The sequence below is a fragment of the Parasteatoda tepidariorum genome, chromosome 5, assembly GCF_982258835.1.
Source record: "Parasteatoda tepidariorum strain Cologne lab strain chromosome 5, Ptep-v5.0, whole genome shotgun sequence".
Lineage (NCBI taxonomy): Eukaryota > Metazoa > Arthropoda > Arachnida > Araneae > Theridiidae > Parasteatoda > Parasteatoda tepidariorum.
In genome coordinates this window covers 114231292-114303380 of record NC_141759.1, presented here as the reverse complement: position 1 = coordinate 114303380, position 72089 = coordinate 114231292, and positions in this window count along the sequence as shown.

Genomic DNA, 72089 nt, shown 5'->3' with positions numbered 1-72089 from the left:
CTTCGAATTTCCTTGTTTTAATGCACTATTTAAAATATACATAGTGTACACCCTAATTGACCTATAATTATTTCCTGCGGTAGGGTACACTATTACCCTGTAATATAATACCTAAGCCAATTTAAATATTATGGGTCAATATTAAGGTCTGATATTGCGCCTTGCGTTAGTTAACCATTGAAAGATGTCTTTGAATTTTTAAAGCATTTTAGAACGCTTATTTCTTCATTTTAAGCTTCTCAGAACACTTTATTTCGCATAGGCATACATAGTAAACTTTAGGGTCACGCTGTGTACCCCCTAATTGACCTATAATTATTTCCTGTGGTAGGGTACACTATTACCCTGTAATATAATACGTGGTCCAATTTAAAAATTATAGGTCAATATTAAGGTACGATACCGTGCCGTTAGTTAACATAGAAAAATGTCTTTGAATTTTTAAAGCATTTTAGAACGCTTATTTCCTCATTTTAAGCTTCTCAGAACTCTTTATTTCGCATAGGCATACATAGTAAACTTTAGGGTCACACTGTGTACCCCCTAATTGACCTATAATTATTTCCTGTGGTAGGGTACACTATTACCCTGTAATATAATACCTGGTCCAATTTAAATATTATGGGTCAATATTGAGGTCTGATATTGCGCCTTGCGTTAGTTAACCATTGAAAGATGTCTTTGAATTTTTAAAGCATTTTAGAACGCTTATTTCTTCATTTTAAGCTTCTCAGAACACTTTATTTCGCATAGGCATACATAGTAAACTTTAGGGTCACGCTGAGTACCACCTATTTGACCTATAATTATTTTCCGTGGTAGGGTACACTATCACCCTGTAATATAATACGTGGTCCAATTTAAAAATTTTAGGTCAATATTAAGGTCCGATACCGTGCCGTTAGTTAACATAGAAAAGAGTCTTCGAATTTCCTTGTTTTAATGCACTATTTAAAATATACATAGTGTACACCCTAATTGACCTATAATTATTTCCTGTGGTAGGGTACACTATTACCCTGTAATATAATACCTGGGCCAATTTAAATATTATGGGTCAATATTAAGGTCTGATATTGCGCCTTGCGTTAGTTAACCATTGAAAGTTGTCTTTGAATTTTTAAAGCATTTTAGAACGCTTATTTCTTCATTTTAAGCTTCTCAGAACACTTTATTTCGCATAGGCATACATAGTAAACTTTAGGGTCACGCTGTGTACCACCTATTTGACCTATAATTATTTTCCGTGGTAGGGTACACTATCACCCTGTAATATAATACGTGGTCCAATTTAAAAATTTTAGGTCAATATTAAGGTCCGATACCGTGCCGTTAGTTAACATAGAAAAGAGTCTTCGAATTTCCTTGTTTTAATGCACTATTTAAAATATACATAGTGTACACCCTAATTGACCTATAATTATTTCCTGTGGTAGGGTACACTATTACCCTGTAATATAATACCTGGGCCAATTTAAATATTATGGGTCAATATTAAGGTCTGATATTGCGCCTTGCGTTAGTTAACCATTGAAAGTTGTCTTTGAATTTTTAAAGCATTTTAGAACGCTTATTTCTTCATTTTAAGCTTCTCAGAACACTTTATTTCGCATAGGCATACATAGTAAACTTTAGGGTCACGCTGTGTACCCCCTAATTGACCTATAATTATTTCCTGTGGTAGGGTACACTATTACCCTGTAATATAATACGTGGTCCAATTTAAAAATTATAGGTCAATATTAAGGTACGATACCGTGCCGTTAGTTAACATAGAAAAATGTCTTTGAATTTTTAAAGCATTTTAGAACGCTTATTTCCTCATTTTAAGCTTCTCAGAACTCTTTATTTCGCATAGGCATACATAGTAAACTTTAGGGTCACACTGTGTACCCCCTAATTGACCTATAATTATTTCCTGTGGTAGGGTACACTATTACCCTGTAATATAATACCTGGTCCAATTTAAATATTATGGGTCAATATTGAGGTCTGATATTGCGCTTAGCGTTAGTTAAACATTGAAAGATGTCTTTGAATTTTTAAAGCATTTTAGAACGCTTATTTCTTCATTTTAAGCTTCTCAGAACACTTTATTTCGCATAGGCATACATAGTAAATTTTAGGGTCACGCTGTGTACCCCCTAATTGACCTATAATTATTTCCTTTGGTAGGGTAAACTATTACCCTGTAATATAATACGTGGTCCAATTTAAAAATTTTAGGTCAATATTAAGGTCCGATACCGTGCCGTTAGTTAACATAGAAAAGAGTCTTCGAATTTCCTTGTTTTAATGCACTATTTAAAATATACATAGTGTACACCCTAATTGACCTATAATTATTTCCTGTGGTAGGGTACACTATTACCCTGTAATATAATACCTGGGCCAATTTAAATATTATGGGTCAATATTAAGGTCTGATATTGCGCCTTCCGTTAGTTAACCATTGAAAGATGTCTTTGAATTTTTAAAGCATTTTAGAACGCTTATTTCTTCATTTTAAGCTTCTCAAAACACTTTATTTCGCATAGGCATACATAGTAAACTTTAGGGTCACGCTGTGTACCCCCTAATTGACCTATAATTATTTCCTGTGGTAGGGTACACTATTACCCTGTAATATAATACGTGGTCCAATTTAAAAATTATAGGTCAATATTAAGGTACGATACCGTGCCGTTAGTTAACATAGAAAAATGTCTTTGAATTTTTAAAGCATTTTAGAACACTTATTTCCTCATTTTAAGCTTCTCAGAACTCTTTATTTCGCATAGGCATACATAGTAAACTTTAGGGTCACACTGTGTAACCCCTAATTGACCTATAATTATTTCCTGTGGTAGGGTACACTATTACCCTGTAATATAATACCTGGGCCAATTTAAATATTATGGGTCAATATTAAGGTCTGATATTGCGCCTTGCGTTAGTTAACCATTGAAAGATGTCTTTGAATTTTTAAAGCATTTTAGAACGCTTATTTCTTCATTTTAAGCTTCTCAGAACACTTTATTTCGCATAGGCATACATAGTAAACTTTAGGGTCACGCTGTGTACCCCCTAATTGACCTATAACTATTTCCTTTGGTAGGGTAAACTATTACCCTGTAATATAATACGTGGTCCAATTTAAAAATTATAGGTCAATATTAAGGTACGATACCGTGCCGTTAGTTAACATAGAAAAATGTCTTTGAATTTTTAAAGCATTTTAGAACGCTTATTTCCTCATTTTAAGCTTCTCAGAACTCTTTATTTCGCATAGGCATACATAGTAAACTTTAGGGTCACACTGTGTACCCCCTAATTGACCTATAATTATTTCCTGTGGTAGGGTACACTATTACCCTGTAATATAATACCTGGTCCAATTTAAATATTATGGGTCAATATTGAGGTCTGATATTGCGCTTAGCGTTAGTTAAACATTGAAAGATGTCTTTGAATTTTTAAAGCATTTTAGAACGCTTATTTCTTCATTTTAAGCTTCTCAGAACACTTTATTTCGCATAGGCATACATAGTAAACTTTAGGGTCACGCTGTGTACCCCCTAATTGACCTATAATTATTTCCTTTAGTAGGGTAAACTATTACCCTGTAATATAATACGTGGTCCAATTTAAAAATTATAGGTCAATATTAAGGTACGATACCGTGCCGTTAGTTAACATAGAAAAATGTCTTTGAATTTTTAAAGCATTTTAGAACGCTTATTTCCTCATTTTAAGCTTCTCAGAACACTTTATTTCGCATAGGCATACATAGTAAACTTTAGGGTCACGCTGTGTACCCCCTAATTGACATATAATTATTTCCTGTGGTAGGGTACACTATAAACCTGTAATATAATACGTGGTCCAATTTAAAAATTGTAGGTCAATATTAAGGTCCGATACCGTGCCGTCAGTTAACATAGAAAAGTGTCTTCGAATTTCCATGTTTTAATGCACTATTTAAAATATACATAGTGTACCCCCTAATTGACCTATAATTATTTCCTGTGGTAGGGTACACTATTACCCTGTAATATAATACCTGGGCCAATTTAAATATTATGGGTCAATATTAAGGTCTGATATTGCGCCTTGCGTTAGTTAACCATTGAAAGATGTCTTTGAATTTTTAAAGCATTTTAGAACGCTTATTTCTTCATTTTAAGCTTCTCAGAACACTTTATTTCGCATAGGCATACATAGTAAACTTTAGGGTCACGCGGTGTACCCCCTAATTGACCTATAATTATTTCCTGTGGTAGGGTACTCTATTACCCAGTAATATAATACGTGGTCCAATTTAAAAATTATAGGTCAATATTAAGGTACGATACCGTGCCGTTAGTTAACATAGAAAAATGTCTTTGAATTTTTAAAGCATTTTAGAACGCTTATTTCCTCATTTTAAGCTTCTCAGAACTCTTTATTTCGCATAGGCATACATAGTAAACTTTAGGGTCACACTGTGTACCCCCTAATTGACCTATAATTATTTCCTGTGGTAGGGTACACTATTACCCTGTAATATAATACCTGGTCCAATTTAAATATTATGGGTCAATATTGAGGTCTGATATTGCGCCTTGCGTTAGTTAACCATTGAAAGATGTCTTTGAATTTTTAAAGCATTTTAGAACGCTTATTTCTTCATTTTAAGCTTCTCAGAACACTTTATTTCGCATAGGCATACATAGTAAACTTTAGGGTCACGCTGTGTACCCCCTAATTGACCTATAATTATTTCCTGTGGTAGGGTACACTATTACCCTGTAATATAATACGTGGTCCAATTTAAAAATTATAGGTCAATATTAAGGTACGATACCGTGCCGTTAGTTAACATAGAAAAATGTCTTTGAATTTTTAAAGCATTTTAGAACGCTTATTTCCTCATTTTAAGCTTCTCAGAACACTTTATTTCGCATAGGCATACATAGTAAACTTTAGGGTCACGCTGAGTACCACCTATTTGACCTATAATTATTTTCCGTATTAGGGTACACTATCACCCTGTAATATAATACGTGGTCCAATTTAAAAATTTTAGGTCAATATTAAGGTCCGATACCGTGCCGTTAGTTAACATAGAAAAGAGTCTTCGAATTTCCTTGTTTTAATGCACTACTTAAAATATACATAGAGTACACCCTAATTGACCTATAATTATTTCCTGTGGTAGAGTACACTATTATCCTGTAATATAATACCTGGTCCAATTTAAATATTATGGGTCAATATTGAGGTCTGATATTGCGCCTTGCGTTAGTTAACCATTGAAAGATGTCTTTGAATTTTTAAAGCATTTTAGAACGCTTATTTCTTCATTTTAAGCTTCTCAGAACACTTTATTTCGCATAGGCATACATAGTAAACTTTAGGGTCACGCTGTGTACCCCCTAATTGACCTATAATTATTTCCTGTGGTAGGGTACACTATTACCCTGTAATATAATACGTGGTCCAATTTAAAAATTATAGGTCAATATTAAGGTACGAAACCGTGCCGTTAGTTAACATAGAAAAATGTCTTTGAATTTTTAAAGCATTTTAGAACGCTTATTTCCTCATTTTAAGCTTCTCAGAACTCTTTATTTCGCATAGGCATACATAGTAAACTTTAGGGTCACACTGTGTACCCCCTAATTGACCTATAATTATTTCCTGTGGTAGGGTACACTATTACCCTGTAATATAATACCTGGGCCAATTTAAATATTATGGATCAATATTAAGGTCTGATATTGCGCCTTGCGTTAGTTAACCAATGAAAGATGTCTTTGAATTTTTAAAGCATTTTAGAACGCTTATTTCTTCATTTTAAGCTTCTCAGAACACTTTATTTCGCATAGGCATACATAGTAAACTTTAGGGTCACGCCGTGTACCCCCTAATTGACCTATAATTATTTCCTTTGGTAGGGTAAACTATTACCCTGTAATATAATACGTGGTCCAATTTAAAAATTATAGGTCAATATTAAGGTACGATACCGTGCCGTTAGTTAACATAGAAAAATGTCTTTGAATTTTTAAAGCATTTTAGATCGCTTATTTCCTCATTTTAAGCTTCTCAGAACTCTTTATTTCGCATAGGCATACATAGTAAACTTTAGGGTCACACTGTGTACCCCCTAATTGACCTATAATTATTTCCTGTGGTAGGGTACACTATTACCCTGTAATATAATACCTGGTCCAATTTAAATATTATGGGTCAATATTGAGGTCTGATATTGCGCTTAGCGTTAGTTAAACATTGAAAGATGTCTTTGAATTTTTAAAGCATTTTAGAACGCTTATTTCTTCATTTTAAGCTTCTCAGAACACTTTATTTCGCATAGGCATACATAGTAAACTTTAGGGTCACGCTGTGTACCCCCTAATTGACCTATAATTATTTCCTTTGGTAGGGTAAACTATTACCCTGTAATATAATACGTGGTCCAATTTAAAAATTTTAGGTCAATATTAAGGTCCGATACCGTGCCGTTAGTTAACATAGAAAAGAGTCTTCGAATTTCCTTGTTTTAATGCACTATTTAAAATATACATAGTGTACACCCTAATTGACCTATAATTATTTCCTGTGGTAGGGTACACTATTACCCTGTAATATAATACCTGGGCCAATTTAAATATTATGGGTCAATATTGAGGTCTGATATTGCGCTTAGCGTTAGTTAAACATTGAAAGATGTCTTTGAATTTTTAAAGCATTTTAGAACGCTTATTTCTTCATTTTAAGCTTCTCAGAACACTTTATTTCGCATAGGCATACATAGTAAACTTTAGGGTCACGCTGTGTACCCCCTAATTGACCTATAATTATTTCCTTTGGTAGGGTAAACTATTACCCTGTAATATAATACGTGGTCCAATTTAAAAATTTTAGGTCAATATTAAGGTCCGATACCGTGCCGTTAGTTAACATAGAAAAGAGTCTTCGAATTTCCTTGTTTTAATGCACTATTTAAAATATACATAGTGTACACCCTAATTGACCTATAATTATTTCCTGTGGTAGGGTACACTATTACCCTGTAATATAATACCTGGGCCAATTTAAATATTATGGGTCAATATTAAGGTCTGATATTGCGCCTTCCGTTAGTTAACCATTGAAAGATGTCTTTGAATTTTTAAAGCATTTTAGAACGCTTATTTCTTCATTTTAAGCTTCTCAGAACACTTTATTTCGCATAGGCATACATAGTAAACTTTAGGGTCACGCTGTGTACCCCCTAATTGACCTATAATTATTTCCTGTGGTAGGGTACACTATTACCCTGTAATATAATACGTGGTCCAATTTAAAAATTATAGGTCAATATTAAGGTACGATACCGTGCCGTTAGTTAACATAGAAAAATGTCTTTGAATTTTTAAAGCATTTTAGAACGCTTATTTCCTCATTTTAAGCTTCTCAGAACTCTTTATTTCGCATAGGCATACATAGTAAACTTTAGGGTCACACTGTGTACCCCCTAATTGACCTATAATTATTTCCTGTGGTAGGGTACACTATTACCCTGTAATATAATACCTGGTCCAATTTAAATATTATGGGTCAATATTGAGGTCTGATATTGCGCTTAGCGTTAGTTAAACATTGAAAGATGTCTTTGAATTTTTAAAGCATTTTAGAACGCTTATTTCTTCATTTTAAGCTTCTCAGAACACTTTATTTCGCATAGGCATACATAGTAAACTTTAGGGTCACGCTGTGTACCCCCTAATTGACCTATAATTATTTCCTTTAGTAGGGTAAACTATTACCCTGTAATATAATACGTGGTCCAATTTAAAAATTATAGGTCAATATTAAGGTACGATACCGTGCCGTTAGTTAACATAGAAAAATGTCTTTGAATTTTTAAAGCATTTTAGAGCGCTTATTTCCTCATTTTAAGCTTCTCAGAACACTTTATTTCGCATAGGCATACATAGTAAACTTTAGGGTCACGCTGAGTACCACCTATTTGACCTATAATTATTTTCCGTGGTAGGGTACACTATCACCCGGTAATATAATACGTGGTCCAATTTAAAAATTTTAGGTCAATATTAAGGTCCGATACCGTGCCGTTAGTTAACATAGAAAAGAGTCTTCGAATTTCCTTGTTTTAATGCACTATTTTAAATATACATAGTGTACTCCCTAATTGACCTATAATTATTTCTTGTTGTAGGGTACACTATTACCCTGTAATATAATACCTGGTCCAATTTAAATATTATGGTTCCATATTAAGGTCTGATATCGCGCTTTGCGTTAGTTAACCATTGAAAGATGTCTTTGAATTTTTAAAGCATTTTAGAACGCTTATTTCTTCATTTTAAGCTTCTCAGAACACTCTATTTTGCATAGGCATACATAGTAAACTTTAGGGTCACGCTGTGTACCCCCTAATTGACCTATAATTATTTCCTGTGGTAGGGTACACTATAACCCTGTAATATAATACGTGGTCCAATTTAAAAATTGTAGGTCAATATTAAGGTCCGATACCGTGCCGTCAGTTAACATAGAAAAGTGTCTTCGAATTTCCATGTTTTAATGCACTATTTAAAATATACATAGTGTACCCCCTAATTGACCTATAATTATTTCCTGTGGTAGGGTACACTATTACCCTGTAATATAATACCTCAGCCAATTTAAATATTATGGGTCAATATTAAGGTCTGATATTGCGCCTTGCGTTAGTTAACCATTGAAAGATGTCTTTGAATTTTTAAAGCATTTTAGAACGCTTATTTCTTCATTTAAAGCTTCTCAGAACACTTTATTTCGCATAGGCATACATAGTAAACTTTAGGGTCACGCGGTGTACCCCCTAATTGACCTATAATTATTTCCTGTGGTAGGGTACACTATTACCCAGTAATATAATACGTGGTCCAATTTAAAAATTATAGGTCAATATTAAGGTACGATACCGTGCCGTTAGTTAACATAGAAAAATGTCTTTGAATTTTTAAAGCATTTTAGAACGCTTATTTCCTCATTTTAAGCTTCTCAGAACACTTTATTTCGCATAGGCATACATAGTAAACTTTAGGGTCACGCTGAGTACCACCTATTTGACCTATAATTATTTTCCGTATTAGGGTACACTATCACCCTGTAATATAATACGTGGTCCAATTTAAAAATTTTAGGTCAATATTAAGGTCCGATACCGTGCCGTTAGTTAACATAGAAAAGAGTCTTCGAATTTCCTTGTTTTAATGCACTATTTAAAATATACATAGTGTACACCCTAATTGACCTATAATTATTTCCTGTGGTAGGGTACACTATTACCCTGTAATATAATACCTGGGCCAATTTAAATATTATGGGTCAATATTAAGGTCTGATATTGCGCCTTGCGTTAGTTAACCATTGAAAGATGTCTTTGAATTTTTAAAGCATTTTAGAACGCTTATTTCTTCATTTTAAGCTTCTCAGAACACTTTATTTCGCATAGGCATACATAGTAAACTTTAGGGTCACGCTGTGTACCCCCTAATTGACCTATAATTATTTCCTGTGGTAGGGTACACTATTACCCTGTAATATAATACGTGGTCCAATTTAAAAATTATAGGTCAATATTAAGGTACGAAACCGTGCCGTTAGTTAACATAGAAAAATGTCTTTGAATTTTTAAAGCATTTTAGAACGCTTATTTCCTCATTTTAAGCTTCTCAGAACTCTTTATTTCGCATAGGCATACATAGTAAACTTTAGGGTCACACTGTGTACCCCCTAATTGACCTATAATTATTTCCTGTGGTAGGGTACACTATTACCCTGTAATATAATACCTGGGCCAATTTAAATATTATGGGTCAATATTAAGGTCTGATATTGCGCCTTGCGTTAGTTAACCATTGAAAGATGTCTTTGAATTTTTAAAGCATTTTAGAACGCTTATTTCTTCATTTTAAGCTTCTCAGAACACTTTATTTCGCATAGGCATACATAGTAAACTTTAGGGTCACGCTGTGTACCCCCTAATTGACCTATAATTATTTCCTTTGGTAGGGTAAACTATTACCCTGTAATATAATACGTGGTCCAATTTAAAAATTATAGGTCAATATTAAGGTACGATACCGTGCCGTTAGTTAACATAGAAAAATGTCTTTGAATTTTTAAAGCATTTTAGAACGCTTATTTCCTCATTTTAAGCTTCTCAGAACTCTTTATTTCGCATAGGCATACATAGTAAACTTTAGGGTCACACTGTGTACCCCCTAATTGACCTATAATTATTTCCTGTGGTAGGGTACACTATTACCCTGTAATATAATACCTGGTCCAATTTAAATATTATGGGTCAATATTGAGGTCTGATATTGCGCCTTGCGTTAGTTAACCATTGGAAGATGTCTTTGAATTTTTAAAGCATTTTAGAACGCTTATTTCTTCATTTTAAGCTTCTCAGAACACTTTATTTCGCATAGGCATACATAGTAAACTTTAGGGTCACGCTGAGTACCACCTATTTGACCTATAATTATTTTCCGTGGTAGGGTACACTATCACCCTGTAATATAATACGTGGTCCAATTTAAAAATTTTAGGTCAATATTAAGGTCCGATACCGTGCCGTTAGTTAACATAGAAAAGAGTCTTCGAATTTCCTTGTTTTAATGCACTATTTAAAATATACATAGTGTACACCCTAATTGACCTATAATTATTTCCTGTTGTAGGGTACACTATTACCCTGTAATATAATACCTGGTCCAATTTAAATATTATGGTTCCATATTAAGGTCTGATATCGCGCCTTGCGTTAGTTAACCATTGAAAGATGTCTTTGAATTTTTAAAGCATTTTAGAACGCTTATTTCTTCATTTTAAGCTTCTCAGAACACTCTATTTTGCTTAGGCATACATAGTAAACTTTAGGGTCACGCTGTGTACCCCCTAATTGACCTATAATTATTTCCTGTGGTTGGGTACACTATTACCCTGTAATATAATACCTGGTCCAATTTATATATTATGGGTCAATATTAAGGTCTGATATTGAGCCTTGCGTTAGTTAACCATTGAAAGATGTCTTTGAATTTTTAAAGCATTTTAGAACGCTTATTTCTTCATTTTAAGCTTCTCAGAATACTTTATTTCGCATAGGCATACATAGTAAACTTTAGGGTCTCACTGTGTACCCCCTATTTGACCTATAATTATTTTCCGCGGTAGGGTACACTATCACCCTGTAATATAATACGTGGTCCAATTTAAAATTTTTAGGTCAATATTAAGGTCCGATACCGTGCCGTTAGTTAGCATAGAAAAGAGTCTTCGAATTTCCTTGTTTTAATGCACTATTTTAAATATACATAGTGTACCCCCTAATTGACCTATAATTATTTCTTGTTGTAGGGTACACTATTACCCTGTAATATAATACCTGGTCCAATTTGAATATTATGGTTCCATATTAAGGTCTGATATCGCGCTTTGCGTTAGTTAACCATTGAAAGATGTCTTTGAATTTTTAAAGCATTTTAGAACGATTATTTCTTCATTTTAAGCTTCTCAGAACACTTTATTTCGCATAGGCATACATAGGAAACTTTAGGGTCACGCTGTGTACCCCCTAATTGACATATAATTATTTCCTGTGGTAGGGTACACTATAACCCTGTAATATAATACGTGGTCCAATTTAAAAATTGTAGGTCAATATTAAGGTCCGATACCGTGACGTTAGTTAACATAGAAAAGTGTCTTCGAATTTCCATGTTTTAATGCACTATTTAAAATATACATAGTGTACCCCCTAATTGATCTATAATTATTTCCTGTGGTAGGGTACACTATTACCCTGTAATATAATACCTGGGCCAATTTAAATATTATGGGTCAATATTAAGGTCTGATATTGCGCCTTGCGTTAGTTAACCATTGAAAGATGTCTTTGAATTTTTAAAGCATTTTAGAACGCTTATTTCTTCATTTTAAGCTTCTCAGAACACTTTATTTCGCATAGGCATACATAGTAAACTTTAGGGTCACGCTGTGTACCCCCTAATTGACCTATAATTATTTCCTGTGGTAGGGTACACTATTACCCTGTAATATAATACGTGGTCCAATTTAAAAATTATAGGTCAATATTAAGGTACGATACCGTGCCGTTAGTTAACATAGAAAAATGTCTTTGAATTTTTAAAGCATTTTAGAACGCTTATTTCCTCATTTTAAGCTTCTCAGAACTCTTTATTTCGCATAGGCATACATAGTAAACTTTAGGGTCACACTGTGTACCCCCTAATTGACCTATAATTATTTCCTGTGGTAGGGTACACTATTACCCTGTAATATAATACCTGGTCCAATTTAAATATTATGGGTCAATATTGAGGTCTGATATTGCGCCTTGCGTTAGTTAACCATTGAAAGATGTCTTTGAATTTTTAAAGCATTTTAGAACGCTTATTTCTTCATTTTAAGCTTCTCAGAACACTTTATTTCGCATAGGCATACATAGTAAACTTTAGGGTCACGCTGAGTACCACCTATTTGACCTATAATTATTTTCCGTGGTAGGGTACACTATCACCCTGTAATATAATACGTGGTCCAATTTAAAAATTTTAGGTCAATATTAAGGTCCGATACCGTGCCGTTAGTTAACATAGAAAAGAGTCTTCGAATTTCCTTGTTTTAATGCACTATTTAAAATATACATAGTGTACACCCTAATTGACCTATAATTATTTCCTGTTGTAGGGTACACTATTACCCTGTAATATAATACCTGGTCCAATTTAAAAATTATAGGTCAATATTAAGGTACGATACCGTGCCGTTAGTTAACATAGAAAAATGTCTTTGAATTTTTAAAGCATTTTAGAACGCTTATTTCCTCATTTTAAGCTTCTCAGAACTCTTTATTTCGCATAGGCATACATAGTAAACTTTAGGGTCACACTGTGTACCCCCTAATTGACCTATAATTATTTCCTGTGGTAGGGTACACTATTACCCTGTAATATAATACCTGGTCCAATTTAAATATTATGGGTCAATATTGAGGTCTGATATTGCGCCTTGCGTTAGTTAACCATTGAAAGATGTCTTTGAATTTTTAAAGCATTTTAGAACGCTTATTTCTTCATTTTAAGCTTCTCAGAACACTTTATTTCGCATAGGCATACATAGTAAACTTTAGGGTCACGCTGAGTACCACCTATTTGACCTATAATTATTTTCCGTGGTAGGGTACACTATCACCCTGTAATATAATACGTGGTCCAATTTAAAAATTTTAGGTCAATATTAAGGTCCGATACCGTGCCGTTTGTTAACATAGAAAAGAGTCTTCGAATTTCCTTGTTTTAATGCACTATTTAAAATATACATAGTGTACACCCTAATTGACCTATAATTATTTCCTGTTGTAGGGTACACTATTACCCTGTAATATAATACCTGGTCCAATTTAAATATTATGGTTCCATATTAAGGTCTGATATCGCGCCTTGCGTTAGTTAACCATTGAAAAATGTCTTTGAATTTTTAAAGCATTTTAGAACGCTTATTTCTTCATTTTAAGCTTCTCAGAACACTCTATTTTGCTTAGGCATACATAGTAAACTTTAGGGTCACGCTGTGTACCCCCTAATTGACCTATAATTATTTCCTGTGGTAGGGTACACTATTACCCTGTAATATAATACCTGGTCCAATTTAAATATTATGGGTCAATATTGAGGTCTGATATTGCGCCTTGCGTTAGTTAACCATTGGAAGATGTCTTTGAATTTTTTAAGCATTTTAGAACGCTTATTTCTTCATTTTAAGCTTCTCAGAACACTTTATTTCGCATAGGCATACATAGTAAACTTTAGGGTCACGCTGAGTACCACCTATTTGACCTATAATTATTTTCCGTGGTAGGGTACACTATCACCCTGTAATATAATACGTGTTCCAATTTAAAAATTTTAGGTCAATATTAAGGTCCGATACCGTGCCGTTAGTTAACATAGAAAAGAGTCTTCGAATTTCCTTGTTTTAATGCACTATTTAAAATATACATAGTGTACACCCTAATTGACCTATAATTATTTCCTGTTGTAGGGTACACTATTACCCTGTAATATAATACCTGGTCCAATTTAAATATTATGGTTCCATATTAAGGTCTGATATCGCGCCTTGCGTTAGTTAACCATTGAAAGATGTCTTTGAATTTTTAAAGCATTTTAGAACGCTTATTTCTTCATTTTAAGCTTCTCAGAACACTCTATTTTGCTTAGGCATACATAGTAAACTTTAGGGTCACGCTGTGTACCCCCTAATTGACCTATAATTATTTCCTGTGGTAGGGTACACTATTACCCTGTAATATAATACCTGGTCCAATTTAAATGTTATGGGTCAATATTGAGGTCTGATATTGCGCCTTGCGTTAGTTAACCATTGGAAGATGTCTTTGAATTTTTAAAGCATTTTAGAACGCTTATTTCTTCATTTTAAGCTTCTCAGAACACTTTATTTCGCATAGGCATACATAGTAAACTTTAGGGTCACGCTGAGTACCACCTATTTGACCTATAATTATTTTCCGTGGTAGGGTACACTATCACCCTGTAATATAATACGTGGTCCAATTTAAAAATTTTAGGTCAATATTAAGGTCCGATACCGTGCCGTTAGTTAACATAGAAAAGAGTCTTCGAATTTCCTTGTTTTAATGCACTATTTAAAATATACATAGTGTACACCCTAATTGACCTATAATTATTTCCTGTTGTAGGGTACACTATTACCCCGTAATATAATACCTGGTCCAATTTAAATATTATTTTTCCATATTAAGGTCTGATATCGCGCCTTGCGTTAGTTAACCATTGAAAGATGTCTTTGAATTTTTAAAGCATTTTAGAACGCTTATTTCTTCATTTTAAGCTTCTCAGAACACTCTATTTTGCTTAGGCATACATAGTAAACTTTAGGGTCACGCTGTGTACCCCCTAATTGACCTATAATTATTTCCTGTGGTTGGGTACACTATTACCCTGTTATATAATACCTGGTCCAATTTATATATTATGGGTCAATATTAAGGTCTGATATTGAGCCTTGCGTTAGTTAACCATTGAAAGATGTCTTTGAATTTTTAAAGCATTTTAGAACGCTTATTTCTTCATTTTAAGCTTCTCAGAATACTTTATTTCGCATAGGCATAAATAGTAAACTTTAGGGTCTCACTGTGTACCCCCTATTTGACCTATAATTATTTTCCGCGGTAGGGTACACTATCACCCTGTAATATAATACGTGGTCCAATTTAAAATTTTTAGGTCAATATTAAGGTCCGATACCGTGCCGTTAGTTAACATAGAAAAGAGTCTTCGAATTTCCTTGTTTTAATGCACTATTTTAAATATACATAGTGTACCCCCTAATTGACCTATAATTATTTCTTGTTGTAGGGTACACTATTACCCTGTAATATAATACCTGGTCCAATTTGAATATTATGGTTCCATATTAAGGTCTGATATCGCGCTTTGCGTTAGTTAACCATTGAAAGATGTCTTTGAATTTTTAAAGCATTTTAGAACGATTATTTCTTCATTTTAAGCTTCTCAGAACACTTTATTTCGCATAGGCATACATAGGAAACTTTAGGGTCACGCTGTGTACCCCCTAATTGACATATAATTATTTCCTGTGGTAGGGTACACTATAACCCTGTAATATAATACGTGGTCCAATTTAAAAATTGTAGGTCAATATTAAGGTCCGATACCGTGACGTTAGTTAACATAGAAAAGTGTCTTCGAATTTCCATGTTTTAATGCACTATTTAAAATATACATAGTGTACCCCCTAATTGATCTATAATTATTTCCTGTGGTAGGGTACACTATTACCCTGTAATATAATACCTGGGCCAATTTAAATATTATGGGTCAATATTAAGGTCTGATATTGCGCCTTGCGTTAGTTAACCATTGAAAGATGTCTTTGAATTTTTAAAGCATTTTAGAACGCTTATTTCTTCATTTTAAGCTTCTCAGAACACTTTATTTCGCATAGGCATACATAGTAAACTTTAGGGTCACGCTGTGTACCCCCTAATTGACCTATAATTATTTCCTGTGGTAGGGTACACTATTACCCTGTAATATAATACGTGGTCCAATTTAAAAATTATAGGTCAATATTAAGGTACGATACCGTGCCGTTAGTTAACATAGAAAAAGGTCTTTGAATTTTTAAAGCATTTTAGAACGCTTATTTCCTCATTTTAAGCTTCTCAGAACTCTTTATTTCGCATAGGCATACATAGTAAACTTTAGGGTCACACTGTGTACCCCCTAATTGACCTATAATTATTTCCTGTGGTAGGGTACACTATTACCCTGTAATATAATACCTGGTCCAATTTAAATATTATGGGTCAATATTGAGGTCTGATATTGCGCCTTGCGTTAGTTAAATATTGAAAGATGTCTTTGAATTTTTAAAGCATTTTAGAACGCTTATTTCTTCATTTTAAGCTTCTCAGAACACTTTATTTCGCATAGGCATACATAGTAAACTTTAGGGTCACGCTGAGTACCACCTATTTGACCTATAATTATTTTCCGTGGTAGGGTACACTATCACCCTGTAATATAATACGTGGTCCAATTTAAAAATTTTAGGTCAATATTAAGGTCCGATACCGTGCCGTTAGTTAACATAGAAAAGAGTCTTCGAATTTCCTTGTTTTAATGCACTATTTAAAATATACATAGTGTACACCCTAATTGACCTATAATTATTTCCTGTTGTAGGGTACACTATTACCCTGTAATATAATACCTGGTCCAATTTAAATATTATGGTTCCATATTAAGGTCTGATATCGCGCTTTGCGTTAGTTAACCATTGAAAGATGTCTTTGAATTTTTAAAGCATTTTAGAACGCTTATTTCATCATTTTAAGCTTCTCAGAACACTCTATTTCGCATAGGCATACATAGGAAACTTTAGGGTCACGCTGTGTACCCCCTAATTGACATATAATTATTTCCTGTGGTAGGGTACACTATAACCCTGTAATATAATACGTGGTCCAATTTAAAAATTGTAGGTCAATATTAAGGTCCGATACCGTACCGTTAGTTAACATAGAAAAGTACCTTCGAATTTCCATGTTTTAATGCACTATTTAAAATATACATAGTGTACCCCCTAATTGACCTATAATTATTTCCTGTGGTAGGGTACACTATTACCCTGTAATATAATACCTGGGCCAATTTAAATATTATGGGTCAATATTAAGGTCTGATATTGCGCCTTGCGTTAGTTAACCATTGAAAGATGTCTTTGAATTTTTAAAGCATTTTAGAACGCTTATTTCTTCATTTTAAGCTTCTCAGAACACTTTATTTCGCATAGGCATACATAGTAAACTTTAGGGTCACGCTGTGTACATCCTAATTGACCTATAATTATTTCCTGTGGTAGGGTACACTATTACCCTGTAATATAATACATGGTCCAATTTAAAAATTATAGGTCAATATTAAGGTACGATACCGTGCCGTTAGTTAACATAGAAAAATGTCTTTGAATTTTTAAAGCATTTTAGAACGCTTATTTCCTCATTTTAAGCTTCTCAGAACACTTTATTTCGCATAGGCATACATAGTAAACTTTAGGGTCACACTGTGTACCCCCTAATTGACCTATAATTATTTCCTGTGGTAGGGTACACTATTACCCTGTAATATAATACGTGGTCAAATTTAAATATTATGGGTCAATATTGAGGTCTGATATTGCGCCTTGCGTTAGTTAACCATTGAAAGATGTCTTTGAATTTTTAAAGCATTTTAGAACGCTTATTTCTTCATTTTAAGCTTCTCAGAACACTCTATTTTGCATAGGCATACATAGTAAACTTTAGGGTCACGCTGTGTACCCCCTAATTGACCTATAATTATTTCCTCTGGTAGGGTACACTATTACCCTGTAATATAATACCTGGTCCAATTTATATATTATGGGTCAATATTAAGGTCTGATATTGAGCCTTGCGTTAGTTAACCATTGAAAGATGTCTTTGAATTTTTAAAGCATTTTAGAACGCTTATTTCTTCATTTTAAGCTTCTCAGAACACTCTTTTTCGCATAGGCATACATAGTAAAATTTAGGGTCACGCTGTGTACCCCCTAAATGACCTATAATTTCTTCCTGTAATAAGGTACACTATTACCCTGTAATATATGACGTGGTCCAATTTAAAAATTATAGGTCAATATTAAGGTCCGATACCGTGCCGTTAGTTAACATAGAAAAGAGTCTTCGAATTTCCTTGTTTTAATGCACTATTTAAAATATACATAGTGTACCCCCTAATTGACCTATAATTATTTCCTGGTGTAAGGTACACTATTACCCTGTAATATAATACCTGGTCCAATTTAAATATTATGGTTCCATATTAAGGTCTGATACCGCGCTTTGCGTTAGTTAACCATTGAAAGATGTCTTTGAATTTTTAAAGCATTTTAGAACGCTTATTTCATCATTTTAAGCTTCTCAGAACACTCTATTTCGCATAGGCATACATAGTAAACTTTAGGGTCACGCTGTGTACCCCCTAATTGACATGTAATTATTTCCTCTGGTAGAATACACTATAACCCTGTAATATAATACGTGGTCCAATTTAAAAATTGTAGGTCAATATTAAGGTCCGATACCGTGCCGTTAGTTAACATAGAAAAGTGTCTTCGAATTTCCATGTTTTAATGCACTATTTAAAATATACATAGTGTACCCCCTAATTGACCTATAATTATTTCCTGTGGTAGGGTACACTATTACCCTGTAATATAATACCTGGGCCAATTTAAATATTATGGGTCAATATTAAGGTCTGATATTGCGCTTTGCGTTAGTTAACCATTGAAAGATGTCTTTGAATTTTTAAAGCATTTTAGAACGCTTATTTCTTCATTTTAAGCTTCTCAGAACATTTTATTTCGCATAGGCATACATAGTAAATTTTAGGGTCACGCTGTGTACCCCCTAAGTGACCTATAATTATTTCCCGTGGTAGGGAACAATATTACCCTGTAATATATTACGTGGTCCAATTTAAAAATTATAGGTCAATATTAAGGTCTGATATCGCGCCTTGCGTTGGTTAACCATTGAAAGATGTCTTTGAATTTTTAAAGCATTTTAGAACGCTTATTTCTTCATTTTAAGCTTCTCAAAACATTTTATTTCGCATAGGCATACATAGTAGAATTTAGGGAGACGCTGTGTACCCCCTAATTGACCTATAATTATTTCCTGTGGTAGGGAACACTATAACCCTGTAATATAATACGTGGTCCAATTTAAAAATTATAGGTCAATATTAAGGTCCGATACCGTGCCGTTAGTTAACATAGAAAAGTGTCTTCGAATTTCCTTGTTTTAATGCACCATTTAAAATATACATAGTGTACCACCTAATTGACCTATAATTATTTCCTGTGGAAGGGTACACTATTACCCTGTAATATAATACGTGGTCCAATTTAAAAATTATAGGTCAATATTAAGGTACGATACCGTGCCGTTAGTTAACATAGAAAAATGTCTTTGAATTTTTAAAGCATTTTAGAACGCTTATTTCCTCATTTTAAGCTTCTCAGAACTCTTTATTTCGCATAGGCATACATAGTAAACTTTAGGGTCACACTGTGTACCCCCTAATTGACCTATAATTATTTCCTGTGGTAGGGTACACTATTACCCTGTAATATAATACCTGGTCCAATTTAAATATTATGGGTCAATATTGAGGTCTGATATTGCGCCTTGCGTTAGTTAAATATTGAAAGATGTCTTTGAATTTTTAAAGCATTTTAGAACGCTTATTTCTTCATTTTAAGCTTCTCAGAACACTTTATTTCGCATAGGCATACATAGTAAACTTTAGGGTCACGCTGAGTACCACCTATTTGACCTATAATTATTTTCCGTGGTAGGGTACACTATCACCCTGTAATATAATACGTGGTCCAATTTAAAAATTTTAGGTCAATATTAAGGTCCGATACCGTGCCGTTAGTTAACATAGAAAAGAGTCTTCGAATTTCCTTGTTTTAATGCACTATTTAAAATATACATAGTGTACACCCTAATTGACCTATAATTATTTCCTGTTGTAGGGTACACTATTACCCTGTAATATAATACCTGGTCCAATTTAAATATTATGGTTCCATATTAAGGTCTGATATCGCGCCTTGCGTTAGTTAACCATTGAAAGATGTCTTTGAATTTTTAAAGCATTTTAGAACGCTTATTTCTTCATTTTAAGCTTCTCAGAACACTCTATTTTGCTTAGGCATACATAGTAAACTTTAGGGTCACGCTGTGTACCCCCTAATTGACCTATAATTAATTCCTGTGGTAGGGTACACTATTACCCTGTAATATAATACCTGGTCCAATTTAAATATTATGGGTCAATATTGAGGTCTGATATTGCGCCTTGCGTTAGTTAACCATTGAAAGATGTCTTTGAATTTTTAAAGCATTTTAGAACGCTTATTTCTTCATTTTAACCTTCTCAGAATACTTTATTTCGCATAGGCATACATAGTAAACTTTAGGGTCTCACTGTGTACCCCCTATTTGACCTATAATTATTTTCCGCGGTAGGGTACACTATCACCCTGTAATATAATACGTGGTCCAATTTAAAATTTTTAGGTCAATATTAAGGTCCGATACCGTGCCGTTAGTTAACATAGAAAAGAGTCTTCGAATTTCCTTGTTTTAATGCACTATTTTAAATATACATAGTGTACCCCCTAATTGACCTATAATTATTTCTTGTTGTAGGGTACACTATTACCCTGTAATATAATACCTGGTCCAATTTATATATTATGGGTCAATATTAAGGTCTGATATTGAGCCTTGCGTTAGTTAACCATTGAAAGATGTCTTTGAATTTTTAAAGCATTTTAGAACGCTTATTTCTTCATTTTAAGCTTCTCAGAACACTCTTTTTCGCATAGGCATACATAGTAAAATTTAGGGTCACGCTGTGTACCCCCTAAATGACCTATAATTTCTTCCTGTAATAAGGTACACTATTACCCTGTAATATATGACGTGGTCCAATTTAAAAATTATAGGTCAATATTAAGGTCCGATACCGTGCCGTTAGTTAACATAGAAAAGAGTCTTCGAATTTCCTTGTTTTAATGCACTATTTAAAATATACATAGTGTACCCCCTAATTGACCTATAATTATTTCCTGGTGTAAGGTACACTATTACCCTGTAATATAATACCTGGTCCAATTTAAATATTATGGTTCCATATTAAGGTCTGATACCGCGCTTTGCGTTAGTTAACCTTTGAAAGATGTCTTTGAATTTTTAAAGCATTTTAGAACGCTTATTTCATCATTTTAAGCTTCTCAGAACACTCTATTTCGCATAGGCATACATAGTAAACTTTAGGGTCACGCTGTGTACCCCCTAATTGACATGTAATTATTTCCTCTGGTAGAATACACTATAACCCTGTAATATAATACGTGGTCCAATTTAAAAATTGTAGGTCAATATTAAGGTCCGATACCGTGCCGTTAGTTAACATAGAAAAGTGTCTTCGAATTTCCATGTTTTAATGCACTATTTAAAATATACATAGTGTACCCCCTAATTGACCTATAATTATTTCCTGTGGTAGGGTACACTATTACCCTGTAATATAATACCTGGGCCAATTTAAATATTATGGGTCAATATTAAGGTCTGATATTGCGCCTTGCGTTAGTTAACCATTGAAAGATGTCTTTGAATTTTTAAAGCATTTTAGAACGCTTATTTCTTCATTTTAAGCTTCTCAGAACATTTTATTTCGCATAGGCATACATAGTAAATTTTAGGGTCACGCTGTGTACCCCCTAAGTGACCTATAATTATTTCCCGTGGTAGGGAACAATATTACCCTGTAATATATTACGTGGTCCAATTTAAAAATTATAGGTCAATATTAAGGTCTGATATCGCGCCTTGCGTTGGTTAACCATTGAAAGATGTCTTTGAATTTTTAAAGCATTTTAGAACGCTTATTTCTTCATTTTAAGCTTCTCAAAACATTTTATTTCGCATAGGCATACATAGTAGAATTTAGGGAGACGCTGTGTACCCCCTAATTGACCTATAATTATTTCCTGTGGTAGGGAACACTATAACCCTGTAATATAATACGTGGTCCAATTTAAAAATTATAGGTCAATATTAAGGTCCGATACCGTGCCGTTAGTTAACATAGAAAAGTGTCTTCGAATTTCCTTGTTTTAATGCACCATTTAAAATATACATAGTGTACCACCTAATTGACCTATAATTATTTCCTGTGGAAGGGTACACTATTACCCTGTAATATAATACGTGGTCCAATTTAAAAATTATAGGTCAATATTAAGGTACGATACCGTGCCGTTAGTTAACATAGAAAAATGTCTTTGAATTTTTAAAGCATTTTAGAACGCTTATTTCCTCATTTTAAGCTTCTCAGAACTCTTTATTTCGCATAGGCATACATAGTAAACTTTAGGGTCACACTGTGTACCCCCTAATTGACCTATAATTATTTCCTGTGGTAGGGTACACTATTACCCTGTAATATAATACCTGGTCCAATTTAAATATTATGGGTCAATATTGAGGTCTGATATTGCGCCTTGCGTTAGTTAAATATTGAAAGATGTCTTTGAATTTTTAAAGCATTTTAGAACGCTTATTTCTTCATTTTAAGCTTCTCAGAACACTTTATTTCGCATAGGCATACATAGTAAACTTTAGGGTCACGCTGAGTACCACCTATTTGACCTATAATTATTTTCCGTGGTAGGGTACACTATCACCCTGTAATATAATACGTGGTCCAATTTAAAAATTTTAGGTCAATATTAAGGTCCGATACCGTGCCGTTAGTTAACATAGAAAAGAGTCTTCGAATTTCCTTGTTTTAATGCACTATTTAAAATATACATAGTGTACACCCTAATTGACCTATAATTATTTCCTGTTGTAGGGTACACTATTACCCTGTAATATAATACCTGGTCCAATTTAAATATTATGGTTCCATATTAAGGTCTGATATCGCGCCTTGCGTTAGTTAACCATTGAAAGATGTCTTTGAATTTTTAAAGCATTTTAGAACGCTTATTTCTTCATTTTAAGCTTCTCAGAACACTCTATTTTGCTTAGGCATACATAGTAAACTTTAGGGTCACGCTGTGTACCCCCTAATTGACCTATAATTATTTCCTGTGGTAGGGTACACTATTACCCTGTAATATAATACCTGGTCCAATTTAAATATTATGGGTCAATATTGAGGTCTGATATTGCGCCTTGCGTTAGTTAACCATTGAAAGATGTCTTTGAATTTTTAAAGCATTTTAGAACGCTTATTTCTTCATTTTAACCTTCTCAGAATACTTTATTTCGCATAGGCATACATAGTAAACTTTAGGGTCTCACTGTGTACCCCCTATTTGACCTATAATTATTTTCCGCGGTAGGGTACACTATCACCCTGTAATATAATACGTGGTCCAATTTAAAATTTTTAGGTCAATATTAAGGTCCGATACCGTGCCGTTAGTTAACATAGAAAAGAGTCTTCGAATTTCCTTGTTTTAATGCACTATTTTAAATATACATAGTGTACCCCCTAATTGACCTATAATTATTTCTTGTTGTAGGGTACACTATTACCCTGTAATATAATACCTGGTCCAATTTAAATATTATGGTTCCATATTAAGGTCTGATATCGCGCTTTGCGTTAGTTAACCATTGAAAGATGTCTTTGAATTTTTAAAGCATTTTAGAACGCTTATTTCATCATTTTAAGCTTCTCAGAACACTCTATTTCGCATAGGCATACATAGGAAACTTTAGGGTCACGCTGTGTACCCCCTAATTGACATATAATTATTTCCTGTGGTAGGGTACACTATAACCCTGTAATATAATACGTGGTCCAATTTAAAAATTGTAGGTCAATATTAAGGTCCGATACCGTACCGTTAGTTAACATAGAAAAGTACCTTCGAATTTCCATGTTTTAATGCACTATTTAAAATATACATAGTGTACCCCCTAATTGACCTATAATTATTTCCTGTGGTAGGGTACACTATTACCCTGTAATATAATACCTGGGCCAATTTAAATATTATGGGTCAATATTAAGGTCTGATATTGCGCCTTGCGTTAGTTAACCATTGAAAGATGTCTTTGAATTTTTAAAGCATTTTAGAACGCTTATTTCTTCATTTTAAGCTTCTCAGAACACTTTATTTCGCATAGGCATACATAGTAAACTTTAGGGTCACGCTGTGTACATCCTAATTGACCTATAATTATTTCCTGTGGTAGGGTACACTATTACCCTGTAATATAATACATGGTCCAATTTAAAAATTATAGGTCAATATTAAGGTACGATACCGTGCCGTTAGTTAACATAGAAAAATGTCTTTGAATTTTTAAAGCATTTTAGAACGCTTATTTCCTCATTTTAAGCTTCTCAGAACACTTTATTTCGCATAGGCATACATAGTAAACTTTAGGGTCACACTGTGTACCCCCTAATTGACCTATAATTATTTCCTGTGGTAGGGTACACTATTACCCTGTAATATAATACGTGGTCAAATTTAAATATTATGGGTCAATATTGAGGTCTGATATTGCGCCTTGCGTTAGTTAACCATTGAAAGATGTCTTTGAATTTTTAAAGCATTTTAGAACGCTTATTTCTTCATTTTAAGCTTCTCAGAACACTCTATTTTGCATAGGCATACATAGTAAACTTTAGGGTCACGCTGTGTACCCCCTAATTGACCTATAATTATTTCCTGTGGTAGGGTACACTATTACCCTGTAATATAATACCTGGTCCAATTTATATATTATGGGTCAATATTAAGGTCTGATATTGAGCCTTGCGTTAGTTAACCATTGAAAGATGTCTTTGAATTTTTAAAGCATTTTAGAACGCTTATTTCTTCATTTTAAGCTTCTCAGAACACTCTTTTTCGCATAGGCATACATAGTAAAATTTAGGGTCACGCTGTGTACCCCCTAAATGACCTATAATTTCTTCCTGTAATAAGGTACACTATTACCCTGTAATATATGACGTGGTCCAATTTAAAAATTATAGGTCAATATTAAGGTCCGATACCGTGCCGTTAGTTAACATAGAAAAGAGTCTTCGAATTTCCTTGTTTTAATGCACTATTTAAAATATACATAGTGTACCCCCTAATTGACCTATAATTATTTCCTGGTGTAAGGTACACTATTACCCTGTAATATAATACCTGGTCCAATTTAAATATTATGGTTCCATATTAAGGTCTGATACCGCGCTTTGCGTTAGTTAACCATTGAAAGATGTCTTTGAATTTTTAAAGCATTTTAGAACGCTTATTTCATCATTTTAAGCTTCTCAGAACACTCTATTTCGCATAGGCATACATAGTAAACTTTAGGGTCACGCTGTGTACCCCCTAATTGACATGTAATTATTTCCTCTGGTAGAATACACTATAACCCTGTAATATAATACGTGGTCCAATTTAAAAATTGTAGGTCAATATTAAGGTCCGATACCGTGCCGTTAGTTAACATAGAAAAGTGTCTTCGAATTTCCATGTTTTAATGCACTATTTAAAATATACATAGTGTACCCCCTAATTGACCTATAATTATTTCCTGTGGTAGGGTACACTATTACCCTGTAATATAATACCTGGGCCAATTTAAATATTATGGGTCAATATTAAGGTCTGATATTGCGCCTTGCGTTAGTTAACCATTGAAAGATGTCTTTGAATTTTTAAAGCATTTTAGAACGCTTATTTCTTCATTTTAAGCTTCTCAGAACATTTTATTTCGCATAGGCATACATAGTAAATTTTAGGGTCACGCTGTGTACCCCCTAAGTGACCTATAATTATTTCCCGTGGTAGGGAACAATATTACCCTGTAATATATTACGTGGTCCAATTTAAAAATTATAGGTCAATATTAAGGTCTGATATCGCGCCTTGCGTTGGTTAACCATTGAAAGATGTCTTTGAATTTTTAAAGCATTTTAGAACGCTTATTTCTTCATTTTAAGCTTCTCAAAACATTTTATTTCGCATAGGCATACATAGTAGAATTTAGGGAGACGCTGTGTACCCCCTAATTGACCTATAATTATTTCCTGTGGTAGGGAACACTATAACCCTGTAATATAATACGTGGTCCAATTTAAAAATTATAGGTCAATATTAAGGTCCGATACCGTGCCGTTAGTTAACATAGAAAAGTGTCTTCGAATTTCCTTGTTTTAATGCACCATTTAAAATATACATAGTGTACCACCTAATTGACCTATAATTATTTCCTGTGGAAGGGTACACTATTACCCTGTAATATAATACGTGGTCCAATTTAAAAATTATAGGTCAATATTAAGGTCCGATACCGTGCCGTTAGTTAACATAGAAAAGTGTCTTCGAATTTCCTTGTTTTAATGCACTATTTAAAATATACATAGTGTACCCCCTAATTGACCTATAATTATTTCCTGTGGTAGGGTACACTATTACCCTGTAATATAATACCTGGTCCAATTTAAATATTATGGGTCAATATTAAGGTCTGATATTGCGCCTTGCGTTAGTTAACCATTGAAAGATGTCTTTGAATTTTTAAAGCATTTTAGAACGCTTATTTCTTCATTTTAAGCTTCTCAAAACATTTTATTTTGCATAGGCATACATAGTAAAATTTAGGGTGACGCTGTGTACCTCCTAAATGACCTATAATTATTTCCTGTGGAAGGGTACACTATTACCCTGTAATATAATATGTGGTCCAATTTAAAAATTATAGGTCAATATTAAGGTCCGATACCGTGCCGTTAGTTAACATAGAAAAGTGTCTTCGAATTTCCTTGTTTTAATGCACAATTTAAAATATACATAGTGTACCCCCTAATTGACCTATAATTATTTCCTGTGGTAGGGTACACTATTACCCTGTAATATAATACCTGGTCCAATTTAAATATTATTGGTCAATAGTAAGGTCTGATATTGCGCCTTGCGTTAGTTAAACATTGAAAGATGTCTTTGAATTTTTAAAGCATTTTAGAACGCTTATTTCCTCATTTTAAGCTTCTCAGAACACTTTATTTCGCATAGGCATACATAGTAAACTTTAGGGTCACGCTGTGTACCCCCTAAATGACCTATAATTATTTTCCGCGGTAGGGTACACTATCACCCTGTAATATAATACGTGGTCCAATTTTATAATTTTAGGTCAATATTAAGATCCGATACCGTGCCGTTAGTTAACATAGAAAAGAGTCTTCGAATTTCCTTGTTTTAATGCACTATTTAAAATATACATAGTGTACCCCCTAATTGAGCTATAATTATTTCCTGTTGTAGGGTACACTATTACCCTGTAATATAATACGTGGTCCAATTTTAAAATTATAGGTCAATATTAAGGTCCGATACCGTGCCGTTAGTTAACATAGAAAAGTGTCTTCGAATTTCCTTGTTTTAATGCACTATTTAAAATATACATAGTGTACCCCCTAATTGACCTGTAATTATTTCCTGTGGTAGGGTACACTATTACCCTGTAATATAATACCTGGTCCAATTTAAATATTATGGGTCAATATTAAGGTCTGATATTGCGCCTTGCGTTAGTTAACCATTGAAAGATGTCTTTGAATTTTTAAAGCATTTTAGAACTCTTATTTCTTCATTTTAAGCTTCTCAGAACACTTTATTTCGCATAGGCATACATAGTAAACTTTAGGGTCACGCTGTGTACCCCCTATTTGACCTATAATTATTTTCCGTGGTAGGGTACACTATCACCCTGTAATATAATATGTGGTCCAATTTAAAAATTGTAGGTCAATATTAAGGTCCGATACCGTGCCGTTAGTTAACATAGAAAAGAGTCTTCGAATTTCCTTGTTTTAATGCACTATTTAAAATATACATAGTGTACCCCCTAATTGACCTATAATTATTTCCTGTTGTAAGGTACACTATTACCCTGTAATACAATACCTGGTCCAATTTAAATATTATGGTTCCATATTAAGGTCTGATACCGCGCTTTGCGTTAGTTAACCATTGAAAGATGTCTTTGAATTTTTAAAACATTTTAGAACGCTTATTTCAACATTTTAAGCTTCTCAGAACACTCTATTTCGCATAGGCATACATAGTAAACTTTAGGGTCACGCTGTGTACCCCCTAATTGACATGTAATTATTTCCTCTGGTAGAATACACTATAACCCTGTAATATAATACGTGGTCCAATTTAAAAATTGTAGGTCAATATTAAGGTCCGATACCGTGCCGTTAGTTAACATAGAAAAGTGTCTTCGAATTTCCATGTTTTAATGCACTATTTAAAATATACATAGTGTACCCCCTAATTGACCTATAATTATTTCCTGTGGTAGGGTACACTATTACCCTGTAATATAATACCTGGGCCAATTTAAATATTATATGTCAATATTAAGGTCTGATATTGCGCCTTGCGTTAGTTAACCATTGGAAGATGTCTTTGAATTTTTAAAGCATTTTAGAACACTTATTTCTTCATTTTAAGCTTCTCAGAACTCTTTATTTCGCATAGGCATACATAGTAAATTTTAGGGTCACGCTGTGTACCCCCTAAGTGACCTATAATTATTTCCCGTGGTAGGGAACAATATTACCCTGTAATATATTACGTGGTCCAATTTAAAAATTATAGGTCAATATTAAGGTCTGATATCGGGCCTTGCGTTGGTTAACCATTGAAAGATGTCTTTGAAATTTTAAAGCATTTTAGAACGCTTATTTCTTCATTTTAAGCTTCTGAAAACATTTTATTTCGCATAGGCATACATAGTAGAATTTAGGGAGACGCTGTGTACCCCCTAATTGACCTATAATTATTTCCTGTGGTAGGGAACACTATAACCCTGTAATATAATACGTGGTCCAATTTAAAAATTATAGGTCAATATTAAGGTCCGATACCGTGCCGTTAGTTAACATAGAAAAGTGTCTTCGAATTTCCTTGTTTTAATGCACCATTTAAAATATACATAGCGTACCACCTAATTGACCTATAATTATTTCCTGTGGAAGGGTACACTATTACCCTGTAATATAATACCTGGTCCAATTTAAATATTATGGGTCAATATTAAGGTCTGATATTGCGCTTTGCGTTAGTTAACCATTGAAAGATGTCTTTGAATTTTTAAAACATTTTAGAACGCTTATTTCTTCATTTTAAGCTTCTCAGACCACTTTATTTCGCATAGGCATACATAGTAAACTTTAGGGTCACGCTGTGTACCCCCTAATTGACCTATAATTATTTTCCGCGGTAGGGTACACTATCACCCTGTAATATAAAACGTGGTCCAATTTTATAATTTTAGGTCAATATTAAGGTCCGATACCGTGCCGTTAGTTAACATAGAAAAGAGTCTTCGAATTTCCTTGTTTTAATGCTCTATTTAAAATATACATTGTGTAACCCCTAATTGAGCTATAATTATTTCCTATTGTAGGGTACACTATTACCCTGTAATATAATACGTGGTCCAATTTAAAAATTATAGGTCAATATTAAGGTCCGATACCGTGCCGTTAGTTAACATAGAAAAGTGTCTTCGAATTTCCTTGTTTTAATGCACTATTTAAAATATACATAGTGTACCCCCTAATTGACCTAAAATTATTTCCTGTGGTAGGGTACACTATTACCCTGTAATATAATACCTGGTCCAATTTAAATATTATGGGTCAATATTAAGGTCTGATATTGCGCCTTGCGTTAGTTAACCATTGAAAGATGTCTTTGAATTTTTAAAGCATTTTAGAACGCTTATTTCTTCATTCTAAGCTTCTCCGAACACTTTATTTCGCATAGGCATACATAGTAAACTTTAGGGTCACGCTGTGTACCCCCTAAGTGACCTATAATTATTTCCCGTGGTAGGGAACAATATTACCCTGTAATATAATACGTGGTCCAATTTAAAAATTATAGGTCAATATTAAGGTCCGATACCGTACCGTTAGTTAACATAGAAAAATGTCTTTGAATTTTTAAAGCATTTTAGAACGCTTATTTCCTCATTTTAAGCTTCTCAGAACACTTTATTTCGCATAGGCATACATAGTAAATTTTAGGGTCACGCTGTGTACCCCCTAATTGACCTATAATTATTTCCTGTGGTAGGGTACGCTATTACCCTGTAATATAATACCTGGTCCAATTTAAATATTATGGGTCAATATTAAGGTCTGATATTGCGCCTTGCGTTAGTTGACCATTGAAAGATGTCTTTGAATTTTTAAAGCATTTTAGAACGCTTATTTCTTCATTTTAAGCTTCTCAAAACATTTTATTTTGCATAGGCATACATAGTAAAATTTAGGGTGACGCTGTGTACCTCCTAAATGACCTATAATTATTTCCTGTCGAAGGGTACACTATTACCCTGTAATATAATATGTGGTCCAATTTAAAAATTATAGGTCAATATTAAGGTCCGATACCGTGCCGTTAGTTAACATAGAAAAGTGTCTTCGAATTTCCTTGTTTTAATGCACTATTTAAAATATACATAGTGTACCCCCTAATTGACCTATAATTATTTCCTGTGGTAGGGTACACTATTACCCTGTAATATAATACCTGGTCCAATTTAAATATTATTGGTCAATATTAAGGTCTGATATTGCGCCTTGCGTTAGTTAAACATTGAAAGATGTCTTTGAATTTTTAAAGCATTTTAGAACGCTTATTTCCTCATTTTAAGCTTCTCAGAACACTTTATTTCGCATAGGCATACATAGTAAACTTTAGGGTCACGCTGTGTACCCCCTAAATGACCTATAATTATTTTCCGCGGTAGGGTACACTATCACCCTGTAATATAATACGTGGTCCAATTTTATAATTTTAGGTCAATATTAAGGTCCGATACCGTGCCGTTAGTTAACATAGAAAAGAGTCTTCGAATTTCCTTGTTTTAATGCACTATTTAAAATATACATAGTGTACCCCCTAATTGAGCTATAATTATTTCCTGTTGTAGGGTACACTATTACCCTGTAATATAATACGTGGTCCAATTTTAAAATTATAGGTCAATATTAAGGTCCGATACCGTGCCGTTAGTTAACATAGAAAAGTGTCTTCGAATTTCCTTGTTTTAATGCACTATTTAAAATATACATAGTGTACCCCCTAATTGACCTGTAATTATTTCCGGTGGTAGGGTACACTATTACCCTGTAATGTAATACCTGGTCCAATTTAAATATTATGGGTCAATATTAAGGTCTGATATTGCGCCTTGCGTTAGTTATTATAGAAAAATGTCTTAGAATTTTTAAAGCATTTTAGAATGCTTAATTCCTCATTTTAAGCTTCTCAGAACACTTTATTTTGCATAGGAACACATAGTAAACTTTAGGGTCACGCTGTGTACCCCCTAATTGACCTATAATTATTTCCTGCGGTAGGGTACACTATTACCCTGTAATATAATACCTGGGCCAATTTAAATATTATATGTCAATATTAAGGTCTGATATTGCGCCTTGCGTTAGTTAACCATTGAAAGATGTCTTTGAATTTTTAAAGCATTTTAGAACGCTTATTTCATCATTTTAAGCTCCTCAGAACACTCTATTTCGCATAGGCATACATAGTAAACTTTAGGGTCACGCTGTGTACCCCCTAATTGACATATAATTATTTCCTCTGGTAGGGTACACTATAACCCTGTAATATAATACGTGGTCCAATTTAAAAATTGTAGGTCAATATTAAGGTCCGATACCGTGCCGATAGTTAACATAGAAAAGTGTCTTCGAATTTCCATGTTTTAATGCACTATTTAAAATATACATAGTGTACCCCCTAATTGACCTATAAATATTTCCTGTGGTAGGGTACACTATTACCCTGTAATATAATACCTGGGCCAATTTAAATATTATGGGTCAATATTAAGGTCTGATATTGCGCCTTGCGTTAGTTAACCATTGAAAGATGTCTTTGAATTTTTAAAGCATTTTAGAACGCTTATTTCTTCATTTTAAGCTTCTCAGAACACTCTATTTCGCATAGGCATACATAGTAAAATTTAGGGTCACGCTGTGTACCCCCTAAATGACCTATAATTTCTTCCTGTAATAATGTACACTATTACCCTGTAATATATTACGTGGTCCAATTTAAAAATTTTAGGTCAATATTAAGGTCCGATACCGTGCCGTTAGTTAACATAGAAAAATGTCTTTGAAGTTTTAAAGCATTTTAGAACGCTTATTTTCTCATTTTAAGCTTCTCAGAACACTTTATTTCGCATAGGCATACATAGTAAACTTTAGGGTCACGCTGTGTACCCCCTAATTGACCTATAATTATTTTCCGTGGTAGGGTACACTATCACCCTGTAATATAATATGTGGTCCAATTTAAAAATTGTAGGTCAATATTAAGGTCCGATACCGTGCCGTTAGTTAACATAGAAAAGAGTCTTCGAATTTCCTTGTTTTAATGCACTATTTAAAATATACATAGTGTACCCCCTAATTGACCTATAATTATTTCCTGTTGTAAGGTACACTATTACCCTGTAATATAATACCTGGTCCAATTTAAATATTATGGTTCCATATTAAGGTCTGATACCGCGCTTTGCGTTAGTTAACCATTGAAAGATGTCTTTGAATTTTTAAAACATTTTAGAACGCTTATTTCATCATTTTAAGCTTCTCAGAACACTCTATTTCGCATAGGCATACATAGTAAACTTTAGGGTCACGCTGTGTACCCCCTAATTGACATGTAATTATTTCCTCTGGTAGAATACACTATAACCCTGTAATATAATACGTGGTCCAATTTAAAAATTGTAGGTCAATATTAAGGTCCGATACCGTGCCGTTAGTTAACATAGAAAAGTGTCTTCGAATTTCCATGTTTTAATGCACTATTTAAAATATACATAGTGTACCCCCTAATTGACCTATAATTATTTCCTGTGGTAGGGTACACTATTACCCTGTAATATAATACCTGGGCCAATTTAAATATTATGGGTCAATATTAAGGTCTGATATTGCGCCTTGCGTTAGTTAACCATTGAAAGATGTCTTTGAATTTTTAAAGCATTTTAGAACACTTATTTCTTCATTTTAAGCTTCTCAGAACTCTTTATTTCGCATAGGCATACATAGTAAATTTTAGGGTCACGCTGTGTACCCCCTAAGTGACCTATAATTATTTCCCGTGGTAGGGAACAATATTACCCTGTAATATATTACGTGGTCCAATTTAAAAATTATAGGTCAATATTAAGGTCTGATATCGGGCCTTGCGTTGGTTAACCATTGAAAGATGTCTTTGAATTTTTAAAGCATTTTAGATCGCTTATTTCTTCATTTTAAGCTTCTCAGAACACTTTATTTCGCATAGGCATACATAGTAAACTTTAGGGTCACGCTGTGTACCCCCTAATTGACCTATAATTATTTCCTGTGGTAGGGAACACTATAACCCTGTAATATAATACGTGGTCCAATTTAAAAATTATAGGTCAATATTAAGGTCCGATACCGTGCCGTTAGTTAACATAGAAAAGAGTCTTCGAATTTCCTTGTTTTAATGCTCTATTTAAAATATACATTGTGTACCCCCTAATTGAGCTATAATTATTTCCTGTTGTAGGGTACACTATTACCCTGTAATATAACACGTGGTCCAATTTAAAAATTATAGGTCAATATTAAGGTCCGATACCGTGCCGTTAGTTAACATAGAAAAGTGTCTTCGAATTTCCTTGTTTTAATGCACTATTTAAAATATACATAGTGTACCCCCTAATTGACCTATAATTATTTCCTGTGGTAGGGTACACTATTACCCTGTAATATAATACCTGGTCCAATTTAAATATTATGGGTCAATATTAAGGTCTGATATTGCGCCTTGCGTTAGTTAACCATTGAAAGATGTCTTTGAATTTTTAAAGCATTTTAGAACGCTTATTTCTTCATTCTAAGCTTCTCCGAACACTTTATTTCGCATAGGCATACATAGTAAACTTTAGGGTCACGCTGTGTACCCCCTAAGTGACCTATAATTATTTCCCGTGGTAGGGAACAATATTACCCTGTAATATAATACGTGGTCCAATTTAAAAATTATAGGTCAATATTAAGGTCCGATACCGTACCGTTAGTTAACATAGAAAAATGTCTTTGAATTTTTAAAGCATTTTAGAACGCTTATTTCCTCATTTTAAGCTTCTCAGAACACTTTATTTCGCATAGGCATACATAGTAAATTTTAGGGTCACGCTGTGTACCCCCTAATTGACCTATAATTATTTCCTGTGGTAGGGTACGCTATTACCCTGTAATATAATACCTGGTCCAATTTAAATATTATGGGTCAATATTAAGGTCTGATATTGCGCCTTGCGTTAGTTGACCATTGAAAGATGTCTTTGAATTTTTAAAGCATTTTAGAACGCTTATTTCTTCATTTTAAGCTTCTCAAAACATTTTATTTTGCATAGGCATACATAGTAAAATTTAGGGTGACGCTGTGTACCTCCTAAATGACCTATAATTATTTCCTGTGGAAGGGTACACTATTACCCTGTAATATAATATGTGGTCCAATTTAAAAATTATAGGTCAATATTAAGGTCCGATACCGTGCCGTTAGTTAACATAGAAAAGTGTCTTCGAATTTCCTTGTTTTAATGCACTATTTAAAATATACATAGTGTACCCCCTAATTGACCTATAATTATTTCCTGTGGTAGGGTACACTATTACCCTGTAATATAATACCTGGTCCAATTTAAATATTATGGGTCAATATTAAGGTCTGATATTGCGCCTTGCGTTAGTTAACCATTGAAAGATGTCTTTGAATTTTTAAAGCATTTTAGAACGCTTATTTCTTCATTTTAAGCTTCACCGAACACTTTATTTCGCATAGGCATACATAGTAAACTTTAGGGTCACGCTGTGTACCCCCTAAGTGACCTATAATTATTTCCCGTGGTAGGGAACAATATTACCCTGTAATATAATACGTGGTCCAATTTAAAAATTATAGGTCAATATTAAGGTCCGATACCGTACCGTTAGTTAACATAGAAAAATGTCTTTGAATTTTTAAAGCATTTTAGAACGCTTATTTCCTCTTTTTAAGCTTCTCAAAACACTTTATATCGCATAGGCATACATAGTAAACTTTAGGGTCACGCTTTGTACCCCCTAATTGACCTATAATTATTTCCTGTGGTAGGGTACACTATTACCCTGTAATATAATACCTAGTCCAATTTAAATATTATTGGTCAATATTAAGGTCTGATATTGCGCCTTGCGTTAGTTAAACATTGAAAGATGTCTTTGAATTTTTAAAGCATTTTAGAACGCTTATTTCCTCATTTTAAGCTTCTCAGAACACTTTATTTCGCATAGGCATACATAGTAAACTTTAGGGTCACGCTGTGTACCCCCTAAATGACCTATAATTTTTTTCCACGGTAGGGTACACTATCACCCTGTAATATAATACGTGGTCCAATTTTATAATTTTAGGTCAATATTAAGGTCCGATACCGCGCCGTTAGTTAACATAGAAAAGAGTCTTCGAATTTCCTTGTTTTAATGCACTATTTAAAATATACATAGTGTACCCCCTAATTGACCTATAATTATTTCCTGTTGTAAGGTACACTATTACCCTGTAATATAATACTTGGTCCAATTTAAATATTATGGTTCCATATTAAGGTCTGATACCGCGCTTTGCGTTAGTTAACCATTGAAAGATGTCTTTGAATTTTTAAAACATTTTAGAACGCTTATTTCATCATTTTAAGCTTCTCAGAACACTCTATTTCGCATAGGCATACATAGTAAACTTTAGGGTCACGCTGTGTACCCCCTAAGTGACCTATAATTATTTCCCGTGGTAGGGAACAATATTACCCTGTAATATATTACGTGGTCCAATTTAAAAATTATAGGTCAATATTAAGGTCTGATATCGGGCCTTGCGTTGGTTAACCATTGAAAGATGTCTTTGAATTTTTAAAGCATTTTAGAACGCTTATTTCTTCATTTTAAGCTTCTGAAAACATTTTATTTCGCATAGGCATACATAGTAGAATTTAGGGAGACGCTGTGTACCCCCTAGATGACCTATAATTATTTCCTGTGGTAGGGAACACTATAACCCTGTAATATAATACGTGGTCCAATTTAAAAATTATAGGTCAATATTAAGGTCCGATACCGTGCCGTTAGTTAACATAGAAAAGTGTCTTCGAATTTCCTTGTTTTAATGCACCATTTAAAATATACATAGCGTACCACCTAATTGACCTATAATTATTTCCTGTGGAAGGGTACACTATTACCCTGTAATATAATACCTGGTCCAATTTAAATATTATGGGTCAATATTAAGGTCTGATATTGCGCCTTGCGTTAGTTAACCATTGAAAGATGTCTTTGAATTTTTAAAACATTTTAGAACGCTTATTTCTTCATTTTAAGCTTCTCAGAACACTTTATTTCGCATAGGCATACATAGTATACTTTAGGGTCACGCTGTGTACCCCCTAAATGACCTATAATTATTTTCCGCGGTAGGGTACACTATCACCCTGTAATATAAAACGTGGTCCAATTTTATAATTTTAGGTCAATATTAAGGTCCGATACCGTGCCGTTAGTTAACATAGAAAAGAGTCTTCGAATTTCCTTGTTTTAATGCTCTATTTAAAATATACATTGTGTACCCCCTAATTGAGCTATAATTATTTCCTGTTGTAGGGTACACTATTACCCTGTAATATAACACGTGGTCCAATTTTAAAATTATAGGTCAATATTAAGGTCCGATACCGTGCCGTTAGTTAACATAGAAAAGTGTCTTCGAATTTCCTTGTTTTAATGCACTATTTAAAATATACATAGTGTACCCCCTAATTGACCTATAATTATTTCCTCTGGTAGGGTACACTATTACCCTGTAATATAATACCTGGTCCAATTTAAATATTATGGGTCAATATTAAGGTCTGATATTGCGCCTTGCGTTAGTTAACCATTGAAAGATGTCTTTGAATTTTTAAAGCATTTTAGAACGCTTATTTCTTCATTCTAAGCTTCTCCGAACACTTTATTTCGCATAGGCATACATAGTAAACTTTAGGGTCACGCTGTGTACCCCCTAAGTGACCTATAATTATTTCCCGTGGTAGGGAACAATATTACCCTGTAATATAATACGTGGTCCAATTTAAAAATTATAGGTCAATATTAAGGTCCGATACCGTACCGTTAGTTAACATAGAAAAATGTCTTTGAATTTTTAAAGCATTTTAGAACGCTTATTTCCTCATTTTAAGCTTCTCAGAACACTTTATTTCGCATAGGCATACATAGTAAATTTTAGGGTCACGCTGTGTACCCCCTAATTGACCTATAATTATTTCCTGTGGTAGGGTACGCTATTACCCTGTAATATAATACCTGGTCCAATTTAAATATTATGGGTCAATATTAAGGTCTGATATTGCGCCTTGCGTTAGTTGACCATTGAAAGATGTCTTTGAATTTTTAAAGCATTTTAGAACGCTTATTTCTTCATTTTAAGCTTCTCAAAACATTTTATTTTGCATAGGCATACATAGTAAAATTTAGGGTGACGCTGTGTACCTCCTAAATGACCTATAATTATTTCCTGTGGAAGGGTACACTATTACCCTGTAATATAATATGTGGTCCAATTTAAAAATTATAGGTCAATATTAAGGTCCGATACCGTGCCGTTAGTTAACATAGAAAAGTGTCTTCGAATTTCCTTGTTTTAATGCACTATTTAAAATATACATAGTGTACCCCCTAATTGACCTATAATTATTTCCTGTGGTAGGGTACACTATTACCCTGTAATATAATACCTTATCCAATTTAAATATTATTGGTCAATATTAAGGTCTGATATTGCGCCTTGCGTTAGTTGACCATTGAAAGATGTCTTTGAATTTTTAAAGCATTTTAGAACGCTTATTTCTTCATTTTAAGCTTTTCAGAACACTTTATTTCGCATAGGCATACATAGTAAAATTTAGGGTCACGCTGTGTACCCCCTAAATGACCTATAATTTCTTCCTGTAATAAGGTACACTATTACCCTGTAATATATGACGTGGTCCAATTTAAAAATTATAGGTCAATATTAAGGTCCGATACCGTGCCGTTGTTTAACATAGAAAAGAGTCTTCGAATTTCCTTGTTTTAATGCTCTATTTAAAATATACATAGTGTACCCCCTAATTGAGCTATAATTATTTCCTGTTGTAGGGTACACTATTACCCTGTAATATAATACGTGGTCCAATTTAAAAATTATAGGTCAATATTAAGGTCCGATACCGTGCCGTTAGTTAACATAGAAAAGTGTCTTCGAATTTCCTTGTTTTAATGCACTATTTAAAATATACATAGTGTACCCCCTAATTGACCTATAATTATTTCCTGTGGTAGGGTACACTATTACCCTGTAATATAATACCTGGTCCAATTTAAATATTATGGGTCAATATTAAGGTCTGATATTGCGCCTTGCGTTAGTTAACCATTGAAAGATGTCTTTGAATTTTTAAAGCATTTTAGAACGCTTATTTCTTCATTTTAAGCTTCACCGAACACTTTATTTCGCATAGGCATACATAGTAAACTTTAGGGTCACGCTGTGTACCCCCTAAGTGACCTATAATTATTTCCCGTGGTAGGGAACAATATTACCCTGTAATATAATACGTGGTCCAATTTAAAAATTATAGGTCAATATTAAGGTCCGATACCGTACCGTTAGTTAACATAGAAAAATGTCTTTGAATTTTTAAAGCATTTTAAAACGCTTATTTCCTCATTTTAAGCTTCTCAAAACACTTTATATCGCATAGGCATACATAGTAAACTTTAGGGTCACGCTGTGTACCCCCTAATTGACCTATAATTATTTCCTGTGGTAGGGTACACTATTACCCTGTAATATAATACCTAGTCCAATTTAAATATTATTGGTCAATATTAAGGTCTGATATTGCGCCTTGCGTTAGTTAAACATTGAAAGATGTCTTTGAATTTTTAAAGCATTTTAGAACGCTTATTTCCTCATTTTAAGCTTCTCAGAACACTTTATTTCGCATAGGCATACATAGTAAACTTTAGGGTCACGCTGTGTACCCCCTAAATGATCTATAATTTTTTTCCACGGTAGGGTACACTATCACCCTGTAATATAATACGTGGTCCAATTTTATAATTTTAGGTCAATATTAAGGTCCGATACCGCGCCGTTAGTTAACATAGAAAAGAGTCTTCGAATTTCCTTGTTTTAATGCACTATTTAAAATATACATAGTGTACCCCTTAAATGAGCTATAATTATTTCCTGTTGAAGGGTACACTATTACCCTGTAATATAATACGTGGTCCAATTTAAAAATTATAGGTCAATATTAAGGTCCGATACCGTGCCGTTAGTTAACATAGAAAAGTGTCTTCGAATTTCCTTGTTTTAATGCACTATTTAAAATATACATATTGTACCCCCTAATTGACCTGTAATTATTTCCTGTGGTAGGGTACACTATTACCCTGTAATATAATACCTGGTCCAATTTAAATATTATGGGTCAATATTAAGGTCTGATATTGCGCCTTGCGTTAGTTAACCATTGAAAGATGTCTTTGAATTTTTAAAGCATTTTAGAACGCTTATTTCTTCATTTTAAGCTTCTCAGAACACTCTATTTCGCATAGGCATACGTAGTAAAATTTAGGGTCACGCTGTGTACCCCCTAAATGACCTATAATTTCTACCTGTAATAAGGTACACTATTACCCTGTAATATATTACGTGGTCCAATTTAAAAATTATAGGTCAATATTAAGGTCCGATACCGTGCCGATAGTTAACATAGAAAAATGTCTTTGAATTTTTAAAGCATTTTAGAACGCTTATTTCCTCATTTTAAGCTTCTCAGAACACTTTATTTCGCATAGGCATACATAGTAAACTTTAGGGTCACGCTGTGTACCCTCTAATTGACCTATAATTATTTCCTGCGGTAGGTCACACTATTACCCTGTAATATAATACCTGTAATATAATACCCTGTAATATAATATAATATTATGGGTCAATATTAAGGTCTGATATTGCGCCTTGCGTTAGTTAACCATTGAAAGATGTCTTTGAATTTTTCAAGCATTTTAGAACGCTTATTTCTTCATTTTAAGCTTCTCAGAACACTTTATTTCGCATAGGCATACATAGTAAACTTTAGGGTCACGCTGTGTACCCCCTATTTGACCTATAATTATTTTCCGTGGTAGGGTACACTATCACCCTGTAATATAATACGTGATCCAATTTAAAAATTTTAGGTCAATATTAAGGTCCGATACCGTGCCGTTAGTTAACATAGAAAAGAGTCTTCGAATTTCCTTGTTTTAATGCACTATTTAAAATATACATAGTGTACCCCCTAATTGACCTATAATTATTTCCTGCTGTAAGGTACACTATTACCCTGTAATATAATACCTGGTCCAATTTAAATATTATGGTTCCATATTAAGGTCTGATATCGCGCTTTGCGTTAGTTAACCATTGAAAGATGTCTTTGAATTTTTAAAGCATTTTAGAACGCTTATTTCATCATTTTAAGCTTCTCAGAACACTCTATTTCGCATAGGCATACATAGTAAAGTTTAGGGTCACGCTGTGTACCCCCTAATTGACATATAATTATTTCCTCTGGTAGGGTACACTATAACCCTGTAATATAATACGTGGTCCAATTTAAAAATTGTAGGTCAATATTAAGGTCCGATACCGTGCCGTTAGTTAACATAGAAAAGTGTCTTCGAATTTCCATGTTTTAATGCACTATTTAAAATATACATAGTGTACCCCCTAATTGACCTATATATATTTCCTGTGGTAGGGTACACTATTACCCTGTAATATAATACCTGGGCCAATTTAAATATTATGGGTCAATATTAAGGTCTGATATTGCGCCTTGCGTTAGTTAACCATTGAAAGATGTCTTTGAATTTTTAAAGCATTTTAGAACGCTTATTTCTTCATTTTAAGCTTCTCAAAACACTCTATTTCGCATAGGCATACATAGTAAAATTTAGGGTCACGCCGTGTACCCCCTAAATGACCTATAATTTCTTCCTGTAATAAGGTACTCTATTACCCTGTAATATATTACGTGGTCCAATTTAAAAATTATAGGTCAATATTAAGGTCCGATACCGTGCCGTTAGTTAACATAGAAAAATGTCTTTGAATTTTTAAAGCATTTTAGAACGCTTATTTTCTCATTTTAAGCTTCTCAGAACACTTTATTTCGCATAGGCATACATAGTAAACTTTAGGGTCACGCTGTGTACCCCCTATTTGACCTATAATTATTTTCCGTGGTAGGGTACACTATCACCCTGTAATATAATACGTGGTCCAATTTAAAAATTTTAGGTCAATATTAAGGTCCGATACCGTGCCGTTAGTTAACATAGAAAAGAGTCTTCGAATTTCCTTGTTTTAATGCACTATTTAAAATATACATAGTGTACCCCCTAATTGACCTATAATTATTTCCTGTGGAAGGGTACACTATTACCCTGTAATATAATACCTAGTCCAATTTAAATATTATGGGTCAATATTAAGGTCTGATATTGCGACTTGCGTTAGTTAACCATTGAAAGATGTCTTTGAATTTTTAAAGCATTTTAGAACGCTTATTTCTTCATTTTAAGCTTCTCAGAACACTTTATTTCGCATAGGCATACATAGTAAACTTTAGGGTCACGCTGTGTACCCCCTAATTGACCTATAATTATTTTCCGCGGTAGGGTACACTATCACCCTGTAATATAAAACGTGGTCCAATTTTATAATTTTAGGTCAATATTAAGGTCCGATACCGTGCCGTTAGTTAACATAGAAAAGTGTCTTCGAATTTCCTTGTTTTAATGCACTATTTAAAATATACTATTTAAAATATACATAGTGTACCCCCTAATTGACCTATAATTATTTCCTGTCGTAGGGTACACTATTACCCTGTAATATAATACCTGGTCCAATTTAAATATTATGGGTCAATATTAAGGTCTGATATTGCGCCTTGCGTTAGTTAACCATTGAAAGATGTCTTTGAATTTTTAAAGAATTTTAGAACGCTTATTTCTTCATTTTAAGCTTCTCCGAACACTTTATTTCGCATAGGCATACATAGTAAACTTTAGGGTCACGCTGTGTACCCCCTAAGTGACCTATAATTATTTCCCGTGGTAGGGAACAATATTACCCTGTAATATAATACGTGGTCCAATTTAAAAATTATAGGTCAATATTAAGGTCCGATACCGTACCGTTAGTTAACATAGAAAAATGTCTTTGAATTTTTAAAGCATTTTAGAACGCTTATTTCCTCATTTTAAGCTTCTCAGAACACTTTATTTCGCATAGGCATACATAGTAAACTTTAGGGTCACGCTGTGTACCCCCTAATTGACCTATAATTATTTCCTGTGGTAGGGTACACTATTACCCTGTAATATAATACCTGATCCAATTTAAATATTATATATCAATATTAAGGTCTGATATTGCGCCTTGCGTTAGTTAACCATTGAAAGATGTCTTTGAATTTTTAAAGCATTTTAGAACGCTTATTTCTTCATTTTAAGCTTCTCAGAACACTCTTTTTCGCATAGGCATACATAGTAAAATTTAGGGTCACGCTGTGTACCCCCTAAATGACCTATAATTTCTTTCTGTAATAAGGTACACTATTACCCTGTAATATATGACGTGGTCCAATTTAAAAATTATAGGTCAATATTAAGGTCCGATACCGTGCCGTTAGTTAACATAGAAAAGAGTCTTCGAATTTCCTTGTTTTAATGCACTATTTAAAATATACATAGTGTACCCCCTAATTGACCTATAATTATTTCCTGTTGTAAGGTACACTATTACCCTGTAATATAATACCTGGTCCAATTTAAATATTATGGTTCCATATTAAGGTCTGATACCGCGCTTTGCGTTAGTTAACCATTGAAAGATGTCTTTGAATTTTTAAAGCATTTTAGAACGCTTATTTCATCATTTTAAGCTTCTCAGAACACTCTATTTCGCATAGGCATTTATAGTAAACTTTAGGGTCACGCTGTGTACCCCCTAATTGACATGTAATTATTTCCTGTTGTAGGGTACACTATTACCCTGTAATATAATACGTGGTTCAATTTAAAAATTATAGGTCAATATTAAGGTCCGATACCGTGCCGTTAGTTAACATAGAAAAGTGTCTTAGAATTTCCTTGTTTTAATGCACTATTTAAAATATACATAGTGTACCCCCTAATTGACCTATAATTATTTCCTGTGGTAGGGTACACTATTACCCTGTAATATAATACATGGTCCAATTTAAATATTATGGGTCAATATTAAGGTCTGATATTGCGCCTTGCGTTAGTTAACCATTGAAAGATGTCTTTGAATTTTTAAAGCATTTTAGAACGCTTATTTCTTCATTTTAATCTTCTCAAAACATTTTATTTTGCATAGGCATACATAGTAAAATTTAGGGTGACGCTGTGTACCTCCTAAATGACCTATAATTATTTCCTGTGGAAGGGTACACTATTACCCTGTAATATAACATGTGGTCCAATTTAAAAATTATAGGTCAATATTAAGGTCCGATACCGTGCCGTTAGTTAACATAGAAAAGTGTCTTCGAATTTCCTTGTTTTAATGCACTATTTAAAATATACATAGTGTACCCCCTAATTGACCTATAATTATTTCCTGTGGTAGGGTACACTATTACCCTGTAATATAATACCTGGTCCAATTTAAATATTATTGGTCAATATTAAGGTCTAATATTGCGCCTTGCGTTAGTTAAACATTGAAAGATGTCTTTGAATTTTTAAAGCATTTTAGAACGCTTATTTCCTCATTTTAAGCTTCTCAGAACACTTTATTTCGCATAGGCATACATAGTAAACTTTAGGGTCACGCTGTGTACCCCCTAAATGACCTATAATTATTTTCCGCGGTAGGGTACACTATCACCCTGTAATATAATACGTGGTCCATTTTTATAATTTTAGGTCAATATTAAGGTCCGATACCGTGCCGTTAGTTAACATAGAAAAGAGTCTTCGAATTTCCTTGTTTTAATGCACTATTTAAAATATACATAGTGTACCCCCTAATTGAGCTATAATTATTTCCTGTTGTAGGGTACACTATTACCCTGTAATATAATACGTGGTCCAATTTAAAAATTATAGGTCAATATTAAGGTCCGATACCGTGCCGTTAGTTAACATAGAAAAGTGTCTTCGAATTTCCTTGTTTTAATGCACTATTTAAAATATACATAGTGTACCCCCTAATTGACCTGTAATTATTTCCTGTGGTAGGGTACACTATTACCCTGTAATATAATACCTGGTCCAATTTAAATATTATGGGTCATTATTAAGGTCTGATATTGCGCCTTGCGTTAGTTAACATTGAAAGATGTCTTTGAATTTTTAAAGCATTTTAGAACGCTTAATTCCTCATTTTAAGCTTCTCAGAACACTTTATTTCGCATAGGAACACATAGTAAACTTTAGGGTCACGCTGTGTACCCCCTAAATGACCTATAATTTCTTCCTGTAATAAGGTACACTATTACCCTGTAATATATTACGTGGTCCAATTTAAAAATTATAGGTCAATATTAAGGTCCGATACCGTGCCGTTAGTTAACATAGAAAAATGTCTTTGAATTTTTAAAGTCTTTTAGAACGCTTATTTCCTCATTTTAAGCTTCTCAGAACACTTTATTTCGCATAGGCATACATAGTAAACTTTAGGGTCACGCTGTGTACCCTCTAATTGACCTATAATTATTTCCTGCGGTAGGGCATACTATTACCCTGTAATATAATACCTGTAATATAATACCCTGTAATATAATATAATATTATGGGTCAATATTAAGGTCTGATATTGCGCCTTGCGTTAGTTAACCATTGAAAGATGTCTTTGAATTTTTAAAGCATTTTAGAACTCTTATTTCTTCATTTTAAGCTTCTCAGAACACTTTATTTCGCATAAGGCATACATAGTAAACTTTAGGGTCACGCTGTGTACCCCCTATTTGACCTATAATTATTTGCCGTGGTAGGGTACACTATCACCCTGTAATATAATACGTGGTCCAATTTAAAAATTGTAGGTTAATATTAAGGTCCGATACCGTGCCGTTAGTTAACATAGAAAAGAGTCTTCGAATTTCCTTGTTTTAATGCACTATTTAAAATATACATAGTGTACCCCCTAATTGACCTATAATTATTTCCTGTTGTAAGGTACACTACTACCCTGTAATATAATACCTGGTCCAATTTAAATATTATGGTTCCATATTAAGGTCTGATACCGCGCTTTGCGTTAGTTAACCATTGAAAGATGTCTTTGAATTTTTAAAACATTTTAGAACGCTTATTTCATCATTTTAAGCTTCTCAGAACACTCTATTTCGCATAGGCATACATAGTAAAGTTTAGGGTCACGTTGTGTACCCCCTAATTGACATGTAATTATTTCCTCTGGTAGAATACACTATAACCCTGTAATATAATATGTGGTCCAATTTAAAAATTGTAGGTCAATATTAAGGTCCGATACCGTGCCGTTAGTTAACATAGAAAAGTGTCTTCGAATTTCCATGTTTTAATGCACTATTTAAAATATACATAGTGTACCCCCTAATTGACCTATAATTATTTCCTGTGGTAGGGTACACTATTACCCTGTAATATAATACCTGGGCCAATTTAAATATTACGGGTCAATATTAAGGTCTGATATTGCGCCTTGCGTTAGTTAACCATTGAAAGATGTCTTTGAATTTTTAAAGCATTTTAGAACGCTTATTTCTTCATTTTAAGCTTCTCAGAACTCTTTATTTCGCATAGGCATACATAGTAAATTTTAGGGTCACGCTGTGTACCCCCTAAGTGACCTATAATTATTTCCCGCGGTAGGGAACAATATTACCCTGTAATATATTACGTGGTCCAATTTAAAAATTATAGGTCAATATTAAGGTCTGATATCGCGCCTTGCGTTGGTTAACCATTGAAAGATGTCTTTGAATTTTTAAAGCATTTTAGAACGCTTATTTCTTCATTTTAAGCTTCTCAAAACATTTTATTTCGCGTAGGCATACATAGTAGAATTTAGGGAGACGCTGTGTACCCCCTAATTGACCTATAATTATTTCCTGTGGTAGGGAACACTATAACCCTGTAATATAATACGTGGTCCAATTTAAAAATTATAGGTCAATATTAAGGTCCGATACCGTGCCGTTAGTTAACATAGAAAAGTGTCTTCGAATTTCCTTGTTTTAATGCACCATTTAAAATATACATAGCGTACCACCTAATTGACCTATAATTATTTCCTGTGGAAGGGTACACTATTACCCTGTAATATAATACCTGGTCCAATTTAAATATTATGGGTCAATATTAAGGTCTGATATTGCGCCTTGCGTTAGTTAACCATTGAAAGATGTCTTTGAATTTTAAAGCATTTTAGAACGCTTATTTCTTCATTTTAAGCTTCCCAGAACACTTTATTTCGCATAGGCATACATAGTAAACTTTAGGGTCACGCTGTGTACCCCCTAAGTGACCTATAATTATTTCCCGTGGTAGGGAACAATATTACCCTGTAATATAATACGTGGTCCAATTTAAAAATTATAGGTCAATATTAAGGTCCGATACCGTACCGTTAGTTAACATAGAAAAATGTCTTTGAATTTTTAAAGCACTTTAGAACGCTTATTTCCTCATTTTAAGCTTCTCAGAACACTTTATTTCGCATAGGCATACATAGTAAACTTTAGGGTCACGCTGTGTACCCCCTAATTGACCTATAATTATTTCCTGTGGTAGGGTACACTATTACCCTGTAATATAATACCTGGTCCAATTTAAATATTATGGGTCAATATTAAGGTCTGATATTGCGCCTTGCGTTAGTTGACCATTGAAAGATGTCTTTGAATTTTTAAAGCATTTTAGAACGCTTATTTCTTCATTTTAAGCTTCTCAAAACATTTTATTTTGCATAGGCATACATAGTAAAATTTAGGGTGACGCTGTGTACCTCCTAAATGACCTATAATTATTTCCTGTGGAAGGGTACACAATTACCCTGTAATATAATATGTGGTCCAATTTAAAAATTATAGGTCAATATTAAGGTCCGATACCGTGCCGTTAGTTAACATAGAAAAGTGTCTTCGAATTTCCTTGTTTTAATGCACTATTTAAAATATACATAGTGTACCCCCTAATTGAGCTATAATTATTTCCTGTTGTAGGGTACACTATTACCCTGTAATATAATACGTGGTCCAATTTAAAAATTATATGTCAATATTAAGGTCCGATACCGTGCCGTTAGTTAACATAGAAAAGTGTCTTCGAATTTCCTTGTTTTAATGCACTATTTAAAATATACATAGTGTACCCCCTAATTGACCTGTAATTATTTCCTGTGGTAGGGTACACTATTACCCTGTAATATAATACCTGGTCCAATTTAAATATTATGGGTCAATATTAAGGTCTGATATTGCGCCTTGCGTTAGTTAACATAGAAAAATGTCTTAGAATTTTTAAAGCATTTTAGAACGCTTAATTCCTCATTTTAAGCTTCTCAGAACACTTTATTTCACATAGGAACACATAGTAAACTTTAGGGTCACGCTGTGTACCCCCTAATTGACCTATAATTATTTCCTGCGGTAATGTACACTATTACCCTGTAATATAATACCTGGGCCAATTTAAATATTATGGGTCAATATTACGGTCTGATATTGCGCCTTGCGTTAGTTAACCATTGAAAGATGTCTTTGAATTTTTAAAGCATTTTAGAACGCTTATTTCTTCATTTTAAGCTTCTCAGAACACTCTATTTCGCATAGGCATACATAGTAAAATTTAGGGTCACGCTGTGTACCCCCTAAATGACCTATAATTTCTTCCTGTAATAAGGTACACTATTACCCTGTAATATATTACGTGGTCCAATTTAAAAATTATAGGTCAATATTAAGGTCCGATACCGTGCCGTTAGTTAACATAGAAAAATGTCTTTGAATTTTTAAAGCATTTTAGAACGCTTATTTTCTCATTTTAAGCTTCTCAGAGCACTTTATTTCGCATAGGCATACATAGTAAACTTTAGGGTCACGCTGTGTACCCCCTAAGTGACCTATAATTATTTTCCGTATTAGTTAACAATATTACCCTGTAATATATTACGTGGTCCAATTTAAAAATTATAGGTCAATATTAAGGTCTGATATCGCGCCTTGCGTTGGTTAACCATTGAAAGATGTCTTTGAATTTTTAAAGCATTTTAGAACGCTTATTTCTTCATTTTAAGCTTCTCAAAACATTTTATTTCGCATAGGCAAACATAGTAAAATTTAGGGAGACGCTGTGTACCCCCTAAATGACCTATAATTATTTCCTGTGGTAGGGTACACTATTACACTGTAATATAATACGTGGTCCAATTTAAAAATTATAGGTCAATATTAAGGTCCGATACCTTGCCGTTAGTTAACATAGAAAAGTGTCTTCGAATTTCCTTGTTTTAATGCACCATTTGAAATATACATAGTGTACCCCCTAATTGACCTATAATTATTTCCTGTGGCAGGGTACACTATTACCCTGTAATATAATAACTGGTCCAATTTAAATATTATGGTTCCATATTAAGGTCTGATATCGCGCTTTGCGTTAGTTAACCATTGAAAGATGTCTTTGAATTTTTAAAGCATTTTAGAACGCTTATTTCATCATTTTAAGCATCTCAGAACACTCTATTTCGCATAGGCATACATAGGAAACTTTAGGGTCACGCTGTGTACCCCCTAATTGACATATAATTATTTTCTGTGGTAGGGTACATTATAACCCTGTAATATAATACGTGGTCCAATTTAAAAATTGTAGGTCAATATTAAGGTCCGATACCGCGCCGTTAGTTAACATAGAAAAGTGTCTTCGAATTTCCATGTTTTAATGCACTATTTAAAATATACATCGTGTACCCCCTAATTGACCTATAATTATTTCCTGTGGTAGGGTACACTATTACCCTGTAATATAATACCTGGGCCAATTTAAATATTATGGGTCAATATTAAGGTCTGATATTGCGCCTTGCGTTAGTTAACCATTGAAAGATGTCTTTGAATTTTTAAAGCATTTTAGAACGCTTATTTCTTCATTTTAAGCTTCTCAGAACACTCTATTTCGCATAGGCATACATAGTAAAATTTAGGGTCACGCTGTGTAACCCCTAAATGACCTATAATTTCTTCCTGTAATAAGGTACACTTTTACCCTGTAATATATGACGTGGTCCAATTTAAAAATTATAGGTCAATATTAAGGTCCGATACCGTGCCGTTAGTTAACATAGAAAAGAGTCTTCGAATTTCCTTGTTTTAATGCACTATTTAAAATATTCATAGTGTACCCCCTAATTGACCTATAATTATTTCCTGTTGTAAGGTACACTATTACCCTGTAATATAATACCTGGTCCAATTTAAATATTATGGTTCCATATTAAGGTCTGATATCGCGCTTTGCGTTAGTTAACCATTGAAAGATGTCTTTGAATTTTTAAAGCATTTTAGAACGCTTATTTCATCATTTTAAGCTTCTCAGAACACTTTATTTCGCATAGGCATACATAGTAAACTTTAGGGTCACGCTGTGTACCCCCTAATTGACATATAATTATTTCCTCTGGTAGAATACACTATAACCCTGTAATATAATACATGGTCCAATTTAAAAATTGTAGGTCAATATTAAGGTCCGATACCGTGCCGTTTGTTAACATAGAAAAGTGTCTTCGAATTTCCATGTTTTAATGCACTATTTAAAATATACATAGTGTACCCCCTAATTGACCTATAATTATTTCCTGTGGTAGGGTACACTATTACCCTGTAATATAATACCTGGGCCAATTTAAATATTATGGGTCAATATTAAGGTCTGATATTGCGCCTTGCGTTAGTTAACCATTGAAAGATGTCTTTGAATTTTTAAAGCATTTTAGAACGCTTATTTCTTCATTTTAAGCTTCTCAGAACACTTTATTTCGCATAGGCATACATAGTAAACTTTAGGGTCACGCTGTGTACCCCCTAAGTGACCTATAATTATTTCCCGTGGTAGGGAACAATATTACCCTGTAATATATTACGTGGTCCAATTTAAAAATTATAGGTCAATATTAAGGTCTGATATCGCGCCTTGCGTTGGGTAACCATTGAAAGATGTCTTTGAATTTTTAAAGCATTTTAGAACGCTTATTTCTTCATTTTAAGCTTCTCAAAACATTTTATTTCGCATAGGCATACATAGTAGAATTTAGGGAGACGCTGTGTACCCCCTAATTGACCTATAATTATTTCCTGTGGTAGGGAACACTATAACCCTGTAATATAAAACGTGGTCCAATTTAAAAATTATAGGTCAATATTAAGGTCCGATACCGTGCCGTTAGTTAACATAGAAAAGTGTCTTCGAATTTCCTTGTTTTAATGCACCATTTAAAATATACATAGTGTACCCCCTAATTGACCTATAATTATTTCCTGTGGAAGGGTACACTATTACCCTGTAATATAATACCTGGTCTAATTTAAATATTATGGGTCAATATTAAGGTCTGATATTGCGCCTTGCGTTAGTTAACCATTGAAAGATGTCTTTGAATTTTTAAAGCATTTTAGAACGCTTATTTCTTCATTTTAAGCTTCTCAGAGCACTTTATTTCGCATAGGCATACATAGTAAACTTTAGGGTCACGCTGTGTACCCCCTAATTGACCTATAATTATTTTCCGCGGTAGGGTACACTATTACCCTGTAATATAATACGTGGTCCAATTTAAAAATTATAGGTCAATATTAAGGTCCGATACCGTGCCGTTAGTTAACATAGAAAAGTGTCTTCGAATTTCCTTGTTTTAATGCACTATTTAAAATATACATAGTGTACCCCCTAATTGACCTATAATTATTTCCTGTGGTAGGGTACACTATTACCCTGTAATATAATACCTGGTCCAATTTAAATATTATGGGTCAATATTAAGGTCTGATATTGCGCCTTGCGTTAGTTAACCATTGAAAGATGTCTTTGAATTTTTAAAGCATTTTAGAACGCTTATTTCTTCGTTTTAAGCTTCTCCGAACACTCTATTTCGCATAGGCATACATAGTAAACTTTAGGGTCACGCTGTGTACCCCCTAAGTGACCTATAATTATTTCCCGTGGTAGGGAACAATATTACCCTGTAATATAATACGTGGTCCAATTTAAAAATTATAGGTCAATATTAAGGTCCGATACCGTACCGTTAGTTAACATAGAAAAATGTCTTTGAATTTTTAAAGCATTTTAGAACGCTTATTTCCTCATTTTAAGCTTCTCAAAACACTTTATTTCGCATAGGCATACATAGTAAACTTTAGGGTCACGCTGTGTACCCCCTAAGTGACCTATAATTATTTCCCGTGGTAGGGAACAATATTACCCTGTAATATAATACGTGGTCCAATTTTATAATTTTAGGTCAATATTAAGGTCCGATACCGCGCCGTTAGTTAACATAGAAAAGAGTCTTCGAATTTCCTTGTTTTAATGCACTATTTAAAATATACATAGTGTACCCCCTAATTGAGCTATAATTATTTCCTGTTGTAGGGTACACTATTACCCTGTAATATAATACGTGGTCCAATTTAAAAATTATAGGTCAATATTAAGGTCCGATACCGTGCCGTTAGTTAACATAGAAAAGTGTCTTCGAATTTCCTTGTTTTAATGCACTATTTAAAATATACATAGTGTACCCCCTAATTGACCTGTAATTATTTCCTGTGGTAGGGTACACTATTACCCTGTAATATAATACCTGGTCCAATTTAAATATTATGGGTCAATATTAAAGTCTGATATTGCGCCTTGCGTTAGTTAACCATTGAAAGATGTCTTTGAATTTTTAAAGCATTTTAGAACGCTTATTTCTTCATTTTAAGCTTCTCAGAACACTCTATTTCGCATAGGCATACATAGTAAAATTTAGGGTCACGCTGTGTACCCCCTAAATGACCTATAATTTCTTCCTGTTATAAGGTACACTATTACCCTGTAATATATTACGTGGTCCAATTTAAAATTATAGGTCAATATTAAGGTCCGATACCGTGCCGTTAGTTAACATAAAAAAGAGTCTTCGAATTTCCTTGTTTTAATGCACTATTTAAAATATTCATAGTGTACCCCCTAATTGACCTATAATTATTTCCTGTTGTAAGGTACACTATTACCCTGTAATATAATACCTGGTCCAATTTAAATATTATGGTTCCATATTAAGGTCTGATATCGCGCTTTGCGTTAGTTAACCATTGAAAGATGTCTTTGAATTTTTAAAGCATTTTAGAACGCTTATTTCATCATTTTAAGCTTCTCAGAACACTCTATTTCGCATAGGCATACATAGTAAACTTTAGGGTCACGCTGTGTACCCCCTAATTGACATATAATTATTTCCTCTGGTAGAATACACTATAACCCTGTAATATAATACATGGTCCAATTTAAAAATTGTAGGTCAATATTAAGGTCCGATACCGTGCCGTTAGTTAACATAGAAAAGTGTCTTCGAATTTCCATGTTTTAATGCACTATTTAAAATATACATAGTGTACCCCCTAATTGACCTATAATTATTTCCTGTGGTAGGGTACACTATTACCCTGTAATATAATACCTGGGCCAATTTAAATATTATGGGTCAATATTAAGGTCTGATATTGCGCCTTGCGTTAGTTAACCATTGAAAGATGTCTTTGAATTTTTAAAGCATTTTAGAACGCTTATTTCTTCGTTTTAAGCTTCTCCGAACACTTTATTTCGCATAGGCATACATAGTAAACTTTAGGGTCACGCTGTGTACCCCCTAAGTGACCTATAATTATTTCCCGTGTTAGGGAACAATATTACCCTGTAATATAATACGTGGTCCAATTTAAAAAATATAGGTCAATATTAAGGTCCGATACCGTACCGTTAGTTAACATAGAAAAATGTCTTTGAATTTTTAAAGCATTTTAGAACGCTTATTTCCTCATTTTAAGCTTCTCAAAACACTTTATTTCGCATAGGCATACATAGTAAACTTTAGGGTCACGCTGTGTACCCCCTAATTGACCTATAATTATTTCCTGTGGTAGGGTACACTATTACCCTGTAATATAATACCTGGTCCAATTTAAATATTATTGGTCAATATTAAGGTCTGATATTGCGTCTTGCGTTAGTTAAACATTGAAAGATGTCTTTGAATTTTTAAAGCATTTTAGAACGCTTATTTCCTCATTTTAAGCTTCTCAGAACACTTTATTTCGCATAGGCATACATAGTAAACTTTAGGGTCACGCTGTGTACCCCCTAAATGACCTATAATTTCTTCCTGTTATAAGGTACACTATTACCCTGTAATATATTACGTGGTCCAATTTAAAATTATAGGTCAATATTAAGGTCCGATACCGTGCCGTTAGTTAACATAGAAAAATGTCTTTGAATTTTTAAAGCATTTTAGAACGCTTATTTTCTCATTTTAAGCTTCTCAGAACACTTTATTTCGCATAGGCATACATAGTAAACTTTAGGGTCACGCTGTGTACCCCCTATTTGACCTATAATTATTTTCCGTGGTAGGGTACACTATCACCCTGTAATATAATACGTGGTCCAATTTAAAAATTGTAGGTCAATATTAAGGTCTGATATCGCGCCTTGCGTTGGTTAACCATTGAAAGATGTCTTTAAATTTTTAAAGCATTTTAGAACGCTTATTTCTTCATTTTAAGCTTCTCAGAACACTTTATTTCGCATAGGCATACATAGTAAACTTTAGGGTCACGCTGTGTACCCCCTAATTGACCTATAATTATTTTCCGTGGTAGGGTACACTATCACACTGTAATATAATACGTGGTCCAATTTAAAAATTATAGGTCAATATTAAGGTCCGATACCGTGCCGTTAGTTAACATAGAAAAGTGTCTTCGATTTTCCTTGTTTTAATGCACCATTTAAAATATACATAGTGTACCCCCTAATTGACCTATAATTATTTTCTGTGGAAGGGTACACTATTACCCTGTAATATAATACCTGGTCCAATTTAAATATTATGGGTCAATATTAAGGTCTGATATTGCGCCTTGCGTTAGTTAACCATTGAAAGATGTCTTTAAATTTTTAAAGCATTTTAGAACGCTTATTTCTTCATTTTAAGCTTCTCAGAACACTTTATTTCGCATAGGCATACATAGTAAACTTTAGGGTCACGCTGTGTACCCCCTAATTGACCTATAATTATTTTCCGTGGTAGGGTACACTATCACACTGTAATATAATACGTGGTCCAATTTAAAAATTATAGGTCAATATTAAGGTCCGATACCGTGCCGTTAGTTAACATAGAAAAGTGTCTTCGATTTTCCTTGTTTTAATGCACCATTTAAAATATACATAGTGTACCCCCTAATTGACCTATAATTATTTTCTGTGGAAGGGTACACTATTACCCTGTAATATAATACCTGGTCCAATTTAAATATTATGGGTCAATATTAAGGTCTGATATTGCGCCTTGCGTTAGTTAACCATTGAAAGATGTCTTTGAATTTTTAAAGCATTTTAGAACGCTTATTTCTTCATTTTAAGCTTCTCAGAACACTTTATTTCGCATAACAATACATAGTAAACTTTAGGGTCACGCTGTGTACCCCCTAATTGACCTATAATTATTTTCCGCGGTAGGGTACACTATCACCCTGTAATATAAAACGTGGTCCAATTTTATAATTTTAGGTCAATATTAAGGTCCGATACCGTGCCGTTAGTTAACATAGAAAAGAGTCTTCGAATTTCCTTGTTTTAATGCTCTATTTAAAATATACATAGTGTGCCCCCTAATTGAGCTATAATTATTTCCTGTTGTAGGGTACACTATTTCCCTGTAATATAATACGTGGTCCAATTTAAAAATTATAGGTCAATATTAAGGTCCGATACCGTGTCGTTAGTTAACATAGAAAAGTGTCTTCGAATTTCCTTGTTTTAATGCACTACTTAAAATATACATAGTGTACCCCCTAATTGACCTATAATTATTTCCTGTGGTAGGGTACACTATTACCCTGTAATATAATACCAGGTCTAATTTAAATATTATGGGTCAATATTAAGGTCTGACATTGCGCCTTGCGTTAGTTAACCATTGAAAGATGTCTTTGAATTTTTAAAGCATTTTAGAACGCTTATTTCTTCATTTTAAGCTTCTTCGAACACTTTATTTCGCATAGGCATACATAGTAAACTTTAGGGTCACGCTGTGTACCCCCTAATAGACATATAATTATTTCCTCTGGTAGGGTACACTATAACCCTGTAATATAATACGTGGTCCAATTTAAAAATTGTAGGTCAATATTAAGGTCCGATACCGTGCCGTTAGTTAACATAGAAAAATGTCTTTGAATTTTTAAAGCATTTTAGAACGCTTATTTTCTCATTTTAAGCTTCTCAGAACACTTTATTTCGCATAGGCATACATAGTAAACTTTAGGGTCACGCTGTGTACCCCCTAATTGACCTATAATTATTTCCTGCGGTAGGGTACACTATTACCCTGTAATATAATACCTGGTCCAATTTAAATATTATGGGTCAATATTAAGGTCTGATATTGCTCCTTGCGTTAGTTAACCATTGAAAGATGTCTTTGAATTTTTAAAGCATTTTAGAACGCTTATTTCTTCATTTTAAGCTTCTCAGAACACTTTATTTCGCATAGGCATACATAGTAAACTTTAGGGTCACGCTGTGTACCCTCTATTTGACCTATAATTATTTTCCGTGGTAGGGTACACTATCACCCTGTAATATAATACGTGGTCCAATTTAAAAATTTTAGGTCAATATTAAGGTCCGATACCGTGCCGTTAGTTAACATAGAAAAGAGTTTGAATTTCTTTGTTTTAATGCACTATTTAAAATATACATAGTGTACCCCCTAATTGACCTATAATTATTTCCTGTGGAAGGGTACACTATTACCCTGTAATATAATACCTGGTCCAATTTAAATATTATGGGTCAATATTAAGGTCTGATATTGCGCCTTGCGTTAGTTAACCATTGAAAGATGTCTTTGAATTTTTAAAGCATTTTAGAACGCTTATTTCTTCATTTTAAGCTTGTCAGAACACTTTATTTCGCATAGGCATACATAGTAAACTTTAGGGTCACGCTGTGTACCCCCTAATTGACCTATAATTATTTTCCGTGGTAGGGTACACTATCACACTGTAATATAATACGTGGTCCAATTTAAAAATTATAGGTCAATATTAAGGTCCGATACCGTGCCGTTAGTTAACATAGAAAAGTGTCTTCGATTTTCCTTGTTTTAATGCACCATTTAAAATATACATAGTGTACCCCCTAATTGACCTATAATTATTTTCTGTGGAAGGGTACACTATTACCCTGTAATATAATACCTGGTCCAATTTAAATATTATGGGTCAATATTAAGGTCTGATATTGCGCCTTGCGTTAGTTAACCATTGAAAGATGTCTTTGAATTTTTAAAGCATTTTAGAACGCTTATTTCTTCATTTTAAGCTTCTCAGAACACTTTATTTCGCATAACAATACATAGTAAACTTTAGGGTCACGCTGTGTACCCCCTAATTGACCTATAATTATTTTCCGCGGTAGGGTACACTATCACCCTGTAATATAAAACGTGGTCCAATTTTATAATTTTAGGTCAATATTAAGGTCCGATACCGTGCCGTTAGTTAACATAGAAAAGAGTCTTCGAATTTCCTTGTTTTAATGCTCTATTTAAAATATACATAGTGTGCCCCCTAATTGAGCTATAATTATTTCCTGTTGTAGGGTACACTATTTCCCTGTAATATAATACGTGGTCCAATTTAAAAATTATAGGTCAATATTAAGGTCCGATACCGTGTCGTTAGTTAACATAGAAAAGTGTCTTCGAATTTCCTTGTTTTAATGCACTACTTAAAATATACATAGTGTACCCCCTAATTGACCTATAATTATTTCCTGTGGTAGGGTACACTATTACCCTGTAATATAATACCAGGTCTAATTTAAATATTATGGGTCAATATTAAGGTCTGACATTGCGCCTTGCGTTAGTTAACCATTGAAAGATGTCTTTGAATTTTTAAAGCATTTTAGAACGCTTATTTCTTCATTTTAAGCTTCTTCGAACACTTTATTTCGCATAGGCATACATAGTAAACTTTAGGGTCACGCTGTGTACCCCCTAATAGACATATAATTATTTCCTCTGGTAGGGTACACTATAACCCTGTAATATAATACGTGGTCCAATTTAAAAATTGTAGGTCAATATTAAGGTCCGATACCGTGCCGTTAGTTAACATAGAAAAATGTCTTTGAATTTTTAAAGCATTTTAGAACGCTTATTTTCTCATTTTAAGCTTCTCAGAACACTTTATTTCGCATAGGCATACATAGTAAACTTTAGGGTCACGCTGTGTACCCCCTAATTGACCTATAATTATTTCCTGCGGTAGGGTACACTATTACCCTGTAATATAATACCTGGTCCAATTTAAATATTATGGGTCAATATTAAGGTCTGATATTGCTCCTTGCGTTAGTTAACCATTGAAAGATGTCTTTGAATTTTTAAAGCATTTTAGAACGCTTATTTCTTCATTTTAAGCTTCTCAGAACACTTTATTTCGCATAGGCATACATAGTAAACTTTAGGGTCACGCTGTGTACCCTCTATTTGACCTATAATTATTTTCCGTGGTAGGGTACACTATCACCCTGTAATATAATACGTGGTCCAATTTAAAAATTTTAGGTCAATATTAAGGTCCGATACCGTGCCGTTAGTTAACATAGAAAAGAGTTCGAATTTCTTTGTTTTAATGCACTATTTAAAATATACATAGTGTACCCCCTAATTGACCTATAATTATTTCCTGTGGAAGGGTACACTATTACCCTGTAATATAATACCTGGTCCAATTTAAATATTATGGGTCAATATTAAGGTCTGATATTGCGCCTTGCGTTAGTTAACCATTGAAAGATGTCTTTGAATTTTTAAAGCATTTTAGAACGCTTATTTCTTCATTTTAAGCTTGTCAGAACACTTTATTTCGCATAGGCATACATAGTAAACTTTAGGGTCACGCTGTGTACCCCCTAATTGACCTATAATTATTTTCCGCGGTAGGGTACACCATCACCCTGTAATATAAAACGTGGTCCAATTTTATAATTTTAGGTCAATATTAAGGTCCGATACCGTGCCGTTAGTTAACATAGAAAAGAGTCTTCGAATTTCCTTGTTTTAATGCTCTATTTAAAATATACATAGTGTACCCCCTAATTGACCTATAATTATTTCCTGTGGTAGGGTACACTATTACCCTGTAATATAATACCTGGTCCAATTTAAATATTATGGGTCAATATTAAGGTCTGATATTGCGCCTTGCGTTAGTTAACCATTGAAAGATGTCTTTGAATTTTTAAAGCATTTTAGAACGCTTATTTCTTCATTTTAAGCTTCTCCGAACACTTTATTTCGCATAGGCATACATAGTAAACTTTAGGGTCACGCTGTGTACCCCCTAAGTGACCTATAATTATTTCCCGTGGTAGGGAACAATATTACCCTGTAATATAATACGTGGTCCAATTTAAAAATTATAGGTCAATATTAAGGTCCGATACCGTACCGTTAGTTAACATAGAAAAATGTCTTTGAATTTTTAAAGCATTTTAGAACGCTTATTTCTTCATTTTAAGCTTCTCAGAACACTCTATTTCGCATAGGCATACATAGTAAAATTTAGGGTCACGCTGTGTACCCCCTAAATGACCTATAATTTCTTCCTGTTATAAGGTACACTATTATCCTGTAATATATTACGTGGTCCAATTTAAAATTATAGGTCAATATTAAGGTCCGATACCGTGCCGTTAGTTAACATAGAAAAATGTCTTTGAATTTTTAAAGCATTTTAGAACGCTTATTTTCTCATTTTAAGCTTCTCAGAACACTTTATTTCGCATAGGCATACATAGTAAACTTTAGGGTCACGCTGTGTACCCCCTAATTGACCTATAATTATTTCCTGTGGTAGGGTACACTATTACCCTGTAATATAATACCTGGTCCAATTTAAATATTATTGGTCAATATTAAGGTCTGATATTGCGTCTTGCGTTAGTTAAACATTGAAAGATGTCTTTGAATTTTTAAAGCATTTTAGAACGCTTATTTCCTCATTTTAAGCTTCTCAGAACACTTTATTTCGCATAGGCATACATAGTAAACTTTAGGGTCACGCTGTGTACCCCCTAAATGACCTATAATTATTTTCCGCGGTAGGGTACACTATCACCCTGTAATATAATACGTGGTCCAATTTTATAATTTTAGGTCAATATTAAGGTCCGATACCGCGCCGTTAGTTAACATAGAAAAGAGTCTTCGAATTTCCTTGTTTTAATGCACTATTTAAAATATACATAGTGTACCCCCTAATTGAGCTATAATTATTTCCTGTTGTAGGGTACACTATTACCCTGTAATATAATACGTGGTCCAATTTAAAAATTATAGGTCAATATTAAGGTCCGATACCGTGCCGTTAGTTAACATAGAAAAGTGTCTTCGAATTTCCTTGTTTTAATGCACTATTTAAAATATAAATAGTGTACCCCCTAATTGACCTGTAATTATTTCCTGTGGTAGGGTACACTATTACCCTGTAATATAATACCTGGTCCAATTTAAATATTATGGGTCAATATTAAAGTCTGATATTGCGCCTTGCGTTAGTTAACCATTGAAAGATGTCTTTGAATTTTTAAAGCATTTTAGAACGCTTATTTCTTCATTTTAAGCTTCTCAGAACACTCTATTTCGCATAGGCATACATAGTAAAATTTAGGGTCACGCTGTGTACCCCCTAAATGACCTATAATTTCTTCCTGTTATAAGGTACACTATTATCCTGTAATATATTACGTGGTCCAATTTAAAATTATAGGTCAATATTAAGGTCCGATACCGTGCCGTTAGTTAACATAGAAAAATGTCTTTGAATTTTTAAAGCATTTTAGAACGCTTATTTTCTCATTTTAAGCTTCTCAGAACACTTTATTTCGCATAGGCATACATAGTAAACTTTAGGGTCACGCTGTGTACCCCCTATTTGACCTATAATTATTTTCCGTGGTAGGGTACACTATCACCCTGTAATATAATACGTGGTCCAATTTAAAAATTGTAGGTCAATATTAAGGTCTGATATCGCGCCTTGCGTTGGTTAACCATTGAAAGATGTCTTTAAATTTTTAAAGCATTCTAAAACGCTTATTTCTTCATTTTAAGCTTCTCAGAACACTTTATTTCGCATAGGCATACATAGTAAAATTTAGGGTCACGCTGTGTACCCCCTAATTGACCTATAATTATTTTCCGTGGTAGGGTACACTATCACCCTGTAATATAATACGTGGTCCAATTTAAAAATTATAGGTCAATATTAAGGTCCGATACCGTGCCGTTAGTTAACATAGAAAAGTGTCTTCGATTTTCCTTGTTTTAATGCACCATTTAAAATATACATAGTGTACCCCCTAATTGACCTATAATTATTTCCTGTGGAAGGGTACACTATTACCCTGTAATATAATACCTGGTCCAATTTAAATATTATGGGTCAATATTAAGGTCTGATATTGCGCCTTGCGTTAGTTAACCATTGAAAGATGTCTTTGAATTTTTAAAGCATTTTAGAACGCTTATTTCTTCATTTTAAGCTTCTCAGAACACTTTATTTCGCATAGGCATACATAGTAAACTTTAGGGTCACGCTGTGTACCCCCTAATTGACCTATAAATATTTTCCGCGGTAGGGTACACTATCACCCTGTAATATAAAACGTGGTCCAATTTTATAATTTTAGGTCAATATTAAGGTCCGATACCGTGCCGTTAGTTAACATAGAAAAGAGTCTTCGAATTTCCTTGTTTTAATGCTCTATTTAAAATATACATAGCGTACCCCCTAATTGAGCTATAATTATTTCCTGTTGTAGGGTACACTATTACCCTGTAATATAATACGTGGTCCAATTTAAAAATTATAGGTCAATATTAAGGTCCGATACCGTGCCGTTAGTTAACATAGAAAAGTGTCTTCGAATTTCCTTGTTTTAATGCACTATTTAAAATATACATAGTGTACCCCCTAATTGACCTGTAATTATTTCCTGTGGTAGGGTACACTATTACCCTGTAATATAATACCTGGTCCAATTTAAATATTATGGGTCAATATTAAAGTCTGATATTGCGCCTTGCGTTAGTTAACCATTGAAAGATGTCTTTGAATTTTTAAAGCATTTTAGAACGCTTATTTCTTCATTTTAAGCTTCTCAGAACACTCTATTTCGCATAGGCATACATAGTAAAATTTAGGGTCACGCTGTGTACCCCCTAAATGACCTATAATTTCTTCCTGTTATAAGGTACACTATTATCCTGTAATATATTACGTGGTCCAATTTAAAATTATAGGTCAATATTAAGGTCCGATACCGTGCCGTTAGTTAACATAGAAAAATGTCTTTGAATTTTTAAAGCATTTTAGAACGCTTATTTTCTCATTTTAAGCTTCTCAGAACACTTTATTTCGCATAGGCATACATAGTAAACTTTAGGGTCACGCTGTGTACCCCCTATTTGACCTATAATTATTTTCCGTGGTAGGGTACACTATCACCCTGTAATATAATACGTGGTCCAATTTAAAAATTGTAGGTCAATATTAAGGTCTGATATCGCGCCTTGCGTTGGTTAACCATTGAAAGATGTCTTTAAATTTTTAAAGCATTTTAAAACGCTTATTTCTTCATTTTAAGCTTCTCAGAACACTTTATTTCGCATAGGCATACATAGTAAACTTTAGGGTCACGCTGTGTACCCCCAAAATGACCTATAATTATTTTCCGTGGTAGGGTACACTATCACCCTGTAATATAATACGTGGTCCAATTTAAAAATTATAGGTCAATATTAAGGTCCGATACCGTGCCGTTAGTTAACATAGAAAAGTGTCTTCGATTTTCCTTGTTTTAATGCACCATTTAAAATATACATAGTGTACCCCCTAATTGACCTATAATTATTTCCTGTGGAAGGGTACACTATTACCCTGTAATATAATACCTGGTCCAATTTAAATATTATGGGTCAATATTAAGGTCTGATATTGCGCCTTGCGTTAGTTAACCATTGAAAGATGTCTTTGAATTTTTAAAGCATTTTAGAACGCTTATTTCTTCATTTTAAGCTTCTCAGAAGACTTTATTTCGCATAGGCATACATAGTAAACTTTAGGGTCACGCTGTGTACCCCCTAATTGACCTATAATTATTTTCCGCGGTAGGGTACACTATCACCCTATAATATAAAACGTGGTCCAATTTTATAATTTTAGGTCAATATTAAGGTCCGATACCGTGCCGTTAGTTAACATAGAAAAGAGTCTTCGAATTTCCTTGTTTTAATGCTCTATTTAAAATATACATAGCGTACCCCCTAATTGAGCTATAATTATTTCCTGTTGTAGGGTACACTATTACCCTGTAATATAATACGTGGTCCAATTTAAAAATTATAGGTCAATATTAAGGTCCGATACCGTGCCGTTAGTTAACATAGAAAAGTGTCTTCGAATTTCCTTGTTTTAATGCACTATTTAAAATATACATAGTGTACCCCCTAATTGACCTGTAATTATTTCCTGTGGTAGGGTACACTATTACCCTGTAATATAATACCTGGTCCAATTTAAATATTATGGGTCAATATTAAAGTCTGATATTGCGCCTTGCGTTAGTTAACCATTGAAAGATGTCTTTGAATTTTTAAAGCATTTTAGAACGCTTATTTCTTCATTTTAAGCTTCTCAGAACACTCTATTTCGCATAGGCATACATAGTAAAATTTAGGGTCACGCTGTGTACCCCCTAAATGACCTATAATTTCTTCCTGTTATAAGGTACACTATTATCCTGTAATATATTACGTGGTCCAATTTAAAATTATAGGTCAATATTAAGGTCCGATACCGTGCCGTTAGTTAACATAGAAAAATGTCTTTGAATTTTTAAAGCATTTTAGAACGCTTATTTTCTCATTTTAAGCTTCTCAGAACACTTTATTTCGCATAGGCATACATAGTAAACTTTAGGGTCAAGCTGTGTACCCCCTATTTGACCTATAATTATTTTCCGTGGTAGGGTACACTATCACCCTGTAATATAATACGTGGTCCAATTTAAAAATTGTAGGTCAATATTAAGGTCTGATATCGCGCCTTGCGTTGGTTAACCATTGAAAGATGTCTTTAAATTTTTAAAGCATTTTAAAACGCTTATTTCTTCATTTTAAGCTTCTCAGAACACTTTATTTCGCATAGGCATACATAGTAAACTTTAGGGTCACGCTGTGTACCCCCAAAATGACCTATAATTATTTTCCGTGGTAGGGTACACTATCACCCTGTAATATAATACGTGGTCCAATTTAAAAATTATAGGTCAATATTAAGGTCCGATACCGTGCCGTTAGTTAACATAGAAAAGTGTCTTCGATTTTCCTTGTTTTAATGCACCATTTAAAATATACATAGTGTACCCCCTAATTGACCTATAATTATTTCCTGTGGAAGGGTACACTATTACCCTGTAATATAATACCTGGTCCAATTTAAATATTATGGGTCAATATTAAGGTCTGATATTGCGCCTTGCGTTAGTTAACCATTGAAAGATGTCTTTGAATTTTTAAAGCATTTTAGAACGCTTATTTCTTCATTTTAAGCTTCTCAGAAGACTTTATTTCGCATAGGCATACATAGTAAACTTTAGGGTCACGCTGTGTACCCCCTAATTGACCTATAATTATTTTCCGCGGTAGGGTACACTATCACCCTATAATATAAAACGTGGTCCAATTTTATAATTTTAGGTCAATATTAAGGTCCGATACCGTGCCGTTAGTTAACATAGAAAAGAGTCTTCGAATTTCCTTGTTTTAATGCTCTATTTAAAATATACATAGTGTACCCCCTAATTGAGCTATAATTATTTCCTGTTGTAGGGTACACTATTTCCCTGTAATATAATACGTGGTCCAATTTAAAAATTATAGGTCAATATTAAGGTCCGATACCGTGCCGTTAGTTAACATAGAAAAGTGTCTTCGAATTTCCTTGTTTTAATGCACTACTTAAAATATACATAGTGTACCCCCTAATTGACCTATAACTATTTCCTGTGGTAGGGTACACTATTACCCTGTAATATAATACCAGGTCTAATTTAAATATTATGGGTCAATATTAAGGTCTGATATTGCGCCTTGCGTTAGTTAACCATTGAAAGATGTCTTTGAATTTTTAAAGCATTTTAGAACGCTTATTTCTTCATTTTAAGCTTCTCCGAACACTTTATTTCGCATAGGCATACATAGTAAACTTTAGGGTCACGCTGTGTACCCCCTAATAGACATATAATTATTTCCTCTGGTAGGGTACACTATAACCCTGTAATATAATACGTGGTCCAATTTAAAAATTGTAGGTCAATATTAAGGTCCGATACCGTGCCGTTAGTTAACATAGAAAAATGTCTTTGAATTTTTAAAGCATTTTAGAACGCTTATTTTCTCATTTTAAGCTTCTCAGAACACTTTATTTCGCATAGGCATACATAGTAAACTTTAGGGTCACGCTGTGTACCCCCTATTTGACCTATAATTATTTTCCGTGGTAGGGTACACTATCACCCTGTAATATAATACGTGGTCCAATTTAAAAATTGTAGGTCAATATTAAGGTCTGATATCGCGCCTTGCGTTGGTTAACCATTGAAAGATGTCTTTAAATTTTTAAAGCATTTTAAAACGCTTATTTCTTCATTTTAAGCTTCTCAGAACACTTTATTTCGCATAGGCATACATAGTAAACTTTAGGGTCACGCTGTGTACCCCCAAAATGACCTATAATTATTTTCCGTGGTAGGGTACACTATCACCCTGTAATATAATACGTGGTCCAATTTAAAAATTATAGGTCAATATTAAGGTCCGATACCGTGCCGTTAGTTAACATAGAAAAGTGTCTTCGATTTTCCTTGTTTTAATGCACCATTTAAAATATACATAGTGTACCCCCTAATTGACCTATAATTATTTCCTGTGGAAGGGTACACTATTACCCTGTAATATAATACCTGGTCCAATTTAAATATTATGGGTCAATATTAAGGTCTGATATTGCGCCTTGCGTTAGTTAACCATTGAAAGATGTCTTTGAATTTTTAAAGCATTTTAGAACGCTTATTTCTTCATTTTAAGCTTCTCAGAACACTTTATTTCGCATAGGCATACATAGTAAACTTTAGGGTCACGCTGTGTACCCCCTAATTGACCTATAATTATTTTCCGCGGTAGGGTACACTATCACCCTGTAATATAAAACGTGGTCCAATTTTATAATTTTAGGTCAATATTAAGGTCCGATACCGTGCCGTTAGTTAACATAGAAAAGAGTCTTCGAATTTCCTTGTTTTAATGCTCTATTTAAAATATACATAGTGTACCCCCTAATTGAGCTATAATTATTTCCTGTTGTAGGGTACACTATTTCCCTGTAATATAATACGTGGTCCAATTTAAAAATTATAGGTCAATATTAAGGTCCGATACCGTGCCGTTAGTTAACATAGAAAAGTGTCTTCGAATTTCCTTGTTTTAATGCACTACTTAAAATATACATAGTGTACCCCCTAATTGACCTATAACTATTTCCTGTGGTAGGGTACACTATTACCCTGTAATATAATACCAGGTCTAATTTAAATATTATGGGTCAATATTAAGGTCTGATATTGCGCCTTGCGTTAGTTAACCATTGAAAGATGTCTTTGAATTTTTAAAGCATTTTAGAACGCTTATTTCTTCATTTTAAGCTTCTCCGAACACTTTATTTCGCTTAGGCATACATAGTAAACTTTAGGGTCACGCTGTGTACCCCCTAATAGACATATAATTATTTCCTCTGGTAGGGTACACTATAACCCTGTAATATAATACGTGGTCCAATTTAAAAATTGTAGGTCAATATTAAGGTCCGATACCGTGCCGTTAGTTAACATAGAAAAATGTCTTTGAATTTTTAAAGCATTTTAGAACGCTTATTTTCTCATTTTAAGCTTCTCAGAACACTTTATTTAGCATAGGCATACATAGTAAACTTTAGGGTCACGCTGTGTACCCCCTAATTGACCTATAATTATTTCCTGCGGTAGGGTACACTATTACCCTGTAATATAATACCTGGTCCAATTTAAATATTATGGGTCAATATTAAGGTCTGATATTGCGCCTTGCGTTAGTTAACCATTGAAAGATGTCTTTGAATTTTTAAAGCATTTTAGAACGCTTATTTCTTCATTTTAAGCTTCTCAGAACACTTTATTTCGCATAGGAATACATAGTAAACTTTAGGGTCACGCTGTGTACCCCCTATTTGACCTATAATTATTTTCCGTGGTAGGGTACACTATCACCCTGTAATATAATACGTGGTCCAATTTAAAAATTGTAGGTCAATATTAAGGTCTTATATTGCGCCTTGCGTTGGTTAACCATTGAAAGATGTCTTTGAATTTTTCAAGCATTTTAGAATGCTTATTTCTTCATTTTAAGCTTCTCAGAACACTTTATTTCGCATTGGCATACATAGTAAACTTTAGGGTCACGCTGTGTACCCCCTATTTGACCTATAATTATTTTCCGTGGTAGGGTACACTATCACCCTGTAATATAATACGTGGTCCAATTTAAAAATTGTAGGTCAATATTAAGGTCTGATATCGCGCCTTGCGTTGGTTAACCATTGAAAGATGTCTTTAAATTTTTAAAGCATTCTAAAACGCTTATTTCTTCATTTTAAGCTTCTCAGAACACTTTATTTCGCATAGGCATACATAGTAAACTTTAGGGTCACGCTGTGTACCCCCTAATTGACCTATAATTATTTTCCGTGGTAGGGTACACTATCACCCTGTAATATAATACGTGGTCCAATTTAAAAATTATAGGTCAATATTAAGGTCCGATACCGTGCCGTTAGTTAACATAGAAAAGTGTCTTCGATTTTCCTTGTTTTAATGCACCATTTAAAATATACATAGTGTACCCCCTAATTGACCTATAATTATTTCCTGTGGAAGGGTACACTATTACCCTGTAATATAATACCTGGTCCAATTTAAATATTATGGGTCAATATTAAGGTCTGATATTGCGCCTTGCGTTAGTTAACCATTGAAAGATGTCTTTGAATTTTTAAAGCATTTTAGAACGCTTATTTCTTCATTTTAAGCTTCTCAGAACACTTTATTTCGCATAGGCATACATAGTAAACTTTAGGGTCACGCTGTGTACCCCCTAATTGACCTATAAATATTTTCCGCGGTAGGGTACACTATCACCCTGTAATATAAAACGTGGTCCAATTTTATAATTTTAGGTCAATATTAAGGTCCGATACCGTGCCGTTAGTTAACATAGAAAAGAGTCTTCGAATTTCCTTGTTTTAATGCTCTATTTAAAATATACATAGCGTACCCCCTAATTGAGCTATAATTATTTCCTGTTGTAGGGTACACTATTACCCTGTAATATAATACGTGGTCCAATTTAAAAATTATAGGTCAATATTAAGGTCCGATACCGTGCCGTTAGTTAACATAGAAAAGTGTCTTCGAATTTCCTTGTTTTAATGCACTATTTAAAATATACATAGTGTACCCCCTAATTGACCTGTAATTATTTCCTGTGGTAGGGTACACTATTACCCTGTAATATAATACCTGGTCCAATTTAAATATTATGGGTCAATATTAAAGTCTGATATTGCGCCTTGCGTTAGTTAACCATTGAAAGATGTCTTTGAATTTTTAAAGCATTTTAGAACGCTTATTTCTTCATTTTAAGCTTCTCAGAACACTCTATTTCGCATAGGCATACATAGTAAAATTTAGGGTCACGCTGTGTACCCCCTAAATGACCTATAATTTCTTCCTGTTATAAGGTACACTATTATCCTGTAATATATTACGTGGTCCAATTTAAAATTATAGGTCAATATTAAGGTCCGATACCGTGCCGTTAGTTAACATAGAAAAATGTCTTTGAATTTTTAAAGCATTTTAGAACGCTTATTTTCTCATTTTAAGCTTCTCAGAACACTTTATTTCGCATAGGCATACATAGTAAACTTTAGGGTCACGCTGTGTACCCCCTATTTGACCTATAATTATTTTCCGTGGTAGGGTACACTATCACCCTGTAATATAATACGTGGTCCAATTTAAAAATTGTAGGTCAATATTAAGGTCTGATATCGCGCCTTGCGTTGGTTAACCATTGAAAGATGTCTTTAAATTTTTAAAGCATTTTAAAACGCTTATTTCTTCATTTTAAGCTTCTCAGAACACTTTATTTCGCATAGGCATACATAGTAAACTTTAGGGTCACGCTGTGTACCCCCAAAATGACCTATAATTATTTTCCGTGGTAGGGTACACTATCACCCTGTAATATAATACGTGGTCCAATTTAAAAATTATAGGTCAATATTAAGGTCCGATACCGTGCCGTTAGTTAACATAGAAAAGTGTCTTCGATTTTCCTTGTTTTAATGCACCATTTAAAATATACATAGTGTACCCCCTAATTGACCTATAATTATTTCCTGTGGAAGGGTACACTATTACCCTGTAATATAATACCTGGTCCAATTTAAATATTATGGGTCAATATTAAGGTCTGATATTGCGCCTTGCGTTAGTTAACCATTGAAAGATGTCTTTGAATTTTTAAAGCATTTTAGAACGCTTATTTCTTCATTTTAAGCTTCTCAGAACACTTTATTTCGCATAGGCATACATAGTAAACTTTAGGGTCACGCTGTGTACCCCCTAATTGACCTATAATTATTTTCCGCGGTAGGGTACACTATCACCCTGTAATATAAAACGTGGTCCAATTTTATAATTTTAGGTCAATATTAAGGTCCGATACCGTGCCGTTAGTTAACATAGAAAAGAGTCTTCGAATTTCCTTGTTTTAATGCTCTATTTAAAATATACATAGTGTACCCCCTAATTGAGCTATAATTATTTCCTGTTGTAGGGTACACTATTTCCCTGTAATATAATACGTGGTCCAATTTAAAAATTATAGGTCAATATTAAGGTCCGATACCGTGCCGTTAGTTAACATAGAAAAGTGTCTTCGAATTTCCTTGTTTTAATGCACTACTTAAAATATACATAGTGTACCCCCTAATTGACCTATAACTATTTCCTGTGGTAGGGTACACTATTACCCTGTAATATAATACCAGGTCTAATTTAAATATTATGGGTCAATATTAAGGTCTGATATTGCGCCTTGCGTTAGTTAACCATTGAAAGATGTCTTTGAATTTTTAAAGCATTTTAGAACGCTTATTTCTTCATTTTAAGCTTCTCCGAACACTTTATTTCGCATAGGCATACATAGTAAACTTTAGGGTCACGCTGTGTACCCCCTAATAGACATATAATTATTTCCTCTGGTAGGGTACACTATAACCCTGTAATATAATACGTGGTCCAATTTAAAAATTGTAGGTCAATATTAAGGTCCGATACCGTGCCGTTAGTTAACATAGAAAAATGTCTTTGAATTTTTAAAGCATTTTAGAACGCTTATTTTCTCATTTTAAGCTTCTCAGAACACTTTATTTCGCATTGGCATACATAGTAAACTTTAGGGTCACGCTGTGTACCCCCTATTTGACCTATAATTATTTTCCGTGGTAGGGTACACTATCACCCTGTAATATAATACGTGGTCCAATTTAAAAATTTTAGGTCAATATTAAGGTCCGATACCGTGCCGTTAGTTAACATAGAAAAGAGTCTTCGAATTTCTTTGTTTTAATGCACTATTTAAAATATACATAGTGTACCCCCTAATTGACCTATAATTATTTCCTGTGGAAGGGTACACTATTACCCTGTAATATAATACCTGGTCCAATTTAAATATTATGGGTCAATATTAAGGTCTGATATTGCGCCTTGCGTTAGTTAACCATTGAAAGATGTCTTTGAATTTTTAAAGCATTTTAGAACGCTTATTTCTTCATTTTAAGCTTCTCCGAACACTTTATTTCGCATAGGCATACATAGTAAACTTTAGGTCCAATTTAAATATTATGGGTCAATATTAAGGTCTGATATTGCGCCTTGCGTTAGTTAACCATTGAAAGATGTCTTTGAATTTTTAAAGCATTTTAGAACGCTTATTTCTTCATTTTAAGCTTCTCAGAACACTTTATTTCGCATAGGCATACATAGTAAACTTTAGGGTCACGCTGTGTACCCCCTAATTGACCTATAATTATTTTCCGCGGTAGGGTACACCATCACCCTGTAATATAAAACGTGGTCCAATTTTATAATTTTAGGTCAATATTAAGGTCCGATACCGTGCCGTTAGTTAACATAGAAAAGAGTCTTCGAATTTCCTTGTTTTAATGCTCTATTTAAAATATACATAGTGTACCCCCTAATTGAGCTATAATTATTTCCTGTTGTAGGGTACACTATTACCCTGTAATATAATACGTGGTCCAATTTAAAAATTATAGGTCAATATTAAGGTCCGATACCGTGCCGTTAGTTAACATAGAAAAGTGTCTTCGAATTTCCTTGTTTTAATGCACTATTTAAAATATACTATTTAAAATATACATAGTGTACCCCCTAATTGACCTATAATTATTTCCTGTGGTAGGGTACACTATTACCCTGTAATATAATACCTGGTCCAATTTAAATATTATGGGTCAATATTAAGGTCTGATATTGCGCCTTGCGTTAGTTAACCATTGAAAGATGTCTTTGAATTTTTAAAGCATTTTAGAACGCTTATTTCTTCATTTTAAGCTTCTCAGAACACTTTATTTCGCATAGGCATACATAGTAAACTTTAGGGTCACGCTGTGTACCCCCTAAGTGACCTATAATTATTTCCCGTGGTAGGGAACAATATTACCCTGTAATATAATACGTGGTCCAATTTAAAAATTATAGGTCAATATTAATGTCCGATACCGTACCGTTAGTTAACATAGAAAAATGTCTTTGTATTTTTAAAGCATTTTAGAACGCTTATTTCCTCATTTTAAGCTTCTCAAAACACTTTATTTCGCATAGGCATACATAGTAAACTTTAGGGTCACGCTGTGTACCCCCTAATTGACCTATAATTATTTCCTGTGGTAGGGTACACTATTACCCTGTAATATAATACCTGGTCCAATTTAAATATTATTGGTCAATATTAAGGACTATTAATTGCGACTTGCGTTAGTTAAACATTGAAAGATGTCTTTGAATTTTTAAAGCATTTTAGAACGCTTATTTCCTCATTTTAAGCTTCTC